At 34.3% G+C, this 72,089-nt stretch overlaps 3 protein-coding genes and 1 long non-coding RNA gene across 4 annotated transcripts; 3 read left to right on the top strand and 1 right to left on the bottom strand.

The window, feature by feature from the left end:
• Window positions 1–12,411: 12,411 nt before the first annotated feature.
• Window positions 12,412–13,705, top strand: LOC142642318 (uncharacterized). Its single transcript, XR_012845638.1, has 2 exons — window positions 12,412–12,641; window positions 13,110–13,705. It is a non-coding gene; the product is annotated as an uncharacterized LOC142642318 (long non-coding RNA).
• Window positions 13,706–18,764: 5,059 nt separating this feature from the next.
• LOC142622647 (aquaporin NIP2-1-like) lies at window positions 18,765–22,423 on the top strand. The gene is made up of 5 exons (XM_075796166.1): window positions 18,765–18,924; window positions 19,148–19,372; window positions 20,738–20,932; window positions 21,028–21,089; window positions 21,989–22,423. The coding sequence occupies exons 1-5, from the start codon at window positions 18,784–18,786 to the stop codon at window positions 22,242–22,244; spliced, it is 879 nt and encodes a 292-aa protein (XP_075652281.1). The 5' UTR covers window positions 18,765–18,783; the 3' UTR covers window positions 22,245–22,423.
• Window positions 22,424–44,225: 21,802 nt separating this feature from the next.
• On the top strand, window positions 44,226–47,296 carry LOC142629737 (aquaporin NIP2-1-like). Its single transcript, XM_075803778.1, has 5 exons — window positions 44,226–44,366; window positions 44,587–44,811; window positions 46,136–46,330; window positions 46,425–46,486; window positions 47,041–47,296. The coding sequence occupies exons 1-5, from the start codon at window positions 44,226–44,228 to the stop codon at window positions 47,294–47,296; spliced, it is 879 nt and encodes a 292-aa protein (XP_075659893.1).
• Window positions 47,297–60,043: 12,747 nt separating this feature from the next.
• Window positions 60,044–61,814, bottom strand: LOC142612993 (gibberellin-regulated protein 4-like). The gene is made up of 4 exons (XM_075785172.1): window positions 61,231–61,814; window positions 61,073–61,117; window positions 60,909–60,942; window positions 60,044–60,507 (listed from the first exon to the last, which is right to left on the bottom strand). Exons 1-4 carry the CDS (start codon window positions 61,297–61,299, stop codon window positions 60,326–60,328), a joined length of 330 nt encoding a protein of 109 aa, XP_075641287.1. The 5' UTR covers window positions 61,300–61,814; the 3' UTR covers window positions 60,044–60,325.
• Window positions 61,815–72,089: the final 10,275 nt, after the last annotated feature.

The raw sequence follows: 72,089 nt of genomic DNA, 5'->3' as shown, positions 1-72,089 counted from the left end.
AACTTGCACGTTTTTGCCGATTTGGTGCGTGAACATCTTGTTCATCAATCTCTGATATGTGGCTCCTGCGTTTTTAAGCCTGAAAGGCATTACCTTGTAGCAGAAAAGCTCCTGACTCGTTACGAACGAGGTTTTCTCCTGATCAACCTTATCCAATTTAATTTGGTTGTAGCCGAAGAAGGCATCCATGGAGCTCAAAAGTTCATGTCTTACGGTGGAGTCTACCAGGGTGTCAATACGTGGGAGTGGGTAACTATCCTTAGGGCAGGCCCTATTTAGATCTGTGAAGTCAACACACATTCTCCACTTCCCATTGGCCTTCTTGACCATTACTACATTTGCCAACCAATCAGGGTAGTACACCTCGCGTATGAAGTCTGCTTCTTGTAGCTTCCGTACTTCTTTTGCTATGGCTCGATCTCGTTCAGAGGCGAACGCTCATTTCTTCTGTCGGACATGAAGGAAAAAGGGTGACACGTTCAACCTGTGAACTATGACCGTCGGGTCTATCCCCGGCATGTCCTCGTGACTCCATGCAAAAACATCTTGGTTTTCCTTGAGGAATAATGCGAGCGCTTGTTGGACTGTTTGGCTGGCCAATGTGCCGATTCTTGTGGTTCGTTCGGGCTTAGAATCATCTAGGTGTACTTCTTCTAATTCTTCCACTGGTTCTGCCACCGTCCGCTGTTCCTCGATGCTCATTGCTTGTAGGTGGTCATCCATTTCCATCATGGCGATGTAGCATTCCCGTGCAGCCACCTGATTTCCACGCATGTCTCCAACTCTGTATTCGGTAGGGAATTTGACCATTAGATGGTAGGTCGAGGTAACAGCCTTCCATGCATTGAGAGTGGGCCGTCCGAGGATGGCGTTATAAGCAGAAGAGCAGTCGACCACAAGAAAAGCTACCTCCTTGGTTATTTGCTGTAGGTAATCCCCGACCGTCACAGACAATGTAATAAAGCCTAAAGGGTAGACTTTTGTCCCTCCGAAGCCAACAAGGGGTGCATTCGTTGGGACCAATCGTTCTCTACCAATCCCCATTTGTTGGAACGCTGGGTAGTAGAGGATATCCACTGAGCTTCCGTAGTCCACCAAAACTTGATGCATGTTGTAGTCCCCTGCTCATATGCTGACGACGAACGCGTCGTCATGCGGGTGGTAAAGGCGTTGCGCATCTTCTTCTGAGAACCCGATGCTGGGATAATCACGTCGCGTCATTTTTGGCGAGGAACCTGTTAACTGGTCACTTTGAACCATCTGCAAATAGGTTTTTCTGGCCTTTTTGGACGACCCTACAAAGGCATTGCCCCCTACAATCATCCGTATGTCTCATACAGGTGGTTTAGGACGCTCGTTCTCCCATCGGGGATTTTGTTCCTAGAGTTGATCCGTTCTCTCCTTCCTCACAAACCTCTGCAACCTTCCTTGCCTAATGAGGGCTTCAATTTTCTGTTTTAAGTCATAACAATCCGTTGTATCGTGGCCATGATCTCCATGAAAATGGCAGTATCTGTCTTTTAGCCTTTTGTTCGGATCTCTCTTCAGCTTGCTAGGAAACGTCAGGGTTCCTTCATCCTTGATCTGCATTAACACTTGGTCGATTGGGGCTGTGAGAGGGGTGAAGTTCGTGAATCTTCCCGCAGACGGTTTGGGTCGTCAATCTTCCTGTCGCTCTCCGGTTCTAGCCATCTTCCGTCCCTTATCCGGTCGTGTATCTTCCTACCTTTCCCTTTTTCTAGGCTTTTCCTCTTGGGCCAGCAAGGCATCCTCAGCGTTCATGTACTTCGTTTCCCTGTAAAACACTTTGGACATAGTCTTTGGGCCATTCTTATACAGAGAAAACAGGAACTTACCCTTCCGCAGCCCATTTGTGAACGCTGCTACAAGTATCTTGTCATCTACCTTGTCTATCGAGTGGGCTTCCTTGTTAAAGTGAGCTATGTATGATCTAAGAGTCTCGTCTTCTCGTTGTCTAATGTTCATCAGACACGCGGTAGACATCTTATACCGGTGATTCTCGATAAAGTGTGATACGAACTGTGCGCCTAATTCCTTAAAAGTGCCGATGGAATTAGGCGTCAGCCTACTGTACCAGTCCCTCGCAGGTCCTTTCAATGTGGTGGGAAAAGCCCTACACATGATTTCATTTGGTACAGCCTGAAGATGCATTAGGATCTTGAAAGATTCCAAGTGATCCAATGGGTCCTTGGATCCGTCATAATTCTCCACCTGAGGTATGTGAAATTTTAGGGGAAGGGGGCATGAACTTACGAGTGTCGTAAAAGGCGAATCAGTTCTATGGACTAAGTCATCTAGGTCGCTGGAGATTCGACCCCTTAGGGCATTCATCATCACATCCATCTGTTCCCTCATCTCCTGCATCTCAGCTGCTATGTGATGTGGTAGGGTGTCCAAGATGGATGGTCGGTTAGTGTCTTGCCGTTCTGGTCTGCTTGGAGCGTTGCTACCCTCAGGCCCTTCCAGGTTCCTTCCTTCCGCGCTTGCACCTTCCTGGCCTTCCTCTAGTGCGCTTAGGTGTGCATTCCTTTGCTGCAGTTTCTCTTCTAGATCATGATTCTGCTTGGTTAGGCGCTCAACCGCCGCCGCAAGCGTTTGGACTTGCCTCTCTAAAGCTGTGGCGTGCAGTTCGTCGCCTTGATTGTTGGTTGCTGCCATCGATCGAGTGAGTACCATGCAACTTTTTGTCTCAAGGATAGAGCAAAGGCTGATTACCCTCCAGTGCTGATTTTCTTTCCCACAGACGGCGCGAACTAATGATGCCGAAAAAATCACCAGTAAGTTGCACGCACTCCCAAATCGAAACAACACCTATTAAACGAAAAGAGAAGACCTAACAGAGAGCACCGATGTGGTGCCGGCCAAAAACCCTCCGAATGTCAAGTTAGAGTTTTTCACAACCCTAAAGTGCCAAAGTTGAGTCAATTATGCGTACCTTGATTTATGAGAGTTTTGAGGTATTTATATTAGTGTAGGATTATCATCCATGCCTTGGCCAGGAAGCCCTTTCCTTTTAGGATAGCACCTCTTCGATTCTGCATACCTTATAAAGTTCTTTTCTTTATAGGAGTCTTTTGATTATGGTTAAACATGTGACGCAAGAACTCTCTTTATTCACGTTTGCGTGGAGATCAAGCAAAGCCATACCAGACTTATCGCGAGATGCAAGTTGATTCCGGTTAGGAATCCTTAAAGCCTAATAAACACAAACGGAGGCCAAATGTTACAACCGTCCACTATATGTCCTTGTAACATTGACCCGTCGACCATCCATATGTCAATACCGTACCGTCATGCTTCAAGGAGAGATCTGTCTCCTATTTTATCCTCTTCATAGAGAAACCAACCTGTCAAAGCATTGAGCCCATTGAAACAGGTCTTAAAGAAGCCCATGGTTATGGTACTAGCTTGATCGCCATCTGCGTTTGCTTTTGCTATCTCGTTTTGCTTCTGATTAAGCACCAGAGGTATGGATAGGGAAGACCCATCATGAGATTCACTATCCATCCCTCCCTGCATGTGTGTGCAAGTGTTTGAGAGTCTCAGAAAGTTCCCAATTCGTGGGCTTCACAGTTCACACTCGGAAGATAAAGGCATAAGTAGAGGATTCACCATTTAGTTGAGTTAAATTAATTTAACTTTTTGTTAACTAGGGTACTTAGGACATATGTTAAATTACGGGTTTTAATTAGCTCAATTGGTAAGCTCTATAAAAAAAGACGTAAGTTAAATTGTTTATATTTAATACACCATTGAAACCATAACCAATTTATACCAAAACCCCGTCAAACTTAGGAAAAGCTCAAAAAAAAAAAAAAAAAAAAAAAAAAACCTCTCGCCAATAAACCACCACAATACCTATATGTCGAGCCACTTGTGGAAAACCAAATCCAAAAGAAAGAGCCCACCCTGTCATGAAAACGTAGATGCTTAGTAGGTACGAGGAGGAACCCATCCGAAGCTAGCTAGAACTCAAGCCTTAAGATCCAAATATTTTGATACAAAACAATATATTATTCACAAGTCTTTTTTATTTTTTAAACGTGCATTAATAACTCATAATTGCGTATTTATTATTCTTAACTTATACATTTAAAGCACTCTTTAACAAACCCACAAACTTAATCATGTTTCCCAATATATCCAATTAAGTTTGCAACGTGCTTCGCGTGGGCTGAAAATCTGTCACAGCAACCTTAGTATTTTAACAAAAAAAAAAAATTTACGTCTCTAAATAACAGCCACAAAATCATGCCCTGCACTACTTTTTAAAATTGATTTAGTATCATGCCCTACACTACATACCTGCATCAGACACTCTCATTCACTGGGAGCTTTGAGCCAAAAAAGTGAAGTGATGCAGTACCGTGACAACTCAACCGATATGAGTTGCCCTTTTCCTCGGTCCTACGTTCTTTACTACGTACGTTAATTTCCACCAATGATATATCATTAAGTGGTGGCGCTGCATACAGGTCAGGGTGGTCCTGTTTATATTCCGTGGCGGCGCCCTGACCTATATATATATATATAAAATAAAAAAAATTATTTATCTACTCTTAGAAAAAATTAGGAACACCCTCAAAATTTTTTATGCTAAAAAAATTAAATTTTGGTAGATTATTTGTTACATTTTGGCCAGTACCAGTTTTTAGAAGAAAAAAAAAAGAAGAATACCTAAACTGACAAACTCATCAGCACAGCATATCATTATCTGCGTCGAACGCCTAAAAAACAAATCCAACTATCGCAAAGGTCGCCCCTTTTTCTTCTTTTTCTTCTTCTTCTTCTTCTTCTTTGCTTCGTCTTAGACATTCTGCTAATCTGCCTCATCTTTCTTTTTTTTACTCTAATTTTTGCTTTGTTAAGTTTTTTATTTAGTTTGCCTTTTAGACTTTTAGCTTGCGGACCCCACCCACGTGACAAAGCTTTGGAAAGGACAAAATTCAAAAAGCTGACAAAAGAGTTTGATTTCAAACTTATTTATTAAGTCTTGCATCTTCCCAATATGATATACATATATACACTCTTATTGTACTACTTTTGGTTGTTGTTTCTCATTATTTAATCACATATTTATGTTTTAATATTCTAAAAGAGTAATTGTTATGTAATAACTAAATGATTTGAGTGTAAAAAAAAAACTAAGTGATTTGTTTTATTTGAGGTTTACTTATTTGGATCAATAATTTTATGTTGTATAAGAAAATATAAATATATATTATTTTTAATTTTTTTTAGAAACCCCGAAACGCCCCTGAAACGGTACGTTGAAATAGATTGGTACCGATATATTTCGTTCCTCTAAACCAACCAAAACAAGGTCCAAAACGGTATTCATAACTTTGCTTTCCAGCAAAAAGAAAAAGCTAAAAAAATGTTGAACTAAAATCTAAAAAAGAAAAAATTGTAACAGAGAATGTGGAAAAAAAAATTGTAACAGAGCAAGTCCACCCAAGAACACCTTGAGAAACATTCCTAGAGCTGCCACTAGATATATTATACAAATGATTGAGCATTACTATATCTAGACATGTGACATATTACAAATTCCTTAATTTCTAGTAATATTAGATATATAATATTCCCTTTTTCTTTGTAGCAAATATGACTTATTATGATTAGAGTAACATCATTCTTATCCGAGTCTATTATTGACATTATTTTTATTCTACTTCAATCAGATCATGTCAGTATTGATTTTTAAAAAAAAAAAACAAAAATTATGAAAAATATTATCTCTAAATTTATTGTTTTTTAATATAAACACACATTTGTATATATAAAAAATAGTCAAGTCACAGCATATAAAAACAAAAACGAGTAATCATGTACTCCGTAACCCTTCAAATTAACAAGTTCGATTGAAAATGAGGAGTAGCATAAAGTTTAAAAGTGTTAAAAAAGATAATGGTTTCCACTAAATTAGTACAATCCAAATTGAAATTGATTGTCACTTCGTATGTCATTATCTGTTAAATGGTACCTTCTAGTTACACTTCATTTCTTCTTTTTGTATGTCATTATTTGTTAGGGTTACACTTCATTTCTTCTTTTTGTATGTCATTATTTGTTAGGGTCTGTTTGGGAACAGTTTATTAAGCTGAAATTGAAAATTCTTGTGTTGAATATGTAGAAAAAAAAAAAAAAAATTAGCTGAATAGTACAATAGGACTCATGAATAATATCAAAAAATACAAAAGGATCCATAAATAAGGATTTGGATCCTGAAATGGAGAGGATTCATTTCATGGCTAGGATCACTTTGAAAATAAATCAATGGCTAGGATGTACCACGTCAATTAAAAATTAATAACTTAACTCTAATAGCAAAGTTAACTGTGGTGAAACAAACAAAACTTAATGTTCGCTAACATAGGCGTTAACGTTGGGAAAAAAAGAATGAAAGAACAAAAAAGAGAATGTGAGTCTCTTTTGATTTGGGATCTGGGTGCCTCATCAGTCATCTGGGGTGGTCGGCAAAGACTTTTGGTGGTGTTTCTCGCTGTGGAGGGGATAAAGATGTAATTATGTCCTTCACAAATTTTAATATTACTACTCATTCTTAATAATTTATAATTTTTCTAATTCTTTTAGCATACATACATCTCTGAAGGAGGATGCTTTTGTTTTTTGTAGTACAACTACTTGATTTAAAAAGTCAAGCTTTGAAGTGTAAGATTATGGAAATTGTGTGTCCTATATATGAAAACATATATTTACCAAGTGTCTTTAATTTTCCAGTAGTGGATATGTTTCTTTTTTATGCAACTTAAATTTGTGGGAAATTTGTGAATGTTCAACATAATATGAGAAAATCAGTATCGCTTGCCTTTGCAATTTATAGCCTCTAGCTATTTGGATTAATAAAAAATCATATGGGCTTGTGGTTTGATTGTTCGTAAAATGCCTGAAAGATCAAAGGTGTAAAACCAGTGCATTTCTAAGTATCACCTCATGTTATCACTTTATCACCATTAGAAGAAGGAAAAAAAAAGGTTGGCAGATCAAATTTGTGCCTGGATTTGCTTTGAATGCCTACAAAAAGATTTAGGGAGCAGCATGTGTGGGTACTGGGTACCTCCTTCATTTTTCCCTTTTTTTGCATAAGTTTTCGTGGCATCCAAACTGATCAAAGATACAAACTTTCCTTCATTTTCACTTTTCAGCAACCAAACGAAAAAAGGAACAAAACACAGACAAAGAAAAAAGACAATAAGAAAAGATGACCCGAATCAATTGTCAATTAACGAAGTTAATGCATTACAAACAGAACAATCAAATTGAGGGGGGAAAAAAGAGTCTTTTCATCTTCCTCTTCCTGTTATTCGTCGATGTCAATGCTTGTGCTGCTTCATCTTCTTTTTCTAAATTCTGCTATTCTCATTTTGTTACTTCTAGAACTGTTTTTGAAATGGCTTGGTGACAAAATCACAATTCAAGCTTAAAAGATAAGTTTAATACACTCCCTGGTAAACTTAACCATAGTTTAGATAGAATCCTCCGTTAATTTCATAGCATTAGTCAGTATATTTTTAAATGATGTAGCACGTCCTAAACTTTCATATATTTCAAATCAATCCTGGCTATGAAATGGACCCTCTCCATTTTAAAGGGAAATGTAATACCAAAAAGAATCTAAAAAATCAAATAAGCTGAAGCAAATAAACACATCCCAAATGAGCTCTAAGTCTCATTCCTCCTTAAAACACTGTTTCGTGATCTTGCATTCAAACTCAAGCTGATCTCTCACAACCGAATAAGAGTTTGAGGCCTTAAAGGGCTGTTACAATACAGAACTAAGGGCCCAAATCTCAGACCATTTCATTTGTAGGTTCAGTTTAGGGGATTGTTAGAATTAGGCCCAAAGGCCCAACTTCTAGACCATATCATAACCTTGACATGCATAGCAACATAAGCAAGCTACAAAGGCAATATTGATAAAAATGATAGGCGCAAGCCAATTTGTTCAAAACATAAATTGAAATTTGAAAGTCACACGCTTTTAACTCTTGGAAGGCCCTAAACAGAGATTTACAATGTTTGATTATTGATGATGCCGAAAATATCACCAGTGAGTTGCAAGCGCTCCTCAAACGAAAGCAATACCTGCAAAAAGAAAACAAATGAGACCTAGAAGAGCACCGGTGTGGTGTCGGCCAAATACTGCTCGAGAGAAGGTGAGTTAGAATCTTGTTCCTTTAACCACAAGGTACTAGAGTTAAGAATATTATGCGTACCTTCATACACTAGGGTTTTACGGGGTATTTATATTGAGTCAGAATGCATTTCTTTAAGGATACAACTTCCCTACTCAAGTTACGTTTCAACCTGTAGAGTCTTCCCGAACGTGCGTATAAAAAGTCCGAAATATACACGTTTGCGTGGGGACTTAAAGCAAAGGCTTATGCAGAAATATATCGAAATGACATGCCACGTGGCATGTAATTAATTTATACGGGACGGATATTGACAACTTTTGACCGTCATAGCCGTCATGTTGGATCACTCATGGTGTGCGATCCGAGTCATGTTTGTCTCCATCCATTTACTATTTTTATCCCCACTTCGGTTTGCCATGCCAGGTCCCTTGGAATCCGTCCTTATAATGTCCCGCGGATCCATGGAATAAACTTTAAGCTAATGTATTAAATGGGGACGGCCTTGGCATACCATGACGGACGACACGTGGCGCACTGTATTTCGACGAAGAGCACGTGTGGCCCTGCGTGGATTGGCTATTTCCCCAAAATGAGGCGTCGCTTCGTATTCCGTGCCCTCTGTTCTATAAAGAAAAGCCAGATTTTTTTTCTCTCACACTCGTTTTATCTTAATATCAAAAAACTTGTGAGCGAGCACAACCGAGTCTAGCCCCTATAAAATTGTCTTCATCATTGTAGCGAGATCAGATCAGTCGGCTCGCAAATCAATAGTCTCAATCTGAAGTAAATTGTAATTACAAACACCATAAAATCCGTCTTTCTTTGAGATTTCATTGTTTTTAAGTATATGCACTTTTCTTTAGGAGGCAGCGGGGTATCTTAGGTTATACCGTCGTAAATGTAGGCAATGTCTAGTGCGTCAAATCGTAACCGGTCGTTTGCCGCCGAGGGGCGGGCTACGATGAAAAGATTTCAGATCCAGGGTCAGGAATCCGACACTTGAAGTGAAGAGAGGGTCGATACGAGTACCTGCTTCCTTTCCGCCAGCGGTGGTATAAGTGACGAGAGGTTGATGTCGTCCGGTAAGTAACTTGGGCGGCGTTGATCTACCCGTCCGATCAATAATTGGCCCGGAATTGGCCTTCGGAAATTCGTCATCTTCTGCTTTCTGCGGATGGTAAGTAATGATTTAAGGTCGTCCATGCGTAGGCCAACTCCAAGCTCACTTAGGGCCAATGTATCGAAAAATACCGGACCAACATCGCGTCTGCGTCTTCCCGAAAAAATCAGAGAAATGCTACTACAAGGGAGTAGACGGTGTTTAGGGATCTACGAGCAAGCTTTAAAGGCGGGGCTCGATTTCCATTAAAGTTCTCTTCACCGTCCGACTTCTTTGATACAGCAGTAGTCGATCACCCAAATCTCCCCCGATGCACAGAGAGTGTTCGGTAATTTGGAGTTTATGAGGTTTTGTAAGACGGGGCAATGTCGAAGACGGTTCCCGAAGGTTGACGGTGGAAGAATTTTTCCATTGTTACGTCCAATGCAGCCAGGGAAGTTGACGTTGTTAAGTCCGAGGGGATGTATAGCTTCGCAGCTAGAAGTCCTTTATTGAGGCTCGTCGGTGACGCTCCGGACTCGAACGGAAACTGGAAGAGCGGTCCACACTTCTTTTTAGAAGAAGGAGACAAATGGATGTGTCATCCGGGAGATATAACTAATATGCCCGTCACGACACAACATGGGGCATAATGCCTCATCAGGGTATGTGTATCCCTTTTGCCTCCGTCCGAGTCTTTGAAGTTTATTTTTCATTTTTCTTTTAGGCCTAACGTCCTTCTCTTCATTTCTGATTCATGTCTCTCTCTCTCTCTCCTTCTCTTCATTTCTCTTTCTCTCTCTCTCTACCCATTTTCCAACTTCGATCTCCGATCTCGCACCGCCGAGCCCAGCGGCGATCTCCGATCCACGCCGAGCCCAGCGCGATCTCCGATCCTCGCACCGCCGAGCCCAGCGCGATCTCCGATCCACGCCGAGCCCAGCGCGATCTCCGATCCACGCCGAGCCCAGCGCGATCTCCGATCCTCGCACCGCCGAGCCCAGCGCGATCTCCGATCCTCGCACCGCCGAGCCCAGCGGCGATCTCCGATCCACGCTGAGCCCAGCGCGATCTCCGATCCACGCCGAGCCCAACGCGATCTCCGATCCACGCACCGCCGAGCCCAGCGCGATCTCCGATCCACGCCGAGCCCAGCCGTGATCTCCGATCCACGCACCACCGATCCCAGCTCCGATCTCCGATCCCCAGCACCACCAATCCCAGCTCCGATCCGCAGCTCCGCCGACCAAAGTTTGTGTATCTGTGTGTTTTTTTTTTTTGGAGCAAATGTATGTCTGAGTTTGTTACTGAGGATCTGTTCTGTGTTAATTTCTCTGTGTTGATATTGAGTTTGTTGAGTTCGTTGAGAACGGAGTAGAGAGAGGAAAAATGGAGCGAACGAAAATGATTAAAATAATCCATACACGAGCTACAGTACTCATGTATATTTACACGGTACTGTAGCTCGTTTAAGGGTTTCCACGTTTTTGCACTTTTATACACCCACTGATATGGGTGATTTTTTGCAAAAAATATGTAAAAGTTGTACTTTTTTTCATTTTACAAAATTTTAGCTGAAGAGATGTGGATGCTCTAAGTCTCATTCCTCCTTAAAACACTGTTTCGTGATCTTGCATTCAAACTCAAGCTGATCTCTCACAACCGAATAAGAGTTTGAGGCCTTAAAGGGCTGTTACAATACAGAACTAAGGGCCCAAATCTCAGACCATTTCATTTGTAGGTTCAGTTTAGGGGATTGTTAGAATTAGGCCCAAAGGCCCAACTTCTAGACCATATCATAACCTTGACATGCGCAACACCAACAAGCTACAAAGGCAATATTGATAAAAATGATAGGCGCAAGCCAATTTGTTCAAAACATAAATTGAAATTTGAAAGTCACACGCTTTTAACTCTTGGAAGGCCCTAAACAGAGATTTACAATGTTTGATTATTATTACGAAAATTGTATAATAAGTTGATTGAGTACATGTACCAACATCGAGCTCGAGTTTTGAAACTAATGAGTTTCAGTTAGTTTAATTATTAATGTTTTTTTGTTATTCAATAAGAAATTTGAGATTTTAATCTCTGCTTATAACAAAAACCAATTGATGCATTGAGCTTGATGATAAAGACTAAAGAGTAATCATCATGTAGTGAACGCTACAGGTTAAAATTCTATCATATCAAAAACAAAAACAAAAACAACTAGAGGAAGCTAACAATTCTATCATATCATAAAGAGCTTTTGATGATAACTCTTTATCATTAGACCAAGACACTAATCAATTTTTGACATAGTTTGGAATTAAACTTCAGATTTCTTATACAACCATTAAAGACTTTACCAGTTGAGTTAACTGAAACCCACAAAAAGAGCTTAAATCTTCATTTTGGGATTTTTTTTTTTTGAGGGGTCTAAAGCTTCAAGCTTGGAATAATATAGCATCGTATCTCTTTTGGCCTTCTAGCCTAATGAACACACTGCCTTTTGAATATACATCACTGTTAATTTTTTTAAAACCTTCTCCCCTCTCCTCTTGTGTGTGTCTTAAAATACATGTTCTCCAAAAAAAAAAAAAAAAAAAAAAACTGCCTTCAATTGTGGCTAGGGCTTCAATATCTAATCCTGAATACTTCTTCCTTTTTTTCGTCAGAAGCCCAATATGGATGAGGGAGCTTATTTTTGTAACTGGGTTCAGCTCTTCCACAATGAACCAACAAGTTCAGGCCCAAAATGTGTGGAGTTTGGAGTGGATGGCTGAGAGGCCCACGTTTGTAAACTTTCTGCAATTTTTTTTTTTTAGGTTAAATTAACTATTTCATTCCTAACTTGCGTCAATTTGGTCTCCGGTCCCATAATAAAAATAAATAAATAATTGTCTCTAATCTTACAAATGTATGAAGTTGGTTCCTAACTTTTCAGTAATGTATCAACATGGTCTATATTGTTAATTGATAAATAGAAATGTTATCGTGGCCTAAATAAAATATTATTCCTCTTAAAAAAACTTTTATATATATATATAAAATTGAATCCTCTTAAATTTCCACTATTTTCATCATCAGCATAATATTTAAAAAATAAAATTAAAAACACTATTTTTCTCTCCAAACACCCGATACGTATCTTTAATAAAACAAACCAATACTTATCTTTAAAAATAAACAAAACCCGATGGACACAGACACAAACACAAATTCAGCCAGAACTGAACACCCTAGACACAGGTTTACTCTTCTCTCTTCACGCTTAACCTCACCCCTTTCTCTTTGGCTCAAACCCTTCACCTCTTCTCTCAGTCTCGCTCTCTCTATTCGCCTCTACTGGCTCATCTCTTGGCCTCTAAAGCTTGGTACGTTTTTGTAATCCCATTTGGTTCTGTAGAACATGTTGGATTCATATGATTTTGTTTCTCTCTTTTCATAGTCAAGTCAAGTTATTTTATAGATTACAAAATTACAAAAAAGATTGCTAACGGAATTACTAATTTTCTGTTCCAATTTTGTTTTAGGCCCTTTTATTCTGTTATGGTTTTTCAGCAATTTAATTTTGATTTTTTGTTTGCTCTGTAATGAATATGTTTTGTTCATTCTGTTATGCATGTTTAATTTTCAGTTTTTTGATTGGTTTTGTTATGGTTTGATGTGTTGTTGAATCCATAAATTAGACTCATCAGACTTTGGTTCTCTGCCATTTGATTTGCAAATGTTGGGTTTGGGTTTAACAATCTTTATTTTGCCTTTTGTGTATAAAAATAAAGAGAATTTTTTCACATCTCTGACGCAACGTATGAGGAGAATTTTTCTTTGCATGACAACAGTGTAAAGAGCTGGCTAATGGCAACCAGATGGGGAGAGTTGGAAATCACCAGGTCCTACTAAGAGCCAGTCTCTCAATAATCCTTTTCTACACTTGGAGGCACTCACAGTTTGTATTGGTATTTTCTTATGCTTCCCCGATCAAATGGGAGATTAATTTTAGCCAAAGATGCAGACTTCAAAATTTGGTCAAGGTGTTGGTCCAACTCATAGAGGAATCTGGGGTTAAAAGCAAAGATAAAATTAGGAGCTTTGTTGATAATTAGCTTTAGAATTGGTAGCCTAAGATCAGATTAAAGCTATAATATTTACATAGAATTGAAGTAATGAACTGGTCTAAGACTTAAACCAGAAAATGCATATTAGCCATTTTCTTCTGCCACCAACAAAGTTTGTCATATGATTCATAATGTACAAGTAATTGTTTTTGCTTTTCAAATAACATGCATAAGTTACAATTCGATTCTGCTTTATCCTAGAAATAGTTGTAATAGTTCAAGTTCACAATTGATTATGACCAATTCTAATTGTATAAAAGTTATCATATGATATATTCATAATATGCTATATCTCTGTATATAAATCATTTTGAGGTCTTGGTATGATATATGTTCATGTGATTATAACATTTTGTCTTTGATTTATATATTTGGGTTATTGGGTTGATTTTCTTTGATTTAGATATTTAAATTATTGGTTTTGATTAAGGTTGAATGATGATGAAAAATGAAAAGAATGGCACAATCAATGAGATCTACAAACCTACTTATAGAAGAAGCAGTGAAGGAAAATAAAGACTGGAATGCGTTTTTCGGTATTGGTTTCTTTTGAATTGTGTGTAAATTGAATTTTGGTTTCTGTATGTGATTCAAATTTGAGAAAATTTTTAATTGAAATTTCAGATAGAGTAGGTTTGGATAAATTGGATTATGATTTATGTAGATATAAGGATTCATAAAAATCCTATTTTCTTGGGTAGGACTTGAATTCTCTTAAACTTTTGTTCAATGGCTGTTAGTGAGGACTGAGGTGTTGATTGAATTCTAAGTTTGAAATTTTTTAATATAAAATTTTCCCGTGCATAGCATAGGTTAGCGACTAGTTACTTAGTAATTTGGTAATTCGTGCTTGCATCATGAGGGGACATTTGGGATCAAAATCTTTGAAATTCTCCTAATCCTTCAACACAGCTCCTCCAAAAAAACAAAAATTCCTAACTCAGTAACCCATGCACACCTGTGGTGATGGTGCTTGCCCCAAACCGAGAGGGGCAACTCAGTCAATACTTCTAGTTCTAGAGATCAGTATCTGCATCAATGGTATGGCGCAAAACTTCATAGACTGTCCAATAATGGCGCTGAATATTTCAGCTTAACATAAATCCCTGCCAGAGTGACGTGGCTATTCCAAATAAATAGATCTGCATGTTGGTCTTGGAATTTTCCTCTTTGTTTGTGTTTGTGCTTATGTTCAGAGTGTTGCAAGACAGGTCCTTTGTTTTTTGCAAATGTTGTTTAGTTGCTCATCAAAAAAAAAAAAAAAATGTTGTTTAGTTGTGCAATTGGTTTATTAATTCATTTTTGAAGTCAGTGGATGGAACTTTAAAACATTAAGTTCTCCTAATTGAATATAAATAAGAAGAAGAAATTTTGCAATTCTCTTTATCCCCTTGATTGATGACATAGTTATTGATTTTATGTCATCTTGAAATTCTGCAAGTAGAGAAAATATATGAAAAAAAAATATAATTCAACGATAAATTTGTCAAATTCACATCCAATTAAAAAATATTGTGTAGTATAATATTGTTCAAAGTTGCACTAAGTGTAACACATTATATTTGTATATATATTGTTGTAAATTTGTACCATAAATCCTCATCACAAAGTAGTTCACTGGTTTCTCAAAAAAAAAAAAAAAAGTACACAAAATTTTGTATTAATATTCTACGTCAATTTTTTTTTTTTTTTTTGTAAATAAGATATTTGATTGAAAAGAAACAATTAATACATCATGCAGTCTATTTCACAGAGAAGCTCAAATTTTCATTTTGTAGTAACTTTTTTTTTTGTGGGTCTGACACTGTATATCTCCAAAGGCCTTCTTGCCTAATAGCACACTGCCTCCCCTTGTGGCCGGGGTTTGAATCTCCACAATCTTTTAAGAATATAAAAGGTACTAGGTTAAAATGCAAAATTTACTTTCTAAGTTTATTTAGAATTCATTCAGCCCTCTAACCTAACTTTTGTTCATTTCGGTCCTTTAAGTTTCTAATTCAATCAATTAAGGCCTTTCTGTCAATTTTTGTTAAAATTTTTTGAAAAAAAATATTGGAAAATACTTTTAAATCATTAATTGAATATTTTTAATTTAAAAAAATTGGGAGAAAATTTTTAAAAATTAGAAAATTAACCAAAACATATAACAAAAGTTAATAAAAAAAATTTTAATTGAGTAAACTTGAAAGTTAAAAAATTGAAATGGACCAAAACAAAATTAAAAGACTGAAATATCCAACATAGGATATGTTTGCATTTTCAGCCTAAGTTCTATATCTAATCCTGAAAATGCTTCTATCTTCTTTCCCTTTTTCTTTTTTTGGTTAGAAGTCCAATATAGGTGAGGGGGCTTCTTTTCATAATTGGGTTAAGATCCTCCACAATGGGCCAACAAGTTCAGGCTCAAAATGTCTGGCATTTGTAGGGCGCGTAGAGAGGCCCATGTTCGAAAGATGTGAGTAAATTTTGTACAAGGAAAGAAGTATACATTCATGTATAACATCAACATGGCATGTATCATTCTCAAAAAAGAAAAAAGGAAAAAGAAAAAAAAAAAAAGAAGCATATATTCTATCTAGACTAGTTCTCTTGTTGCTGCCTGAAGCAAAGGAAATGATTCATTAAAAAGCACAATCCTAAGATTTGCTTACTTTAGACTAAGGACTAAATTAGTATATATATATGATCACACTTTTATTTATTTATTTGATAGGATTATGATCACTCTTTTAGATTACTCGGAAAGGAAGAAAACTTAGCCTACTTTAGCTTTCTTTTTCTTTTTGGTCTTTGCTTTTTCTGCTCACTTTACGTGCAAGGGGTCCCTAGCCTCTTCCGCAGAATATCTTTAGCATATGCCAGCCGAAAGTGAGAAGTGTTAGTACACTAATCAAATAATTAAATTTCCCACTTTCTATCTATTAGGTTAAGAGTTTGTACAAGTGGAAAGGAAAGTTTCGGCCAAATTGCTTTTTGATGTAGGTATTAGGCTTTAAATATTATTGATCTTTTTGTAAGAATGATAAATGAAATATAACTAATATAATAATCTTAAGAATTTGGGCAACTAATCTTATGGGGCTAGCTTAGTGGTTCTTAAAGTCTCATGATATCTATGAGATTCTAGGTTCGAAATCTCTCCCCAACATCTTAGGGCCATCTTCATGGGATTCTTCCATGTAATAACCTTGTAGTACTATATACATCTGAGGGAATAGCTAGATACTTAAAAATATATAAATACTAACAATGATGGTGATAATGATGGGCAAGAGCGAACCCATGGGGTCTAGATTGAACCAACATCGATCCAATTCCTTATAACTTCAATGACTGGGATATATATCAATTTTACCTAAATGAAAGCAAATCCATTTTTCTTTTGTGAAACATTCAACTTACATATGCTTAGTTTATTTAAATTAATAAGGCATACCATGTTTGCATAATAATAATAATAATAATAATAATAATAATAATAAAGGTGCTTTCGCTCTATGGGAGTTGATCCTTTTCTTCATCAGTAAAAAGAATCATAATACAAATAATATAATAAGGAATTATTTCACATTTTTTTACAACTTCTGTCACAACTCACCTATATGGCGAGTTGTGAGTGGTCAAGGTGTGATAGTGGGTTCATGTGAGAACACACCTCCACCACTCACAACTTGCCATATAGGTGAGTTGTAGCACAAGTTGTGTATTTTATATGGCACTAACATTACTCTTTTTTCTTTAATACGATAGAATTAAACTATAATGTTCTGTTTTAGTGTACACATGAATTTAACCACATATCTTTTATTCATTAAAAAAAAAAAAAAAAAAAAAACTTATCAATTGGCTAAATGGACCGTACAATATATTTTTCCCCTCTTGTGCAAATTAAATAAACACTTCAAATTCTTCCAAAAGGAAAAAAAAAAAAAAGAAAAAAAAGACACATTTCAAGTAGACTTCTCAAGCACAATGGCCAATATAAGCAGAAGATGACAACTTGGAAATGATGATAAAATAAAAAGTACTACCTTAAAGACTTTGGACTTGTAAGTACTCAATTCTTGGCTTGCATTAAGTCCATGATTATGGCACTTTGTACTTCTTTGCTTGTTCGTCTTCCTTGCCTCTCTTTCTGTAGCGTACAATGCACTCTCTCCTCATTCTCCACTACTTGCCAAAATCAAAATCAAAATCAAAATCAAAATCAACAGCCATGGTAGAAAAATTTAGAGCGAGCGAGAGAAAGAGAGAGAAAATTACAGTGAATTGAGTTTGCTTCATATCTCAGGAGAGATCGGCAATCTTTTTGCAGAGATTGAGGAGGTCGGAGTCGAACAAAGCAAGCCAACTGGCCATGGCTGAAGTGCGCTCTTGGAGAGAATCGCAGAGCGATCGTCAATTGAAGAGGACGAAAATCTTGCTCCGTTTAGAGTAAAGCAAAGCCGCATCAGTGGCTACAAAGAGATCGGCAGTGATTCCTTTAAGTGTAGTGAGTGCGGCGGCTAGATAGAGTCAATCACTGGGGCAAAGCTCAGAGAGTGATTGTTGGATAGAGTCAATCGCGGCTGAAACTGATGCCGACGAGGGCGTTGGAGTTGCTAATGTCATTTTATAGTGCTAGTGGCATGGTGGTCAAAGAGTACTACTGACAAAGAAAGGCACGACGAGAGTTGGTTGAACTCGATCGCTGATATAGAAGAGAAGAGGATAATGTGATTTAGGATAACGTTAGGTTTGATTTTCTCTTTCTGTGTCGCGTATGTATTTCTTCTATTTTGTTCCATGATTGAACTCATTTTAAGTTCCATGTTTTTTTTCCAAGCTTTTTTTTTTCTTTCAATTACAAAAATTATTTAAAAAAAAAGGTCACAGTAATTATTACAGAAATTATTTCAAAATTTTAGTATTCTATTAGATAACAAAAACCTAATAGAATACTAAATTGACAAAAATTGAAACTTAGAGAACTGAAATAACAAAACTGAAAGTTAGAGGATTGAAATGACAAAAGCTAAAAGTTAGAAGGTCACTTTTGCATTTTAGCCAAAAATGTATTAGGTTGAGGCTATGAGCTCCTCAGCTTAGGATGGGTTTGGATTGGGCTAAAACACAATGCGTCTGTGTTTCAGCCCTTTTTTTTTTTTGCTGGACGGACACTTGTCACTGTTCATTGGCCATGAACAGTGATTTTAGGCCAATGAACAATAATTTTAGATGTGAACAGTATTTTCACACATTAAAAAATTATTTTGTTACAATATTTTTCAGTTTTCAGTTTCAGTTTTCAGCTGTATCCAAATGGACCATTAGACAATTCACACTTGACAATACCAATCAAAAGTTTATTCCCTAGCTCCTTCATCTTTCATATCTAACTTCTTGTGTGAATCCAGAAATGGAAATAGATCCAAACCCAGACAACCTGGCTGACTCAAATGAGTTGGTCCCAGTGCAAACCCCAAAGTCCTTAAAGGAAATCCCAGGCCTTCTTATGGCACTACTTGCTGTATATTACCCACCTGGTTTTCTCAAAAAGGTGAGAATTACTACTACCACATTAGTTCCTACCCTCTACTCTATAAAATTGATTTTAGATTTTACCAATCACACCAATCATTTCATATCTTTGTTCCCCATTTGACATGCATGGCTCGTTTATATTTTTAATAGAAAAAACCAATTTCCAACTTAAAAAAGAGAACTATAGAAGAATAGAATTACTATTCACCATTATTGTGTTAATACAATGTAATTAACAGGTCCTGGCAGAGGTTATAGCGACCTATCTTTTGGTGTTTGTGACCTGTGGTTCGGCTGCACTTAGCACAAGTAATGAACAAAGAGTCTCAAAACTAGGAGCCTCAGTTGCTGGAGGGCTAATTGTGACTGTGATGATCTACGCCGTGGGACACATCTCCGGTGCACACATGAACCCGGCAGTCACTCTAGCTTTTGCTGCTGTTAGACATTTTCCATGGAAACAGGTATGTGAGCTTCTGAAATTGTTGTGCATGGTCCAAAATGGGTTATTAATTGGACTGTTAGACAGTTGGATTTTTGCTGCCATTATGTGTGTGCATTTAGGTTTAATCGATGAAAAGATGTATTACAATAATTTTATTGGTGCAACCTTCTTCACAAATTTGTTACAAACTACTGAGCTAATAAGTTGTTAATAATAAACAATTAATAACGTCAAGTTAGTGATGAACTCATATAAAAATCAATAAAAATTTAACAAATTACCAAACTGGGAAAACTTTTGAGAAAAATTTTGCGAAGATAATTATATAAACGTTTATTGTGTGTATTATTATGCACATGGTGATAAAAAAAAACACAGTAGGGTCTAGCCAAGGAGGGCTTATTTGTTGTGGCCACACTATCCACGAGGTTGAATGGTTTGAGCTCCAGACATATATAATCTTTGGCCAAAGAATGGAACCAAATAGTAAGATTGAAACTTTTGAAGATTATATTTTTTGAAAAAGATTTTCACAAACATAAAGGTGAAAGCTACAATGTTGGGAATCTTTAATAAAGGATGCCACTGTTTAGTGTTTAATACGTACATGATCTAACCACATAATAATAGGCATGAGGCATCCGCATCTGTACATCCTCTCTTTTTTTTTTCTTTTTTTTTGATAAGATTGTACATCCCCTCTTGATAAGCCAGTTGGACGGTTGTGTTAATTTGGTCAATTTTTTCTCTTATAAAATGAATATATTATTAAAATGAATCACTGTTTATTATGTGATGTACTTTCCATCCAATCATGTTAACATAATATTGAGAATTGTAGCAATAATTTAAGTACTTCTTAAAATCCATGGACTTATTATCTCAAATTAAAAGATAGGGTATGCATTTGATTTTATGCCGAATTTCAATGGACAATTGTATTTTTCCTACACAAAAAGATAAAATTATCTCCCTTGAAGGTATATTAAAGAGTTCAATTGATATGCCTTGTTTGACTTTGAGAGCTAGGAGGGGTAAAAATAACATAAACATAAAAACCAAACAAACAAACAATTGGAAAACATTTGGTCCCTACCCTGTACCACAAAGTTCAACTATGTTTCAGTTTTTTTGGGTATATGCATAATCAACTCCAAAGTTTCTATTATTTTCAAAGTAAACCCTGATGTTATAATTGCATCAAAACCAAAGCATTATTCTCCCCCCCCCCAAAAAAAACTCACAAAATATTTATACTTGCATGTAAAAGCCTAATAAATAAACATAATTTATTAAATAAATAATAAAAAGTAGATTTTTTCCTCCCCGCTAAAATGTCACTCCTCAAAGAAACAAAGTAATGACTGAATGAATTTTCTTGCAGGTCCCAGTTTATGCAGCATCTCAACTAACTGGAGCCATATCTGCAGCTTATACTCTGCGTCTACTATTGCACCCCATTAAAAATCTTGGTACTACAACACCTATGGGAACAGAGATTCAAGCTCTAGTCATGGAGATAGTTGTCACTTTTTCTATGATGTTCATTGCTTCAGCTGTGGCAACTGATACTGAAGCTGTAAAATTTCATTCAAATTCCTTTTTTTTATATCAACCTTTTTAAGAATATATGTTTAATGTACTGATTAGTTGATATCTCAATAACTTTCCCAGATAGGAGAGTTAGCAGGTCTAGCGGTTGGTTCTGCAGTATGCATTACATCCATCTTGGCTGGGTAAGTACAATTAACCCTTAATCATATATACCTAACCAACAAAACTTGAAACTAGTAGTCCCTTGAGCCTGGATTAAATAGACCTTTCATGCAAAGCATGGACTACTGGGACTTATTCTAAATCTAAGCTCCATCAAACCAAAAATGCTAGCTAGGTCTTGGAAGATGCAAACTTATTTTTCTTTCTTGAAGACATTGCAAAAGTTTAATTGTTTCAAAACACCATTAGTCAAAGCAGGAACATGACCCCTTTGGCCACAGCTCTTAAAGTTTTTAACAACCAAAATTTAGTCCCAAAACTTTAAAAAGTCCATTATAAATCCTCAACAAATTAATGAAGGTCCAACACGTATTATTTTTCCGTTATGCCCTATCCAAAATCATTAGCTTTGTCGCCTTTTTTTTATTTATTTATTTATTTATTATTATTATCGACAACAGCCTCTTTACAGGCCATGTTCAAAGTTTTTTTCTTTTTTTCTTCTTCGGAAAAGTATAATAAGTCAAAAAAAAAATTAAGAGTAATTATTTAATAGTTCATGTATAACAATATGATTTTTCCTCCTCTAATTTCCCAAAAGCACTTTTTCATATTTATCATCTATTTAAATAGTATCAAGTACATCAAATATATTTTCAAAAAATATATATATATATAAATAATCGTTATATTCTAAGGGTTCAGTTAATGTATGTCATAAGCGTATATATTAATAAATTCGTTTTTGGAAAAAGTTTTATCAATAATTGAAAAAATTGTCAAAATTTTTTCAATTATCAAAAAGAAAATTTAAAAAAAATAATATTTTATTGTGTATTCTTAAGACATACATTTATAATGCATGCCATTGACGGATTAAATTACCAAGTTGTCTAGTCATATACTCATATATATCCAGACCAGTATCAGGTGGATCTATGAACCCAGCAAGGACAATAGGTCCAGCACTTGCTAGCGCAACCTATAAGGGGATTTGGGTGTACGTGGTTGGACCAGTGATTGGAACACTACTAGGGGCTTACACTTACAATCTAATCCGGGAGTCCGATAACCCAGTCCATGCAATATCTCAACAGTCACTTTCATTCAAATTATGTCGAATCAGAAGCAATGATGGGGAGTTTGTGAACAAGAACACTCTCCAGACTGTGTGATGGGATGGTTGTGCAAATCATGCTTTAAAATTCCCTGTACAAACTTGCCTGCTTTGCATTTCCTACCAAAGAGATGTAGTATCATGTACTAGCTTCTGAGATTAGTCTTTTCAAATTTAATGATAATATGACTACTAGTGATTGGAAATTTGGAATAGTTATTAGTTATCTTTATGGAACAACATCGTGCATGACTGCCACGCTCCTTGTACCTCAATTGCCTCATTCTGGTGTTTTTAAAGAAAATGTCCAAAGTTTAAACCCAGCCTCTCATAACTATTAAATTATCCGCACACAAAAAAAACATTGAGCATTAGCTAACTCGTCCATCTATACATAATACAACATTAGCAATGAATTTTGGTAATCTTTTATATTAGCAATTAATTTTGCTAATCTGCTATAGTGATAGGTGCAATTGTGCATGGATTAGGCTGAGGTTAAAATTTTTAAACAAACAATGGTCATTGGCATGTTGAAAAATTTTCAAACCACCACCAATCCATCAACATCTATAATTGGTGGATTGATGGAAAATTTTGCGGTTTCTTCTCAACAAGTTGGGTGGCTTGACAAGATATATTTGTTTAAGTTTGGACCTTCTGTAATTGGGCCATAAGATAAAAATAAAACTTCTTAGTGAATACATTTAATGGATATCCTTTCAAATAGTTCTTTGTTTGTTTGTTTTTTTTCAAATAAAAAAGAAAAGAAAAAGAATAATAAAGAAACAAAAAAGTAAATCTAAGCTTTTAAATATTAGTATATATATTTTTATCTATTAAATATAGACCGATCAAGCAAGTTGGAAAATTTTCAAACCACCACCAACCCATCAACATCTATAATTGGTGGATTGATGGGAAATTTTGTTTTTTCTTCCCAACAACAAGTTGGGTGGCTTGACAAGATATATTTGTTTAAGTTTGGACCTTATCTAATTGAGCCATAAGATAAAGATAAAACTTCTTAGTGAATACATTTAATGGATATCCTTTCAAATAGTTCTTTGTTTGTTTGTTTTTTTTTTTTTCATATAAAAAAGAAAAAAAAAAGAATGATAAAGAAACAAAATTAAATCTAACCTTTTAACGCTCTGTTTGTCTTACTGAAAAACCTTCTGTAAAAATAGTTTTCCACATTTTCCAGTATTTGATAGCACAAAAAAAAAAAAAAAAAACCTAGTCAATGGAAAACTATCTTTGGTCAACGGAAAACCCTAATAAAAATAAGACTTATTTTCTATAGGTTATTTTCCAAAAATATTTTTGGAAAACAATCTCTCTCACGTGTTACTTCTTTTATAAATATTATCTTCGTCTATAGCCGTGGGAAACATAATTTTTTAGCGCTTTCTCTCTCTCATGATAAGTTTTCTCACTTTTTCTCTCTTTCCTTTGCTTTTTCTCTCCTCACACCCTCACTGTCACTAAGTTTGGTCTCTCCTCTTCCCATAGATCTCTCTCTCTCTATCTCTCTTCTTTCTTTTCTCCATGTTTCTCTTCCCCTCTGTAACACAATTCTTTGATTAGATTTTGTTTCCTTCATTGATCGGTCAATAGTTTTGACTTGCAAAGGAGAACAAATTTGCATTAGTAACTATTTCATTCCTCTCTACCAAATTCCCAATTATTTGCCTTGAATTTCAAGCTTGATTTTCTTTTTTCTCTAAAAATTTTTCGGTTTGATGGATTCCAGACAGAAGTTACTTCTTTTTCATACATAAAGTGCAATTAAATAAATAAAAAAAAAAGAAGAAGAATGAATGAATGAATGAAGTAAAAGATGAAAATTTTAAACTTAGTACCTATATTGCTCTAAATTGCTTTTACATGGGACAATATTTACCGTGGACTAATAATATTGTTATATAATGAATGATAATTGTTTAGGAGAATTGCATTTGTTGGCAAATACTTTTTTTGTTGGCAGATACTGTGCAGTGATGAAATATTATGTAGTACATTATATAAATACATAATTTAAAGTAATATTAAAAACTTGTTGTTGACCATAGTAGACAATTAGTATACTAACAAAAAGAGTAGATAATTAAAAGATATTGTTATTTATACTTATTGAAAATATATTCCCCTGTCAAATTCATATATATATATATAGGCAAATTGTTGATATGTGTGTGTACATACGTTACTATCTATATATATGAACAAGATGAGTGATAGAGATCATGAAAATTTGATAACTAATTAATTTTGATTGTATATTTTCAAAATTTTAGTATAAAAACCAAATTCATTCTTGGTTATTTATTTATAATTATTACATTAGTTAGTTTACATAATATACATGTTTTAAATTATACAATAAATATTTTTTTTTAAAAATTGCATACCAAACACCAGAAAACATTCTCAAGCTCATTTTCAAGGTTGTTACCAAATATTAGAAAATGAGATAGTTTTCTAGAAAATACTTTTTAGAAAATGAACTATTTTCCAGAAAACGACAAGTAGCTTTAGAGTTTAAACTCATAATATATATATATATATATATATATATATATTTTAAAATAAGAATAGATAAAAATGACACTAAGACTGCAAAAGATCAACTTAACCTGCTAACCCACTCAATCTGCTTCGATCTATACTAACCCACACAGTTTTAGTGTGAAAGCTAGCATGGTTTGGACAAATTTACTTATTAAAACGATTAATCAATTGAGCATGCATGTTAAATTATTAGAACCCACCACTGACCAACCTTAATTCAAATAAGTAATTATTTTACTTAGTAAGACAGATATAGCCGGCCTCCAATTGATCACATAGAGTTAGTAGCGTTGGCATGTTAGCATGGAAACAAATGCATTTCCTATTTGATTAGAATATAATTTCTTCTTCTTCGTTTTTTGGTTTTTTAGAAAGTATATTTTGTCTTTTGGTCACTCTTAAGTTTGACAGTATACCAACTGTGAGGGGTAAAAGTGCTTGAATAAACGTTTGAGTTTTGGGCCTGAATGTTTGGTATAAGTCTGTTTGGTCAGAGTCTCTGGGTCCGCAGGTCAGTCCGCACTATAGTGGTTCGAGGGGTCGTCCAAGGAGGAGTATCTCCTCAGACAGGCCCAGCAAAGTCCCTGGGACTTGCTAAACGGCCTAAAGGCAGGATCCTAGAAGGACTGATGGGTAAAAGTATGATCCAAGCGCCCTTTAGAAGCAGGAACTTGGGAGAAATATCTGAGGAAAAGGCTACTACCACCACATTAAAGACCCTGCATTTACCTCCCTGGCCGCATTAATGGGAAAATGACCTCTAAACAATAGAATTCAGCCTTCCTGCTATTATTTGAAGACTTCAAGAAGGTGGTGGATGTGACAAGTATCTAAGGAGATGATTTGTATGACACGTGGATGAAACAGGGAAGAAGAAGAAGAAGTATATAAGAAGACGAGAGAGAAGAGAAAAGGACGATGGTTTTAGCAGAAAAAGATCTAAGAACCGTAATCTTTGGCATAGAAAGAGAAGTATTATACAAATTGTCTTTGGCTTACGTCTGAGGAGGTTTCTTTGTCATATTCATTTGTCATTTGCATAGATTGCGGCATTCTAGCCTATCGATCAAACTTCCAACAACCCAAACCTAGGTTTCAAATCCATACTCTACAAATTTCATTGTATAAGGCTCATTGAGCCCGAACCCATCACTTGTTTTTGGGTCTAGGTACAAATTGTGCACTTACACCAACCTAGCTGAATATATGACTAATAGATGTTATCAGACTGCAAGAAAGAATCATGACAAGCAGGAAACAGAGAAACGACAAGTAGCTTAAGAGTTTAAACTGTATATAACTTAGTTTTATATTTATCATTTGAGTGGTTAGTTATAACACGAGAGAAAGGTTGTTAATGTGTAGTTACACACGTGTGGAGTTAGTTAGTTTTTCCATCTTAGCAATTAGTTTCTTCTCTGTTTTTAGCTTCTCTGGTTGTGTATAAGTTGTACCTTTTTCCTGATTAATGCAATTGAGAAAGTTTCCTCAATATCTGATATGGTATCAGAGCAAATTCCCAAATTTCTCTAGGGTTTTACACTTTCTCTCAATTTTCTCAAGAAAACTCTCTTTCCTTTAAGAAAATTTCTCTGCTTCTTGAAAACAATGGCTTCCGCTGCAACTACAAATGGTTATGCCACAGAGAGTGCACCTTCCTCTTCTTCCCAAGACTCACCAATGGATGATCCCTTATTCTTGCACCATGCAGAAAGTCCAAGCACAGTTCTTGTTACATAGCCCCTGATTGGAGGAGAAAATTACTCAACATGGGCTCAAGCTATGAGAAAACCTTTTCTTACTAAGAATAAGTTGGGATTCATTGATGGTACTCTTACTCTCTCATCGCCATTAGTGTCTTCTCCTTCAGCTGTGCAAGCTTGGATCAGGTGTGACAACAAGGTTGGCACTTGGTTAACCAATTTAGTTTCACACAAACTCCAAGCAAGCATAATCTATGAAGGCACTGCTTTAGAGATTTGGAATGATCTCAAGAATCATTTTGCTCAAACTAATGGACCAAGAGTCTTCAATCTTTAAAAGAAAATTGCTGAGCTACATCAAGGTGAGGTATCCATAACTGATTTCTTTACTCAATTGAAGGTGCTTTGGGATCAGTTATAGAATTTAAGTCCTTTTTCTTCATGCACTTATGGAAAATGTTTGTGTAACATAAATAAAAGGCTTAATAATTTGCAAGCCAGAGAGTCAGTCATGAAATTCTTGATGGGATTGAATGAATCATTCTCACAATTTAGGGCCCAAGTTTTGCTTATGGATCCAAATCCATCCCATAGCAAGGTTTACTCTTTCTTGATTCAAGAGGAAACACAGAGATCAGTCACAAATCCATCTGTTGTTAAGGTTGATTCTACTGCTCTAGCTGCTAAAATGCCAAGTGTTAATGCAAATCTTGGTGTCAATCTTACTGGTAATGGTCCTGGTGGGAAAAGTAAAGACAAACTAGTTTGTACTCATTGTGGTAAAACTGGTCACATAGTAGACAAGTGTTATAGGTTGCATGGATTCCCACCTAGCTTCAAGTTCAAGAATAAGACTGCAATGGCTCACTAGGTTTCAATCTCTCAGCCACAAGACTTGGTGGCAAATATAAGAACTAGCAGCTCAATGTTTACTCCTAAACAATGTCAACAACTCCTAGCTTTGATTGCTCCTTGCTCCCCACTTGATTTTGCAGTGCAAGGAAAAGAATTACCTTTGACAAATGGAGTGTCTCCTTCTGCCCCTACTATGTCAAATATTAATCTTTCTCATTCAAATTTCTCTGTAAAAGTAGTGAACAGAATGGCCTTCAGTTTTGATACTTGGGTCATTGATACTGGTGCTACTGACCATATAGTGTGTTCAGTGAGTTTGTTGTCTTCTATATCTGCTATTACTAATGCCATAATTGAACTAACTAATGGGGAATCTACTTTAGTGACACACATTGGAACCATTGTTTTATCTTCTTCTCTTACTCTCAACAATGTTCTATGTGTGCCATTTTTCACATTTAATCTACTTTTTGTTAGTACTATTACTAAAACACAACCTTGTTGCCATGTTTTCCTTTCTACCTTTTCTTTTGTTCAGGACCTTGCCTCTTGGAGAACGATTGGAGTGGGTCAACAAGTTGATGGATTATACCTGTTACAATCTGGTAGTCTACAGCAGGCCTCTTCAACTGCTCTAGCTGATTTTCTAGCCAATCACAACCTCAATTCATCTTTCAATTCATTTTTAGCTACAACTGCTTCTTATAGTACTCTCTCATCTCTTTGGCACTTCAGATTAGGTCACCCCTCAGATTTTAGATTGCAAGTACTGTCTTATGTTTTTCCTTTCTTACAAAACTCTTGTAATGATACTTGTGGTATCTACCCTTTGGCTAAATAGAAACAATTGTCTTTTCCTTTTAATAATCACGTAAGCACTTCTACTTTTGATCTTCTTCATATGGATGTTTGGGGACCTTATTCTACATCTACCTTAGATGGTTTCAAATATTTTTTGACTATTGTTGATGATGCCACTAAAGCTACTTGGGTTTACTTGATGAAAACTAAATCTACTGTTCAATCTCTTGTCATTTCTTTTCATACTATGGTTCATCAAGAGCTTGATGATGATTTTCTACATGATATTCCTATTGAGCCTCCTGAGCCTTCTACTGATCCTATTCCTCTTAGACAGTCCACTAGAGCTTATAAAAGGCCTTCCTATCTTCAGGATTACCATTGTAACATGGTTACTTCTGTTAGGTTACACGTGTGAGTGAAGTCCCACATTGAATAAAGATGAGAAGAATGAGTGGTTAATATAACATAATTGAGCACATATCTATTGGGTTTAGGCCTTTTGGGTTAAAGTGTGTCTCTATATGTTATATTAATTACTCAAGGAAGCTCCCCAAGGTGTTAATCTCCCTGACAATTGGTATTAGAGCTCATGGTGGTATGCAGCGAAGGTAGTGAGGTGTGCATGGTCCTTACTCAGCGGGGAGAAAGAAAGCCTAAACGGCCCACACACAAAGATCCTGGAGAAAAAGGAAAAAAAAAAAAAAAAAAAAAGCCCAACAAAGGAATATTGCTAATGGTGCTAAATAATGGTGTGATGCGAGGTTCTCGTGGACATGGACATGCGGAGTTCCCATGGATGTGCGTGCGGAGTTGACACGTGGTTCCCATGGATGGCGTACGAGAGACCCATGGATGACGCATTGATGAAATGAAAAGCCCATTAGGTAAGGGGGAGTGAGTAGGACTTGTTCATGGCCCACAGAGAGGTCTTAAAGCCCATAGAGAGGCAGACTCACACGTGAGGGGGAGATGTTGGGCTACACGTGTGAGTGAAGTCCCACATTGAATAAAGATGAGAAGAATGAGTGGTTAATATCATGGTTTTAAAAACCGAACCGGGAATAAAACCGTTTTTTTCAAAATTTCCGGTTTTTGACCGGTTTTTCCCGGTTTTTGACCGGTTTTCCGGTTTTTGACCGGTTTTGATACATATAACCGGACCGGACTGCACCGGTTGAACCGGTCGGACCGGCCGGTCCGGTCCGGTTTTTAAAACATAGGTTAATATAACATAATTGAGCACATACCCATTGGGCTTAGGCCTTTTGAGTTAAAGTATGTCTTTATGTGTTATATTAATTATTCAAGGAAGCTCCCCAAGGGGAAGCAGGAAAGGCGTCTGGAATAGAAAAGTTTGATGGTACAGACTTCGCGTATTGGAGGATGTAGATTGAAGATTATCTCTATGGGAGGAAATTGCATCTGCCTATTTTGGGGACAAAACCTGCGACTATGAAGGATGAGGAATGGGCTCTTCTTGACAGAAAGTACTGGGAGTTATCAGGTTAACGTTGTCTAGATCTGTTGCACACAATGTTGTGAAGGAGAAGACCACTGTAGATCTGATGAAGGTTTTGTCTGGTATGTATGAAAAGCCATCAGCAAATAACAAGGTGCATCTGATGAAGAAACTGTTCAATCTGAAGATGGCAGAGAATGCATCAGTAGCACAACATCTGAATGAATTTAACACTATCACAAATCAATTGTCATCTGTAGAAATTGATTTTGATGATGAGATCCGTGCACTGATCGTTTTAGCTTCTTTGCCAAATATTTGGGAGGTAATGAGAATGGCAGTAAGTAATTCTACAGGAAAAGAAAAGCTGAAATACAATGACATACGAGATTTAATTCTGGCTGAGAAGGTTCGCAGAAAAGATGCAGGTGAAACCTCAAGATCTAGTTCTGCCCTAAACCTTGAGAAAAGAGGCAGAGGTAATGATAGAAATTCAAACCAGGGTAGATCAAAATCCAGAAATTCTAACAGGAACAGAAGTAAATCTAGATCAAGCCAACAAGTACAATGCTGGAACTATGGGAAAACAAGCCACTTTAGGAGACAATGCAAAAATCCTAAGAAGAAGAATGAAGATGACTCTGCTAATGCTGTAATAGAAGAGGTACAAGATGCATTACTTCTTGCAGTAGACAGTCCACTTGATGATTGGGTTCTGGACTCAAGAGCTTCGTTTCGTACCACTTCACACTAAGAAATCATACAGAATTTTATTGCAGGTGATTTTGGTAAGGTGTATTTGGCTAATGGTCCAATCTTGGATGTTGTGGGTATGGGAGACGTTTGGATATTGTTGTCCAATGGGTCTGTTTGGTTACTGGAGAAGGTTTGACACATTCCTGACTTAAGGAGGAATTTAATTTCTGTTGGAAAACTTGATGATGAAGGGCATGCAATACTATTTGTTGGTGGTACTTGAAAGGTTACAAAGGAAGTTAGAGTATTGGCTCGTGGAAAGAAGACTGGTACTCTCTATATGACCTCGAGTCCGAGAGACACAGTTGCAATTGTAGTTTCTGAAGAAAGTACTAATACAAGCCTATGGCACCGTAGACTTGGTCACATGAGTGAGAAAGGGATGAAGATACTACTGTTAAAAGGAAAACTACCAGAATTCAAGTCCATTGATTTTGACATGTGTGAAAGCTGCATCTTAGGAAAGCAGAAAAATGTGAGCTTCTTGAAAACTGGCAGGACACCAAAGGCTAAGAAATTGGAGTTAGTACACACTGATTTGTGGGGGCCTTCTCCGGTTGCATCCCTTGGAGATTCAAGGTACTACATCACTTTCATTGATGACTCAAGCAGAAAGGTATGGGTTTATTTTCTGAAAATAAATCTAATGTATTTGAAACTTTTAAGAAGTGGAAGGCTATTGTTGAGACAACAGGTTTGAAAGTAAAATGTTTGAGGTCAGATAATGAAGAAGATTACATAGATGGAGGGTTTAGTGAATATTATGCTGCAGAAGGAATTAAGATGGAGAAGATCATTCCTGGGAGACCATAGCAGAATGGTGTGGCTGGGCGCATGAACAGAACTCTCAATGAGTGTGCTAGGAGTATGAGGTTGCATGCTAGACTATCAAAAACTTTTTAGGCTGATGCTGTTAGCACTGCAGCTTACTTGATAAACTGAGGACCATCAGTTCCTATGGAGTTCAGACTTCCTGAGGAGGTTTGGAGCAGTAAAGAGGTAAAGTTTTCCCACTTAAAAGTTTTTGGTTGTGTTTCTTTTGTTCATATTGATTCTAATGCTTGTAGTAAACTTGATGCAAAGTCTACAATATGTTTTTTCATTGGCTATGGTGATGAGAAATTTGGCTATAGGTTTTGGGATGAACAAAACAGGAAAATCATCAGAAGTAGAAATGTGATATTTAATGAACAGGTTATGTATAAGGATAGGTCAACTGTAGTGCCAGATGTTAAAGGGATAGATCAAGATAAATCTGAGTTTGTCAACTTAGATGAATTGATTGAAAGCACTATCCAGAAAATGGGTGAAGAAGATAAGGAGAATGTAGATTCATAGGTTAAAGTACACCTGTCGCTGAAGTCCGCAGATCTTCCAGGACCATTAGACTTCCACAACGTTATTCACCCACTCTAAATTATCTCCTGTTGACTGATGGTGGTGAGCCAAAATGCTATGATGAAGCCTTTCAAGATGAGAATTCAAGCTAGTAGGAGTTACCATGAAGGATGAGATGGATTCCTTGTTAGGGAATCAAACATAGGAATTGACTGAACTGCCAGCAGGAAAGAAGGCTTTGCACAACAAATGGGTATACAGAATAAAGAATGAGCATGATGGTAGCAAACGTTACAAGGCCAGATTAGTTGTTAAAGGGTTCCAGCAGAAGCAGGGCATTGATTACACAGAGATATTTTCTCCAGTTGTGAAGATGTCAACAATTAGACTGGTACTGGGAATAGTGGCTGCAGAAAACTTACATATTGAGCAATTAGATGTGAAGACAACATTCCTTCATGGTGACTTGGAGGAAGACATTTACATGATTCAGCCAGAAGGGTTCATTGTTCAGGAACAAGAGAATCTAGTCTGTAAATTGAGAAAGAACTTGTATGGCCTAAAGCAAGCTCCTAGACAGTGGTACAAGAAGTTTGACAATTTTATGCATAGAATTGGGTTCAAGAGATGTGAAACTAATCATTGTTGCTATGTTAAATTTTTTGACAATTCTTACATCATTTTACTGTTGTATGTGGATGATATGCTCATTGCAGGGTCTAGCATTGAGGAGATTAATAATTTGAAGAATCAATTGTCAAAACAGTTTGCAAAGAAGGATTTGGGAACTGCAAAGCAAATCCTTGGTATGAGAATCATTAGAGACAAGGCTAATGGTACATTGAAGCTTTCATAGTCAGAGTATGTGAAGAAAGTTCTTAGCAGATTCAACATGAATGAAGCTAAACCAATTGAGCACATACCCATTGAGCTTAGACTTTTTGGGTTAAAGTGTGTTTCTATGTGTTATATTAATTACTTAAGGAAGCTCCCCAAGATGTTAATCTCCCTGACAAGTGGTATCAGAGCTCATGGTGGTGTGCGGCGAAGGTGGTGAGGTGTGCATGGTCCTTACTCAGCGGGGACAAAGAAAGCCTAAACGGCCCATACACAAAGATCCTGGAGAAGAAGAAAAAAAAAGCCCAACAAAAGAATATTGCTAATGGTGCTAAATAATGGTGTGATGCGAGGTCCCATAGACATGGACGTGTGGAGCTCCCATGGATGTGCGTGCGGGGTTGACATGTGGTTCCCATGGATGGCGTACGAGAGACCCATGGATGACACGTTGATGAAATGAAAAGCCCATTAGGCAAGGCGGAGTGAGTAGGACATGTTCATGGCCCACAAAGAGGTCTTAAATCCCATAGAGAAGCAGACTCACACGTGAGGGGGAGATTGTTGGGTTACATGTGTGAGTAAAGTCCCACATTGAATAAAGATGAGAAGAATGAGTGGTTAATATAACATAATTAAGCACATACCCATTGGGCTTAGGCCTTTTGGGTTAAAGTGTGTCTCTATGTGTTATATTAATTACTCAAGGAAGCTCCCCAATGTGTTAATCTCCCTGACAACTTCCAACCCCACTGCCACTGTTCTTCAATCACGTACTTCTCACCCCTTATCTTCTCATCTTTCATATCGGTCCCTTTCTTCTTCCTATAAGACCTTTCGTTGTTCCATCTCTTCCATTGTTGAACCCTCACATTATTATCAAGCAGTTACTGATCCCAAATGGCAAGAAGCTATGGCTACTGAAATAGCAGCTTTAGAAGCCAATAACACCTGGACTTTGACCACTTTACCTGCCAATAAGAAGCCTATAGGGTGTAAGTTGGTCTACAAGGTCAAATATAAATCTGATAGATCTGTGGAAAGGTATAAAGCATGGCTTGTTGCTAAGGGTTTAACTCAAAATGCGGGGATTAACTATACTGAAATTTTTTCACCAGTAGCCAAGATGGTTTCTGTTAAGTGTCTCCTAACAGTGGCTATAGTTAAGGGTTGGTTTCTTGCTCAACTTGATGTGAACAATGCATTCCTTCACGGAGATTTAACTGAGGAGGTTTATATGGCTCTTCCACCTGGGTTTCATAGCCAAGGGGGAGCAGATTTGTAGGTTGAACAAGTCTCTTTATGGCAAAGGCCTCTAGGCAATGGTTTGCCAAGTTTTCCACTACCTTGATTCAAGATTTAAGGTTTGTTCAATCCAAAGCTGATTACTCTCTATTCACTAGACAGAAAGATCAGTCATTTTTTAGCATATTGGTTTATGTAGATGTTGTTCTAGTGGCTAGTTACATTAAAGATGAAATTGCAGAGTTCAAGTTGTTGCTGGAATAGAGGTTTAAACTGAAGGATTTGAGAGACTTGAGATATTTTCTTGGCCTTGAAGTTGCTAGATCAGACCATGGAATAGCCTTATGTGAAAGGAAGTATGTTCTTAAAGTGTTTAATGATGCAAGTTATCTAGGGTGTAAGCTAGCAAAGACACCAATGGAACAAAACATCAAATTAAGCAAGTATGAAGGAGAGGAGCTTAAGGATCCAAATTTGTAAAGAAGGATGATTGGAAGATTGTTGTATTTGACCATTACTAGGCCAGATATTACCTATGCAATCCATAGGTTGAGCCAATACATGGCTAAGCCTAGGAAACCTCACTTAGAGGCAATGTATAGGATACTGCAATATCTGAAAAATGAACCAGAAAGAAATTCTATTTTCATCAAAATTAGAATTGCATGTGAAGGAGTTTGCAGATTTTGATTGGGCTGCATGTCCTAATACAAGGTCAATGACTGGTTATAGTATATTCATTGGTGACTCATTAGTTTCATGGAAATCAAAAAAACAATGCACAGTGTCTAGGTCTTTAGCAGAGGCAGAATGTAGGGCTATGGCTATGGTTACATGTGAGATAGTTAGGATGTCATACTTTCTAAAAGACATTGGAGTTCAACATAATAGAAAAGCTTTGTTGTTCTATGATAGTCAAGATGCATTACATATTGGATAAAATCTAGTATTCATGAAAGGACCAAGCATATTGAGATAGATTGCTATGTAGTAAGGGATAAGGTGCTTGAAAAGGTGATCAAGTTGATTCATGACCAAGGCACTTCATTTCAATCAATTTTCAAGTTTCGTTTGTAAAATGGGGATGATCAATATTCATTCTGCAGTTTCCCTTGAGGGGGAGTATCAGAATGCAAGGAAGAATCATGACAAGCATGAAGACACCTTGACAGACTCAGCAACAAGGAAAGCTGCAGAATTGAAGAGAGAAGGAAACAGAGAAACGACAAGTAGCTTAAGAGTTTAAACTGTATGTAGCTTAGTTTTATATTTATCAGTTGAGTGGTTAGTTATGACACATGAGAAAGGTTGTTAATGTGTAGTTACACACGTGTGAAGTTAGTTAGTTAGTTTTTCCATCTTAGCCGTTAGTTTCTTCTCTGTTTTTAGCTTCTCTGATTGTATATAAGTTGTACCTTTTTACTGATTAATGCAACTGAGAAAGTTTCCTCAGTTTCTGATAGATTTGATAATGTCAATTGAGATATGGACTGAACAAGTTGAACTAAATAATTTGCAAATGATGAGATAGCCTATTGTTGTAGTCTAGCATACTACAATTTTTATCGGTTCAGCTTCTCATTAAGATACACTGATTAATTTGCGAATGATGAGACAGCAATTGTTTCTAGTACATAATAAATTAATTATTCGGACCCAAGATTTTGGAAGAGACACCTGTGGACAAGCAATATGGGTCACACATTTCCCACAATTTTGTCTTCACATCCGGTTTAAGTTATCAAGCTTGAAGGTAATTTAAAAACACTATCATTTTGTCAATTTGAAACTTAAGAAAGCACTGTTAACAATCATACACAATACATATTACTAGAGTGCAAATGGCACCGGTTATATTTCTTGCAATATTAAAGTCTCATATGAAGACCATAGAGTTAATTTCGTAGAGAGAGATATTTTCACAAACCTGATACATCTCCTTAAGCTTAAAGTTATTCCATTGAGTCCTGCAATGAACTTATCCAACCTATTGTTGCACCATATACTAGTTCATAGAAACTAAAAAGAAAATGAAGTTATTCAATTCAGGTCTTTTGTCCAATTTCGTTATAATGAACACAAATTAAATAAAGATATGATGCATACCTCTCCATCCACCATTCATCGTACTGATATATGTCATCACGCTGTTGAGTGACTTTGTTTAGTTCCTCAACTAGTTTATTATTATATAATAAAACATTTCCATGGTATCTTAATAAATTATTCATACATGATTATAATGATTTAAAAAAAAAAATTCCTTTTCTGCACGTGGATTGGACCATTGTTGGAGATTTTGTTAGTGTTTATTTAGTTTGTATGTTTAAGGTTAATGACTTCTTGAAAGGACCTATTATGATTAGGATTTTTTTTTTTTTTTTTTTTTGGTTGTGGTTTGGGCCTATTAGAGCCTCATGCAAAATACTCCATTTATTTTAGCATAATAACTTACTTTATCTATTTTACATATTCACTTTTCAAAATACCACACATCAGATTATCTATTTTACACTACATTACATTAGAATATCAATTTTTTCTTAATTTTTTAGTTAATTCTCTTTCTTCACGCACAATAACCACCATCCATAGCCTCGAGATACATAAAGAAAAAAAAAAAAAAAAAAGATCCTATGCAAAGTGAATAATTGTGGGGGAGCTGGACTTGAGGAACTAGGTCAGCCCACCTGGATAAGGCCCAACATGAAGCCTAAGGTCTGACAGGCAATGTAGGACCGACATGTGCGCGAGGGGGGGGGAGAGGGGTTATCCCGGGGTTCGTCACAATGGGCCTTGTCTCTGATTATGTACTGGGGGTAAAGGTGATAATACCTGAGGGGTTCCTAAAGGGTTGGCGGAATGGAGGCTGACCACAAAGCAAGTTTGTATGAGGCACAACCCCGGAAAGATCGGTAACCGAGAACAAGTGATTTCTAGAGGGATCCATTCCTCAATACCATCCGGCGTTTGGAACAAGTTCCAAGAGAATCCTCTGAATTTGTGAGGATCCCTTGGGATTCTAGTGAGCATGGGGATGTGTATGTAAGTGGGGAAGGTAATGATGGTCACACCACTAAAAAAGGACTATAAGAAGAAGCAGAGATGAAGGTGCAAGGGCTTGGACATTTTGAGAGAATAAGAGGGAACTTGGGGTGGAGGTGCTAATACTCGTTTGGGGCCTCACAATTTTTAATATTACTACTCATTCTTTATAATTTCTAATTCTTTTAGCATACATACACCTTTGAAGGAGGATGCTTTTGTTTTTTGCGGTACAACTACTTGATTTAAAACGTCAAGCTTTGCAGTGTAAGGTTATGGAAATTGTGTCCTATATATGAAAACATATATTTACCAAGTGTCTTTAATTTTCCAGCTGTGGATATGTTTCCTTTTTATGCAACTTAAAGTTGTGGGAAATTTGTGAATGTTAAACATAATATGAGAAAATCAATATTGCTTGCCTTTGCAATTTATAGCCTTTAGTTATTTGGATTAATAAAAAAATCATGTGGCTTTGTGGTTTGATTGTCCGTAAAATGCTTGAAAGGTCAAAGGTGTAAAACCAGTGCATTTCTAAGTATCACCTCATGTTATCACTTTATCACCTTTAGAAGAAGAAAAAAAAAAAAGGTTGGCAGATCAAATCTGTGCCTGGATTTGCTTTGAATGCCTGCAAAAAGATTTAGGGAGAGGCATGTGTGGGTACTAGGTACCTCCTTCATTTTTCCCTTTTTTTGCATAAGTTTTCGTGGCATCCAAACCGATCAAAAATACAAACTTTCCTTCATTTTCACTTTTCAGCAACCAAACGAAAAAAGGAACAAAACACAGAAAAAGAAAAAAAGACAATAAGAAAAGATGACCCGAATCAATTGTCAATTAATGAAGTTAATGCATTACAAACAGAACAATCAAATTGAGGGGGAAAAAAGAGTCTTTTTATCTTCCTCTTCCTGTTATTCATCGACGTCAATGCTTGTGCTACTTCATCTTCTTTTTCTAAATTCTGCTATTCTCATTTTGTTACTTCTAGATCTGTTCTTCTTGAAATGGCTTGGTGACAAAATCACAATTCAAGCTTAAATGATAAGTTTAATACACTCTCTGGTAAACTTAACCATAGTTTAAACATAATCTTCCATTAATTTCACAATAATATTAGTATCTTTTTAAATGATGTGGCACATCCTAGCCTTTCATTTATTTCAAATCAATCATGGCTATGAAATATGGACACTCTCCATTTTAAAGGAAAATGTAATTTTAAAAGAAGCTAAAAACTCAAATAAACTGAAGCAAATAAACATGTCTCAACGAGCTCTAAGTCTCATTTCTCCTTGAAACACTGTTTCGTAAAACGAGCTCTAAGTCTCATTTCTCCTTGAAATACTGTTTCGTAATCTTGCATACAAACTCAAGGGCTGTTACAATACAGACCTAAGGGCCCAACGCTCAAACCATTTCATATGTAGGTTCAGTTCGAGGGACTCTTAGAATTAGGCCTAAAGGCCCAACTTCTAGACCATATCATAACCTTGACATGCGCAAAACCAACAAGCTACAAAGGCAATATTGATAAAAATGATAGGTGCAAGCCAATTTGTTCAAAACATAAATTGAAATTTGAAAGTCACGCTTCTAACTCTTGGAAGGCTCTAAACAGAGATTTACAATTGATTATTATTACGAAAATTGTATAATAAGTTGATTGAGTACATGTATCAACATCGTAACAGAGTAGCTCGAGTTTTGAAACTAGTGGGTTTCAGTTAGTGTAACTATTAATGTTTTTTGTTGTTAAATAAGAAATTTAAGATTTGTATTTTTGCCTATATCAAAAACTAATTAATGCATTAAGCTTGATGATAAAAACTAAAGAGTAATTATCATATACTAAACGCTATAAGTTAAAATTCTATCGTATCAGAAACAAAAACAACTAAAGGAAGCTAACAATTCTAGAAGAGCTTAAGTGTGCGTTTGGCTACCAATTAAAATGCCAACTTATTTTACTATTCAGTTTATTTTTATTAATGGGTCTCATTGCACTTTTTAGTACTATTCATAGGTCCTACTGTACTATTTCAGTTAATTTTTACCTTTATCTACAGTACTTTCACCAAAAAATTTTAAGTTTTGATAAAATAAACGGATTCCATACCGGCCCTAAATTTTCATTTTGGAATAAATTTTTTTATGGGGGTTTGGAGCTTCAAGCTTGGAATAATATGGCACTGTATCTCTCCGAGCCTTCTAGCCTAATGAACACTCTGCCTCCAATTGTGGCTAGGCCTTCAATATCTAATCCTGAATACTTCTTCCTTTATTTTCGTCAGAAGCCCAATATGGATGAGGGAGCTTATTTTTGAAACTGGTTCAGATCTTCCGCAATGAACCAGTTCAGGCCCAAAATGTGTGGAGTTTGGAGTGGATGGCTGAGAGGCTCACATTAGTAATTTTTTTTTTAAGCTTAAATTAACTATATCATTTCTAATTTGGATCTATTTGAGATTTGCTTATTTCGCTGAAATTAAAATTTTTTTTATTAAAAATACTCTAAATAAAGGTAAAAATTAGCTAAAATAGTACCGTGAGACCTATAAATAGTACTAAAAAGTATAGTAGCAAAAATAATAATAATTATTAAAAAAAAGTCTCTAACCTTACAAATACATAAAGTTGGTTCCTAACTTTTAATGTATCAAAATGGTTTAATTGATAAATAGAAATGCTATCGTGGCCCAAATTAAATATTATTTCCCTTAAAAAACTTATTACTTAGTAATTTAGTAACTCGTGCTTGCATGGGGACATTTGAGATCAAAATCTTTGAAATTCTCCAAATCCTTCGACACGGCTCCTTCAAAAAAACAAAAATTCCTAACTCAGTAACCCACAAAAAAAGAGCAAAGCAATATACAAAGATCCTAAATAGAGGGAACCCAAAATCCCAACTCCATATCTTTTTCTTTTCCCATGCACACCTGTGGTGATGGTGCTGCCCCAAACCGAGAGTGGCAACTCAGTTAATACTTCTAGTTCTGGAGATCAGTATCTGCATCAATGGTACGGCGCAAAACTTCATAGACTGTCCAATAATGGCGCTGAATCAGCTTAACATAAATCCCTGCCAGAGTGACGTGACTATTCCAAATAAGTAGATCTGCTTGTTGGTCTTGGAATATTCCTCTTTGTTTGTGTTTGAGCTTATGTTCAGAGTGTTGCAAGACAGGTCCTTTGTTTTTTGCAAATGTTGTTTAGTTGCTTATCAAAAAAAAAAAAAATTGTCGTTTAGATGTGTAATTGGTTTATTAATTCATTTATGAAGTCAGTGGATGGAACTTTAAAACATTAAGATCTCCTAATTGAATATAAATAAGAAGAAGAAATTTTGCAATTCTTTTTATCCCCTTGATTGATAACATAGTTATTGATTTTATATTATCTTGAAATTCTGCGAGTATAGAGAATTTACGAAAATAATATAATTCAACGATAAATTTGTCAAAATTTACATTCAATTGAAAAGTATTGTGCAGTATAATATTTTTCAAAGTTACACCAAGTGTAACACATTATATTTGTATATATATTGTTGTAAATTTGTACCATAAATCCACATCACATGCAAAGTAGTTCACAAAATTTTGTATTAATATTCTATATCATTTTTTTTTTTGGTAAATAAGATATTTGATTGAAAAGAAACAATTAATACATCATGCAGTCTATTTCACAGAAAAGCTCAAATTTCCATTTTTGTAATAACTTTTTTTTTTTGGGGTCTGAAGCTTGGAAGTAGGAATATAATATGACATTGTATATCTCCAAAGGCCTTCTTGCCTAATAGCACAGTGCCTCCAATTGTGGCCGGCGTTTGAATCTCCACAATCTTTTAAGAATATAAAAAGTTCTAGGTTATATAAATTTTACTCACTAAGTTTATTCAGAACTCATTCAGTCCTCTAACTTAACTTTTGTTCATTTTGGTTCTCTAAGTTTCTAATTCAATCAATTAAGGCTTTTTCGTCAACTTTCGTTAAAATTTTTTGAAAAAAAAAAGTTGAAAAATACTTTTAAATCATTAATTGAATTTTTTTAATTTAAAAAAATTAAAAGAAAATTTAAAAAAATTAGAAAATTAACCACAACATATAACAAAATTTAATAAAAAAATTTTAATTAAATAAACTAGAATGTTAGAAAACTGAAATGGATAAAAACAAAATTAAAGGACCGAAATGAATTTGGGTGAAACCTTATGTTTTGCATTTCCAGCCAAGTTCTATATCTAATCCTGAAAATGCTTCTATCTTCTTTTCCTTTTTCTTTTTTCGGTCAGAAGCCCAATATAGGTGGGGCGGCTTCTTTTCGTAATTGGGTTTAGATCCTCCACAATGGGCCAACAAGCTCAGGCCCAAAATGTATGGCATTTTTAGGGCGCGTAGAGAGGCCCATGTTCAAAAGAGGTGAGTAAATTTTGTACAAGTATACATTCATGTATAACATCAACATGGCATATATCATTCTCAAAAAAGAAAAAAGGAAAAAGAAAAAAAAAGAAGAAGAAGCATATATTCTATCTAGACTAGTTCTCTTGTTGCTGCCTGAAGCAAAGGAAATGATTCATTAAAAAGCACAACCCTAAGATTTGCTTACTTTAGACTAAGGACTAAATTAGTGTGTGTGTGTGTCTATATATATTATTTATTTGACATTACTCAGAAAGGAAGAAAACTTAGCCTACTTTAGCTTTCTTTTTCTTTTTTGGTCTTTGTTGTTTTTGCTCACTTTACGTGCAAGGGGTAGGATCCCTCTTCCTCAAAATATCTTTAGCATATGCCAGCCGGAAGTGAGAAAGTGTTAGGACACTAATCAAAATAATTAAATTTCCCACTTTCTATCTATTAGGTTAAGAGTTTGAACAAGTGGAAAGGAAGGTTTCGGCCAAATTGCTTTTTGATGTAGGTATTAGGCTTTAAATTTTATTGATTTTTTTGTAAGAATGATAAATGAAATATAACTAACATAATAATCTTAAGAACTTGGGCAACTAATCTTAAGGAGTTAGCTTAGTGGTTCCTAAAGCCTCATGATATCTATGAGATCCTAAGTTCGAAATCTCTCCCCAACATCTTGCGGTCATTTTCATGAAATTTCTCCCTATAATAACCTAGTAGGACTGTATATATCTGAGGGAATAACTAAATACTTAAAAATTTATAAATACTAACAATGATGGTGATAATGACGAGTAAGGGCAGAGCCATGGGGTCTATACTGAACGATCCAATTCCTTACAACTTCAATGATTGGGATATATATCAATTTCACCCAAATGAAAGTAAATCCATTTTTCTTTTGTGAAACATTCAACTTACATATGCGTTGTTTATTTAGATTAATAAAGCATAAAATGTTTGCATAATAATAATCTATATATATATATATATATATATATATAATAGACGAAACTGAGAAAAAGTTGTTCCTGCATTTAAGGACATGTTGACAAATAGGATAACTGTCTATTTAAAATTCAGACACGTATACAGTTTTTTAAAAATACAGTCGCATGTTACAACGCTTGGCTTTTTAAACCCTGCCACGTTTGCAATTAAAAAGCGAAACCTTTGAATTATGAGCAAGTCCAAGGATGAGGCTTTAGGCCTTATTGTTTTGGAGTAACCTTTGAATTTCATAATTAGTTGTTTTGTTTTGATGCTAAGCAAATAGGTGAATTTACCATGTCAGCTTTTTTGCTTATATAAATTGATAGTTTTGTTTGATTGAACTTGGATTATTTGAAAGTTTTTTTCTTTCTTTTTTTTTTCACAATTTTCTTTACTGGGATGTGTTATAATTCAAACTTAATGTATATTTCCCTTTCTCTGTTTTTACTTTTCACTATTTCAGTGCTATATATGCGTTATACTTAAATTTTTTTACTGAATTTGCTGTGAAAAAAATGATTTGACTTAATTTCAATTCAATTTATTTTGCATTTTTATAATTATTCAATCTTTGCTATGAAGTGTCATAGTCTTTGGGATTTTCCCCCATTAATTTACATGTAAGGGTTTGCTGTGGCTTGAGCCACATTGTCTAAGGAAGTTAAAACACTTTAGTTAGAGTTGTGGTTTCTTTTGTTTATGTGTCTATATGTATGTTTTATTCTTTGGTCAAGTTATTAATTATTTCCCTTGATGTGCTATATCATAATAGGTTGTTGGTGATTGCATTTTCATCATGATTAGAAGGTGAAGATAGAAATTACCCTTATCAATGATAGAAATTACACTAATACCTATTGTGTCTTCGTCATTATCAGAAGATGTAGATAGACTTTTTTTTATTCTTCCCAAACCTCATCTTGCTTGACAAACCTTATATTTATCTATTTGTACCATATATATTTATCTTACATTTTAAATTGATTCTATAATTCATTATGACATTTGTATATGTCTATTGATTTTTTATGTATATAATTTTTATGTTAGGTTGTTCTATACAGCCTCTTAGAATTGTTATAAAATATTTTTTCCGTAATTAAAGTTTAACAATTTGACAATGGTTTATTATAACAATCAGTTAAATTATACATGCCCTATAAGAATTTTAATGTATTTTATTGTCTTCTAATAAGTAAAATGATCCCGCGCATTGCGCAGGTTAAACGCTAGTAATAATAATAATAAAAGGTGCTTTCGTTCTATGGGGGTTGATCATTTTCTTCGTCAGTGAAAAGAATCATAATACAAATAATATAATAAGGAATTATTTCACTTTTTTTATAACTTTTGCCACAACTTGCCTATATAGCGAATTGTAGGCTAGTTGTGAGTGGTCAAAGTTGTGATAATAGGTTCATGTAAGAAGTGAAAACAAACATTTACCACTCACAACTCATCACATAGTCGAATTGTAGCACAAGTTGTGCATTTTATATGGCACTAACATTACTCTTTTTTCTTTAATATGATAAAATTAAACTATGAAGTTCGTTTTTAGTGTGCACAAGATTTGAACTGCATATCTTTTATTTGTAAACAAAAAAAGCTTATCAATTGGCTAAATGGACCTTACAATTTATTTTTCCCCTCTAGTGCAAATTAAATAAACACTTCAAATTCTTCCAAAAGGAACAAAAGGACACTTCAAATAGACTTGTAAGGGCCAATATAAGTAGAAGATGACAACTTGGAAATAATGATAAAGTAAAAAGTACTACCTAAAAGACTTTGGACTTGTAGGTACACAATTCTTGGCTTCAAGATTTGATGATTTTCTTTTCCCACGTCAGGTTAGTGATAGAGAGTGACTTTGGCTATAAAAAGGAATTAGGTTGAGGCCATGAGCTCCTTAGCTTAGACACTTCACACTTGACAATACCAATCAAAAGTTTAGTCCCTGCTAGCTCCTTCATCTTTCATATTTCACTTCTTGTGTGAATACAGAAATGGAAACAGATCCAAACCCAAACAACTTGGCTGACTCAAATGAGTTGGTCTCAGTGAAAACCCCAAAGTCCTTAAAGGAAATCCCAGGCCTTCTTATGGCACTACTTGCTGTATATTGCCCACCTGGTTTTCTCAAAAAGGTGAGAACTACTACCACATTAGTTCATGCCCTCTACCCTATAAAATTGATTTTAGATTTTGCCAATTACGCCAATCATTTCATATCTTTGTCCCCCATTTGACATGCATGGCTTGTTTACATTTTTAATAGAAAAAACCAATTTCCAACTTAAAAAAGAGAACTGTAGAAGAATAGAATTACTATTTACCATTATTGTGTTAATACAATGTAATTAACAGGTCCTGGCAGAGATTATAGCGACCTATCTTTTGGTGTTTGTGACCTGTGGTTCGGCTGCACTTAGCACAAGTAATGAACAAAGAGTCCCAAAACTAGGAGCCTCAGTTGCTGGAGGGCTTATTGTGACTGTGATGATCTATGCCGTGGGACACATCTCCGGTGCACACATGAACCCGGCGGTCACTCTAGCTTTTGCCGCTGTTAGACATTTTCCATGGAAACAGGTATGTGAGCTTCTGAAATTGTTGGCATTATGTGTGCATGGTCCAAAATAGGTTATTAATTGGACTGTTAGACAGTTGGATTTTTGTTGCCATTATGTGTGTGCATATAGGTTTAATCGATGAAAAGATGTATTACAATAACTTTATTTGCGCAACCTTCTTCACAAATTTGTTACAAACTACTGAGTCAGTAAAAATTTAACATATTACCAAACTGGGAAAACTTTTGAGAAGATAATTATATTAACGTTATTCTGTGTATTATTATGCACATGGTGAGAAAAAAAACACAGTAGAGTCTAGCCCGGGAGGGCTTGTTTGTTGTGGCCACACTATCCACGAGGTTGCATGGTTTGAGCTCCATACATATATAATCTGTGGCCAAAGAATAGAACCAAATAGTAAGACTGAAACTTTTCAGGTTTATATTTTTTGAAAAAGATTTTCACAAACATAAAGGTGAAAGCTACAATGTTGGGAATCTTTTATAAAGGACACATGCTGCTGTTTGATAGGTACATGATCAAACCACATAATTATAGGCATGAGGCATCTATACATCCTCTTTTTTTTTTTTTTCTTTTTTTTTTATTAGACTGTACATCCCCTAAGCCAGTTGGACGGTTGTGTTATTTAGGTCAATTTTTTCTCTTATAAAATGAATCACTGTTTTTTATGTGATGTACTTTCCATCCAATCATGTTAACATAATATTGAGAATTGTTGATTCTCAATATATATATATATATATATATATATATATATATATATATATATTGATAATTGTAACAATAATTTAATTATTTCTTAAAATCCATGGACTTATTATCTCAAATTAAAAGATAGGGTATGCATTTGACTTTATGCCGAATTTCAATGGATATTTGTATTTTTCCTACACAAAAGACAAAATTCTCTCCCTTGAAGACATATTAAAGAGTTCAATTGACATTCATTGTTTGACTTTGAGAGCTAGAAGGGGTAACAATAACAGAAACATAACAACCAAACAAACAAACAATTGGAAAACATTTGGTCCCTACCCTGTACCACAAAGTTCAACTATGTTTATAGTTTTTTGGGCATATGCATAATCAACTCCGAAGTTTTTATTATTTTCAAAGTAAACCCTGATGTTATAATTGCATCAAAATTAAAGCATTATGGCACCCCAAAAAAAAACTCACAAAATATTTTTACTTGCATGTAAAACCCTAATAAATAAACATAATTTTTTAAATAAATAATAAAAAGTAGAATTTTTCCTCCCCACTAAAATGCCACTCAAAGAAACAAATTAATGACTGAATGAATTTTCTTGCAGGTCCCAGTTTATGCTGCGTCTCAACTAACTGGAGCCATATCTGCAGCTTATACTCTGCGTCTACTATTGCACCCCATTAAAAATCTTGGTACTACAACACCTATGGGAACAGAGATTCAAGCTTTAGTCATGGAGATAGTTGTCACTTTTTCTATGATGTTCATTGCTTCAGCTGTGGCAACTGATACTAAAGCTGTAAAATTTCATTCAAATTCCAAATTTTTTATCAACCTTTTTAAGAATATATGTTTAATATCCTGATTAGTTGATGTCTCAATAACTTTCCCAGATAGGAGAGCTAGCAGGTCTAGCAGTTGGTTCTGCAGTATGCATTACATCCATCTTGGCTGGGTAAGTACAATTAACCCTTAATCATATATCCTAACTAACAAAACTTGAAACTAATAGTGCCTTGAGCCTGGATTAAATAGACCTTTCGTGCAAAGCAAGGACTGGGACTTATTTTACGCTCCATCATACCAAAAATGCTAGGTCTTGAAAGATGCAAACTTATTTTTCTTACTTGAAGACATTGCAAAAGTTTAATTCTTTCAAAAACTCGATTAACTAAAGCAGGAACATGACCCCTTTGGCCACAGCTCTTAAAGATTTTAACAACCAAAATTTAGTCCCAAAACTGCTTTAAAAAGTCCATTATAAATCCTCAACAAATTAATCAAGGTCCAACACGTATTATTTTTCCGTCATGCCCTATCCAAAATCATACACTTTGTCACCTTTTTTTTTATTGACAATAGCCTCTTTATAGGCCATGTTCAAAGGTTTTTTTTATTTTTTAAGAGTAATTATTCAATAGTTCATGTATAACAATATGATTTTTTCATATTTGAAATGCATGCCATTGACGGATTAAATTAACAAATTGTCTAGTCATATATATCCAGACCAGTATCGGGTGGATCTATGAACCCAGCAAGGACAATAGGTCCAGCACTTGCTAGCGCAACCTATAAGGGGATTTGGGTGTATGCGGTTGGACCAGTGATTGGAACACTACTAGGGGCTTACACTTACAATCTAATCCGGGAGTCCGATAAGCCAGTCCATGCAATTTCACAACAATCACTTTCATTCAAATTATGTCGAATCAGAAGCAATGATGGGGAGTTTGTGAACAAGAACACTCTCCAAACTGTGTGATGTCATGGAATGGTTGTGCAAATCATGAAGAATTTTTTTCATGAGCTTCCTGTTTTAAAATTCCCTGTACAAGCTTCCTGCTTTGCATTTCCTACCAAAGAAATGTAGTATCATGTACTAGCTTCTGAGATTAGTCTTTTCATATTTAATGATAATGACTACTTGTGGTTTGAATAGTTATTAATTATCTTTATGGAACAACATTGAGTATGATCTTCCACGAGCTTTGTACCTCAATTCTACGTTCTGATGTCTTCAAGGAAGATATCTAAAGTTTAAATCCCTCCTCTCATAACTAACGAATTATCCCCCCCAAAAAAAAGAGAATGAGCTAACTCATCTGTCTATACATAATACAACATTAGCAATAAATGTTTCTAATCCTCTATATTAGCAATTAATTTTGCCAATCTTCTATTGTGACATGTGGGATTGTGCACGGATTAGGTTGAGATTAAACTCTTTAACCTAACAGTTATTGACAAGTTGGAAAAATTCAAAACCATCACCAACCCTTCAAAATCTACAATAGGGGGATTGATGGAAAATTTTGTGGTTTCTTCTCAACAGGTTGGGTGGGTTGACAAGACTTTTAATGGACATCCTTTTAAATATTTCTTTTTTTGTTTGTTTTTTTCAAATAAAAAATAAAAGAAAAAAAAAACTAAAAACTAAAACTAAACTTTTCAATATTAGTATATATATTTTTATCTATTAAATATAGACGGATCGTCATCAATGGTGGGTTCCAATAATTCAACATGCGCGCTCATCTAATCAATCATTTTGATATTAAATTCGCCAAATCCACGCTACCTTTCACACTAAATCTATGTGGGTCAATGTAGGTCGAAGCGGAATGGGTGGATTAGTAGGTTTAGTTTTGAAGGCAAGGTGGGTTAGTAGGTTAAGTTGACCTTTTGCAGTCTTAGTGCCATTCTTATCTTTTAAAAAGAAAATATATATATATATATATATATATATATTATATATTATATCAATGTGTACATTTTTATTATATGCTCATATACAAGATGCAAGAAGACCAAATTCCAAATATATAAGTTAGATTTTTTTTTTTTAATACAAGATAGAATTTTTACTCTAGTTTAATCTAAGTGTATATGTGTGTGAAGCTCCTTCTTGGAAACTTTAACTTATACATCTCTTGATCTTACCGTCACATGTGGTTCCTTCAATCTTTTGTCTCCCTTTCTTATCTCTTCTTGTTTGAAAGAAATATTATATCAATAAATAGTATGTTTTTGTTCCTCATACCGTCCAAATTATTCAAATAAGTAATTATTTTACTTAGCAAGACAGATAGCTGGCTCCAATTGAATCGAGTTAAGACTTAAGATATGTTTAGTAAACTGTAATAGACTAATAAGCATTATAATGTATAGTTATTCCTATGGTTTAACTATTTAGTAGTTTTTATCTATCAAAAAACTATCTAGTAGTTTGGTTATGTTTTTATTACAGAGAATAGTCATTTCTTATGAATAGCTATTCTTTAAAATAAAGAATAATTATTCATCTCTAAAAGGGTTGTAATAGCTATTCTTTCATAGGCGTATTAATTTCTAAAATTAATATATTTTCAAATTAACAAACTTTCTGTATACACATAACAATTATAAAAATAAAATGTCATAAAAAAAAACCTAGTCTTTCTTTCAAATTTTAAAAATATATATTATTTTTTAGGAAATAATTATATGAGTAAGATATTTCCTAAAATATGTCTTTAAGTTTTATTCTAATATTACAATTTAGACAATTTGATTTAAACATTCTATTTTCTTCAAGGCTCTATTCTTGTGTTGTCATCAAACAAATTAATAGTAATGAGTATTACATTACAACATTTTGTATTTCTTATAATACATATTTCTATTCCTATGTAATCACATACTATTACAATTTACTAAACGTGCCCTTAAGAGTGTTGACATGTTAGCATGCTGCATGCATGAAAACAACAAGCATTTCAAATATATTTTATTAGTATATAATGTCTTCATCTTCTTCTTTTTTGTGTTTTTTCAGAAAGTATATAATATATTTTGTCTTTTGGTCACTATAAGTTTGACAGTATACCAACCTAGCTGAATACGACGAATGGATTTGATAACGTTAATTGAGATATGGACTGAAGTCACTGAACAAGTACTTGTTATAGTCTTATTGTTATAGCTTATTGTTATAGTCTTTCCTACTACAATTTTTATCAATTTCGGCTTCTCATTTAGATACACTAATTAATTTGCAAATGATGAGACAGCCATTGTTTCTATTACATCGCACCAGTGATTATTTCTTGCAATATTAAAGTCTCATACAAAGGTCATAGAGTTAAATAAAATGACAAAAGAGTTTCTAATCCAGCTTAATTTTGTGGAGAGAGAGAGAGAGAGAGAGATCTTTTCACAAAACTCGTACATCTCCTTAAGCTTAAAGTTATTTTATTGAGTCCTGTAATGAACTTATCCAACCTGTTATTAGTTGAAACTCAAAGAAAAAAAAATTGTGTGAGAAAATATAGAACACAAATTAGATAAAGATATGATGCATGTCTCTTCTCTCACCATTAGGGATGACAAAATAAGCCCAAACTCATTTGTCCACCCAAACCTGCCCACTCTAATTGAACCTAAACCCACCTAATTATTAGTTGAGTTAAATGGACATCAATCCAATTAGACCTAGTGATTATTAGGTTTTAACTAAAAACCCATTGAAGCCCATTTAACCCAAAAAAAATATACCCAAATTCAACCCAGCCCTTCTTATAAAAAAATAAAAATAAAAATAAAAGAATAAAACATAGTTTTTAATAATAAAAAATCTGGACTAAACAAAAGAAAATTAACCATCCTATGATTTTCTCTTTCTCTTTTCCAGCATTTTCTCTCCAACCAAACAGAATATTACTCACAAATAAAAAACAATTAAAAAAAGAAGAAGAAGAAGAAGAAGAAGAATAAAAAATAGTTTTAATAATAAAAAATCTGGACTAAACAAATGAAAATTAACCATCCTATGATTTTCTCGGTAACCAAATTGATTCAAAATATTAAAGAAATACGTTAAGAGAACATTTGAAACTCAAAATCCAATTCTCTTCATCTTTTCCAGCATTTTCTCCATAGCCAAACAGAATATTACTCACAAATCAAACACAATTTTTTTTTTAAAGTCAAACAGTTTTTAATAATAAAAAATTTGGACTAAACGAATGAAAAACAACTTTATGATTTTCTCAGTAACCAAACAGAGTCCAAATATGAAAGAAATGATAATTATCCATGGTGCATCTACGCCTTCTTCGATGCAGAATCCGATGATGATATTGGACTCATTCGCCTGAGACGCGAGTCTCGCGTGGTACTGTGGGGAGTTCGCGGCAGTGAACACGATCATCAATGCACTGTGCGCGCACCTAACTCAGTTGGTTGGTGCTGGAGTCGGAGGGGTGGCGTCGTTGGAATATGACACGGTGTTCGCTACAATACACTACCGGAGGTTGAACTGGATCCCGGCACTCCTGATGCAGAAGTACCACTTCATCGCCGACGTTGCAGTCGAGCTCTGGCGAGTCGCTGCCCTGAAGAAAAAGTACGATACGATCAATGAACAAGATCACGCAGACTCGACCGCCAAGGCCGAGAAGAAGAAGAGCAAGGAGGTGAAGATGAGCAAGATTATAAAGTTGAAGAGGAGGAGCAGAGTGAGAAAATCGACGAGAAAGTGACGGAAAGTGACAGAAAATTAAAATGTTGACGTCAAGGGGGTATTTTGGTAAATTTTAATAATTGGGTGGATTGGGTTTACCCATTATAATTGGGTTGGGTTGGGTTTGGGTTAGAAGCAATTAGTTAAATGGGTTTTAATGGGTAAATGGGTTTTATATACCCAACCCAATTATACCTAACTCAATTCCACCCATTTGACACCCCTGCCCATCATTCATCATACATATGTCATCACGCTGTTGAGTGACTTTGTTTTGTTCCTCAACTCGTTTATAATTATATAATATAAAATTTTTATGGCACCTATTTAAATTGTTCATACATGCTTATATTGATTTTTTTTTTTTCCGTTCTTTGCACGTGGATTGGATCTTTGTTGAGGATTTTGCTAGTGTGTACGTTTAAGCTTAATGAATTTATTGAAAATACCCATTATGATTAGGATTTTTTTGTAGATTGGACCTATTATGTCCCATACTCTCTTTTGACTATGATTTTTTTAATCATTTTCCTACTACTAATCAACTTTGTATATTATAAATACTAGATTGTAATTTGAAACTTTTTTTTTTTTGATAAGTAATTTGGAACATTTAATTGTAGTGATAAAAATGAGGTTAGTGACAGAGTTGTAAATTTTTACTAATAAAGCTAGGGAAGCTAAATATATCAATAATTTTTTGCTAAAAATCCAAAACTGACTTTCTAAGTTTTAATTTTTGTCATTTCAGTTTTTTAAATATTATTTTTGTCATTTCAATCTTCTAATTTTCAGATTTTGTCAATTCAGTCATCTGTTACCTTTTCATTAGTTGTTGTAGTTTACTAACCAAATCAATGTCGTTTTGAGCACTTTTTTTTTCATAACTTAAAATAAAAATGAAAAGTTGTTATTACCAAAAAAAAAAAAACAAAAAACAAAAAAGAAATAAGGGGAACGACGTCACTCTCCTAACAGCTGAAAACAAAACACAAAAGCCAACCCCACCCTCTAAGAGCATTCTCATCAAGCCTCATATATGTTATAAATCCTATTTTTTAGCATCTAAACCCCAAAAAACCATCTCTATCAAACCTGGTATATGTCATAAAATTTACAATCTTGCTACAGTGCAATCTCATTTTTGAGAGGGCATTGTAGCTGTATTGTAAAATAAAAAATAGTTTTTTATTCCTAACTACAATTTTTGATTTCTCATTCTCTTTCCTCTCTCTCACTTCTTTCATCTCTGTTCTCTCCTCTCTCTGTGGTTCATGTCCTCTCTTCTCTATTCTGCTCGTCGCCAATTTCTGCTCGTCTCCGGTCTCTGCACATCACGGATCTCTGCTCGTTGCCGGTCTCTGCTCGTCGCCGATCTCTTTGCTCTCAGTCACTCGATCTCTCTGCTCTTCATCTACAACGTCGCCGATCTCTTTATTCTCAGTCACTCGATCTCTACTCTTTGGCCGCAACGTCACCAGGTCGTCGTTGCCTCCGATTCGCCCTCCCACTTGCCCTTACCGGCTCAGATCTATGATAATCTCTCTCTCATGTTCCGATTTGCAAGTTGTGGGTTCCGATTCGCCCTCACCGTTGGAGGTTTTTTTTTTTTTTCTGCTGTGGTTGGTGGTGGTGAGTGGATGTGGTGGTTGTGGGTGGATGTGGAGGTTTCTTTATGCTGTGATTTTCTTTTTTTTTTTTGTTAGTGGTGGTTGTGGTATGAGTGGTGGGTTTTTGGTGAGTGGTTGGTAGTGTGGTGCTGGCAATGCTATGAGAAAGAGAGAGACAGAGGAGAGAGTGGAAAAATAAAAAAATTATTGAAAAATAATAATGAAATAATATTTAAATGAAATTGTAAAAAATATAGAAGTTTTGATATAGGTTGTATTGTAAAATGGTGTGTTATATGTAATATATATAGTTTTTGAGATGATAAATGCTAAATTTTTTAAAATACTTGATAAGAATGCTCTAATACCCTACTCACCAATTTTTGAGAAAACAATTAAGGGACTGACTGAGAGAGAAAGAAAGAGTGAGAGATCGAGAGGGGACTGATATGATTTCTGTGTGCCAACATTCTCCTTAATTATAGGGTATTGTCAGAAGGGACTGAGTGAAAAAGCTGAAACTATACTTCGAGATAAAGTCAATATATAAAGGGAAGACTCCAACCCCAAATAGTTGGGCAGTTCTTGCAACAGGCTATGTGGATAAGCAGAATATGGAGAAGGCTTTTGAATGCATGAAGGAAGCTTTGGTAGTACGGGCAGAAAATAAAGGGTGGCGGCCTAAAGTTACACTGATTTGAATTGGCTTGGTGATAATGGATTGGAGGCTCAAATTTCTGCTACTCAACTAAATCCGAAAAGCCAAAAAGGGGAATTTTTATTTTTTTTTTGGTAACAATAGTTTTTCATTCTACACACTATATTTTCAACAAAAAAAAAAAAACATATATGAGTAGTTTTAAACCACTATATTCTAATACAAAAAATAGAAATATGGGGAATATTTTTGAAATGCATGGCATTGACGGATTGAATTTACTAGTTATCTAGTCATACATATCCAGACCAGTATCAAGTGGATCTATGAACCTAGCAAGGAAGCGCAACCTATAAGGAGATTTGGGTGTATGTGGTTGGACCGGTGATTGGAACGCTACTAGGAGCTTACACTTACAATCTAATCTGGAAGTCCGATAAGTCAGTACATGCAATTTCACAACAGTCGCTTTCATTCAAATTATATCGAATCAGAAGAAATGATGGGGAGTTTGTGAACAAGATACACTCTCTAGACTATGTGTTATGCAAATCAAGGAGAATTTTTTTCATGAGCTTCCGGCTTTAAAATTCCTTGTACAGACTTCCGTGCTTTGCATTTCCTACCAAAGAAATGTAGTATCATGTACTAGCTTCTGAGATTAGTCTTTTCATATTTAATGATAATGACTACTTGTGGTTGCAATAGTTATTAGTTATCTTTTTGGAACAACATGAGCATGAGCTGCCATGAGCTTTGTACCTCAATCTAGTGTTTTTAACGAAAATGTCCAAACTTTAGTTCCCACCTCTCCAAACTATTAAATTATCCACTCAAAAAATAAAAACATTGAGCATTAGCTAACTCATCTATCTATACATAATAAAATATTAGCAAAAACAGTACCCATTAACTGGCTTCAGACGTTTCTGGGCTTAATCAGACTTTGCAGCTCTGGAATTAAGGATACCCTCTTGTTTCAATCTTTCTTCGAGGGCAGCTCTTACTTTTAACATTTCCATGCTTTGTACACCAACTTGATCACTCTACCATGTTTTAACAGTTGCACATTAGCCAAATTGCAGCAACAAATATAGACGTTAAAAGAAAAGATATATGGGGACATGTCCTAGATAAGGCCAAGTAGCATAAAAAGAACCATGTAGCAGACTCGAAATAGTTAGGATTTATCTTAGTTGTGTTGAATTGAGTTAAAATAGAAAAATAAAAACTAAACATTACAAAAATGATTGATATCAGAAAAGAAACATGAAAAGTGTCAAACTTATAATCTCAAATTTGTGATCACATCTCCATCAAGAATAATTCACCTGGCAGTTGCGTTTTCCTACTTTGTTCTCACTATCCTTCAAAGGTTCCACGTTTTCCAACTCAGCTGTGCTATGAGGTTGCAGTATTAAAAGAAAACTAAGAAATGAACTAAAAAGAGAATCACTCGAAAACAAAGCATGTATTACTAAGTTAAAGAAGTAAAAACAAGCATGTTTTGTAGCGAAAGACCTACCACTGTTGTTTCTTGGGTTTCAGCTGAAGGATAGGGCCCCTGATCTTTTGTAACAGAATCACTTGACAATTAGTGTTCTCTCTACCCAACTTTACTACCATTCCAACCCCTTGATTGCTTAACATAATTAGAGTGTTCATTGGATGCATGTGTGTCTGTTTAAGAGATTAAATTCTTCCCTGAAACAAATCTTACAATTTTGCTCTGGGTTCTAACGCCATGCTTGAGTATCTAACCCCCTTTTTTTATGAATAAGCAAATTTTCATTTCAAGGAAATACATCAGATCAGTACAAAGACACTACAGAAGCACAGCTGGAACAGCCAGAAACACAGAAAAAAACACAGTAACACATAGCAGAGAGCAAAAGAAAGTGACAAAGCATGCTTGAGTATCTAACCTTATGGGCATTTTGAATTACTCCAGTTAGTAACATTGAGTACTCAACTTAATCGGCATTCTAAATAACTTTAGTAACGTTGACTATCCAATCTTAATAATTTATAGATCATTGATTCTGAAGATGTCATAAACCAGGTTAGGATCAAACATCCAATACAAACCTAAAGTTCAATCTTTTTATTTAATATATATATACACACACTTGTGCACACTCTACAAGCATTTTCTTCATCAAAGTAAAGGATACTTTTTCAAACTTACGGCCTTCAAACTAACAACAGAGAGAGAGAGAGTGATAAACTTCTAAATGAATATACCGGTAGGAAAATTACTCTCAAGGTAGAAAGGGGAAGGCATTTCAGTTTTTTCTTTTCAGTAATCTTTCCACATAGAACCTAAAAATTCAAGCTTTACTTACTATTTTTCATCCAAAATCCAAATAGAAAAATCAACCAATAATTTAAGCTCAAATCAAACCAGAATGTACAAATCAATCCCAAAATCCTCTCCAATACATCATTCTTTTCCTACAATTTTTAGACAGCCAAACAAATTCTCAAATGAAACAAAAAAATTTAATAGAACTCAAATTTCAACACAAGTTAACGATTAGGGATTTGAGCTAGAAAATTTACCAATTGAAAACACCAATAATAAAATTATAAAAATAAAAAACTAAAAATTTTCAACAAATAAAAAATCTGAACAAAACCGATACAATACAAACTCATTTATTTTCAAACAGATTCTAAACGAGTCCAAAGAAATTTAATCAAGCTCAAATTCCACCATAAAGCCAATGAATTGAGCTAGAATTTCAAAGCAATTGATATAAATATAACTGTTAAAATAAATAAAAACTCAAACAAAGCCCATTCATTTCAAACAATTTCTCCAAATACATAATTCGAGTAATTCTATAGAAATGCAATGAAATGAAAAGCCGTAGAAGATCATACCTAGTAGAATCGGATATAAGTGTAATTTCCATAATTTCTCGGTAGAGAGAGATAGACTTGTAATCGAAAAATGGGGTGGCGAAGAGTGCTTAGTCTATCAACGGCTCGCTTGTCGTCGGAGATGAGATAGCTGACCACTGCAAATCAGCCCGTCAGAAATGAGATGAGCTCTGATCTTTGAGTTTTCTGAGATGAGCTCAGATCGATTTTGAGAGAACTTTCTGATTGTGTGAGCAGTTTCTGAGTGTGGAGCTTGAAAAAACAAAACAAAACAAAAGGTTTTCCCTTTTGTATTTTAATTTTGGACTTTATTTCAAGGGTTGGAAATTTTGAGATATCTTCTATCAAAGGTTGTCATAGGATGCGTTGAAAAATGCTTAAATTTGGAAAGCGCCGGAGTGTAAAAACTAGGCCGCCTAATTTTAATAGGTTATTCTGAGGGTTGTATAGGTTTATTTCGAGGATTTTAATGACCCTCGGAATAAAGCTAATCAGGAAATTTCCATTGATCATGTGGTGGTGGAGGGTGATTCACTTAAGGTCATTACAGCCCTCAATAATCCAAAGCAGAATAGGACTCGGTGGGGCCATGTTATAGAAGACATTAAGAAAGCTAGCCTGTTTCTTTTTACAAGTTTGTAGTTTCTGTCATGTTAGTAGGGGTAACCATTTAGCCCACTCCCTTGCTAGAAAAGCAGTTCTAAGTGCTAATACAGATGTGTGGTTAAAAGAATTACCACCAAATTTGAATGATGTTTTTTAGTCTGATTTGCCTAAATAAATAAAAATGACTTACCTGTACCTCAAAAAAAAATTTGTATATATTGTAAATCAAAGTTTTTCTTTTTTTGGTTAAATAAATTAAAGATTACAGATTAGAGAATAAAAATAAAAATAGTTTTAAAAATAAAGTATATGCAAATTAAAATTTTCAAATAAATTAAATAACACGTCTTTTTCATAAACATTAGCATATATATGCAATTCAATATAAAAAATGTAATAATGACAAAATAAATGAAAAACTATTTTTATTTCTTAGATGACAAAGTAGAAGATGTCCCAAACTTTTAACCATAAAAATCATAATATCTACTATGTTAGTTTAATCAGTTTATTCGAATATTTCTATCTCTCTTAATGCAAAATGAAATTGAGTTTTTTTTTTGGGGAAATAAAAATAGCTTTTAGTACAAGATTATTACTTATATATTTTTATAAATTCCTAAATTAATGAGTTATATATGAAAAAAAATTAATATTAAAAGGAAAAAATATTAAAATAAAATTAAAAGGAGAGATACCAACACATTATAGTGTTTGAACCTTTTTTTTTTTTAATGAAGGGGAGCATTATCAAAAATTTATTCATAATTTTGAACGTTTAACACGTTGTGTGTTCAGGAAATGTTGAGAGGAGTTTTGTTTTTTGTTTGTTGTCTCAATTTTTTTAAAATAATCTAGCTTTTAACTTTTTAAAAATGAACTAGCTTCTAAGTCTTAGCTTTTTATAACATATTTAACATAAAAATTACAAAAAATAATAAAAAAAAACTATATCTTTTAATAAATATTATACAAATAAGTTAATGGAAATAAAAAATTTCTAAATGAACACAAATATAGAAGGTGAGGGGCACTTTTTGAAAAGTTAGAGCCTTGTCCGGCCCCCTCACTTCGCCACTAAATAAGGTGGTCTTATCTAGATAAGTGAAGTGGTCGTTTAGGCTTTCACATTGAGTAATATAAATGGGTGACCCATTATGGGTCACATGGCACTAATTTTTTAAAAATAAATAAATAAATAAACACTAGACACAAAATTTTATATTCCATCTTTTGAATGAATGTTTTAAGGGAACTTTTTGCATAAGAAACTAGTATTAGCTCTTCTGCTATCACAGCATAAGACATATAACATCCTAGAAGAATACAGCTTGGACCGCTTGGATGGCTTTTGTGAGCTTTTTAAATCGAGAAATGATATGTCCACAACATTTTTACAACATTTTTACAACAAATCCTAAGTGGCAGGATGTTACTGGTTGTTATTGTTGGGGCAAAAAAGTAATCTTAGTGTTAGGTTCAAGTTTGAACCAATAACAACTAACCACCTATGATTTGTTGTAAAAATGTTGTGGACGTACTCATTTATGAACTTCTTTTAAATGTATTTATGGTAATTATCTTTTGCTATGAATTGATTGATTTGGCTTTCTCACAGTGTGATCCTTCATGTTGAGCCACGAAATGTTTGTTGATGTCCAAGTATCAAAATTACCATCCATAAAATCACATATGCGTAGAAATATTGAATGTTGTATCAAGCTGAGGCACCCACGGGCTGTATGTAGTTGATGTGCTTCCTATCTCAAAAGTTAAGACAATTGTAATTCTGTTCGAGTGGCCCATTCATTCCCTTTCCACAGAAGAGGCAAGGAATAAACATGGGTTGGGCTTGGTTGGGCCTAGGTAGGCAAGGCTATCATTTATATTCCTTTATACAGCCATACCGAAGCACACTCATACTTGGATATAACGTACATAACGATGCCCAATCCAATCCTTCAAAGTAAATAATATAAACGCCAAAAATTCAACGTCAAGAAAAACTACAAATTAACCAAAATGCCTATAAATGAAAAAAATGGTCTTCCACAAATTAACCAAAAGTTTATGTAACAAAACAACAAAGTAGCAAATCCATAAAAACCAAGTAACTCTAATGAGAAAATTTTCATTTATTTATGTTGTTTAAAAACGATAAAAAAAAAAAAAATCCTTAATTATAGACAAACTTTAGAGAAGCAGTACCACTGTTGGTTTGCCTATGAATTTAAGAGCGTGAGATTTGGTTTTTCTTAATTAAAAAAAAAAAAAAAAACCTATTAGCTTATTATTTATGTTTTTACCAAATTTCATTATATTTTGAAACTAAAATAGTATGACAGAATTCCACTAACAAGCTCAGTAGCATATCTGTTGCTTAAAATACAAAAGCCACCCTCTTGTGGGTTAATAAAAGGCTCTACTAGCACTTTTCAAAAATATCAAATTTGATCCCCCCAGTACAAATGACACTTCATACAATTTGAAAATGTTCAAACGATGTTATGTGCATTTGTGTTTAGAGAGAAAATTGAATATTTTACCTTCCATTAATTAGCCCAAATTTTAGGGGTAATTTATGTATTTGACCCTTTTCCTTTTACACCTCTTGTATTGATTTCAGACTTTCAGTTGAGGTTGTATGAACATGTGGGCAACCACCCCTCTAATGTGGATCTCAATTCACAAAGCTGAAGTTTGCTAATAGTGCCTCCTTTCGTGGCAGCAAAAAGTTAACCTATATTGATTATTGAGTACCTAGAGTTTACAAGACACTACCTCCATCAGTAGCACAAATAATGGCACCATGTTTCCTTTGGCATACTATAGATTGTGGGCAACCACCCCTTTCATTATGGGCACATGTGGGGTTGTACCAGTCCACTGGAACATTTTTTACTTTTCTCTATCTAAAATTAATGTATTCAAATTTACATGCTTCAACCCAAAATCCCTCATCCAATTAGTTCATTCTAATCTTTCTTGGCTTCAATCCTGAGTTCCTGACTCCTGACTCCTGACTCCTGACTCCTGACTCCTGAATGACTTTAATTGGTGTCCAGAATTAATAATTATTTAGTGCTTGGTAACTTTCTCTTTATTTTAGGGAAAAATATACCTGTTACAGGTATATGTAATGATACATATGCATGTAACACAGTATACTTCCTCCTACTTTAGATCCATTAAAAAATTATAATTCAAAAAAAAAAAAAAAAGACATTCCCATCATCCACAAGCAAAAAGTAGAGCAAAAATATTACTTACCAATTAGTGAAACCAGAGATTTTTTTTGACAGATAACACATAGATTAGCCACTCTCATCTAGGTAAAAACCCTAAGGAGTGACTGATTGATACTGCATTTTAAGCCCTCAACCCAACAAAAGAGAGATTCATCTTTAGAGTGAATACATATAAAAGTTAGAGGTAAAATGCAGTAGTAGTATCCTAGGTGATAGGATTAAAAAAAAAAAAAAAAAACATATATAGGATAGGAAGGACAAGGATGGGAAATTGAGAGTTGATTCAAGGGCACTTGGGGCCTCCCTCCTTGGTCTTCCAGTTGTTGTAGCAGGGGCAAACAGCTTTGTTCCCATAATACCCTGGGGGCACACAAAGGCACTTTTTGCAGCATTTCTGACAGAAGAACATGCAGGGCTTATGGTATTGGGTCTTGCTGCACCTCCTCGTGCATTGTGATGGGCATTCTAGTCATTTTAAAAAAAAATCCACAGGAAACACAAAACACAATCATTTCCTTATTCACCACATTAGTCAAAGTGTAGACCCCAAAGATCCAAAAGTGAGAAAGAGTGAAAAAGAGTTTTTGACCACAGTCAGAATTGTTTGACTGCTAGACTGAGGTATAGATTGGTCATTGTCAAAATATCTCAACTAAACGGTTGTAAAATAAAAAATAAAAAACATTAATTATGGTAAATGGCGACACTATTGTAAAATTAATAGTAATTACTTATGTGAAATAATCTTTTCCTATGGTAAATTTTCATTTCCTCTGAAAGGATTGATTTTTCAGTATCTCTATATTTTTTGCTGAAAAAATAAATAAAGAAGAAAATAAATAGAGAGTGAAAGAATCTGTACTTACGGTAGCTCTTGAGACTCCCAGGTCCAAACTTGTTCTGAAATCAAGTACAAATTTAGACCAAAATGTAAAATGTTCCATTCTTACCCCCAAACATAACAAGGCAAAAACTAAAACAAACCTCCACACGCACAATGACTTAAATTTGAGAGAAAGAGAGAGCTTACAGTGTTGTCATAGTGATGTCCACCATGCCCATGAGAAGCCATAACCTATAGGCAAAAGAAAAATGAAAATGTCAACAAAGTTTTATAAAAATTGTTTCTTTTTTTTTTTCTTACCCAAAGTTCATTTCAAAAATTAGAGTGAAGCAAGAAAGACTCACCATGGTTTGAAGCATGGAGAGGGCAATGAGGGCCAAGAGCAAGGCAGCAACAAACTTAGCAATGGCCATTGTTACAAACCAAACCCCTCTTAGCTTGTCAAAACCCCAAAAGGCAAAGGGACAATGGGAAGAAGAGGAAGAGGAAACTTAGAGGTGAGGGGTTTGATTGTGGGTACAATGGTAGTGTGAGGGTATAAATAGAAGCAGATGTGTGAGTTAAAGTGGGGAGGGTAGTGGGGTATTAAATTATTTGGTGTGCTTATTCACATGGACTACAATGTGGTCTCATTTGATATGAAATGACATCTTTGCATGCACAATTATCAAGCAGTTTTTGGCCAATTAAAATTTAATTCATGCAGCCAGGTGTCTTTCATCGGATGGTGTTTTTCAATCTTTATCAAAGCTCATAATACTATTAAAATTTCGGTGCATTAAACAGTGTGGTTTACCTCTTTAAACCCATTCATATTGGAAAAAGCTTCAACATATATAGTGGTTTGTGCCTTTGTGGATCTTGCCATCTTGGACTACCAATGCTAATGTGAAAACATTTCTTCTGTCATGTCTTTTTCCCTTCATTTTACTGAAGGGGTGTCTTCTAGCCATTGGGTGTAACTCATTTATGCAAAAAGCCAAATTGAAAACATAAATTTAATTATTTTAAATAATATATCAAACATGCACATTTTTCCAAAAGAAGAAATATAATATATATATATATATATATATATATATATATATATATGCATTGTCAAGGAATCTTAATAAAATCAATTGATTAAGTCAATATAGATACTTTACAAAGTTGGATTCATCTTGTTGCATTATCAGATATATTAAATGTGAATTGGTATATATTTTTTAAACTTTATTTGTTTAAAGCTGGTAATAATATATATCTAGAAAAAATAAATTTTAAAAATTTTTACTTTGTTTATAAAAAGAACATAATTAAATAAATCAAAAGGCTAAAAATAAAAAGCAAAGCCAAACTCAGGCCAGAAATTGTTGGTGAATAGAAATGATTTTGTCTTCTTTGTTCCAAAATTGTCATAGGATCTTCAGATTTTATTACTTTACTACTAAACAGAGTTATCATCATAGCTAAATTTCATAGCTTCTTGACTCTTTTTTTTTTTTTTTGTTAATATCTTTTCAAAGTTTTAAAAGGACCCCGGTTCTCATTGGAGTATTGCGGAAAGAATAAGCAATGCTTTCTATGTTTATAGCAGTTACAGACTTACATCATTGTTTTTTTTTTTTTTTTTTTTTCTGAGATAAAAGCACATCATTGAGTTGAAAATATAAAAGTTCTGATTTATGTCAAAGTTGAAATAATTTTATTTGTCGAAACACCAAAAAAGACCACACATGCTTATGTCATAGCAAAACAGATTTTGACTGGTCAGTAATAAATGGAAGGAAAGGAACAATAAAGTAACCAATGTATTAAATGATCTTAGGTGAATGCAATCAAAGCAACCCACTAGCCCCAAGTAGGAACAAGAGTTTGCTCCAAAAAAAAAAAAAAGTAGGAACAAGAGTGCAAGATGGTTTTAGGGAGTTTCCTTCTTATAACAAAAATGGAAATGGTCTTAGAAAATACTTCTAAAATTTTTTTATTATTAAAAATAATTCATTTATTTGATAATAAATTTTATATTTTTAATTAAAATAATTCATTTATTTGATTATAACTTTTTATATTTTTAATTAAAATAATATTAAAACTTTTATCAAATAATTTATTAACAATTGTCTTAAAATGAATTCTAATTAGCTCTATTGATAAAGTTTTTTATGGTTAAATAAGAGATTTATAATTCAATATTTAATTACGTTAAAAATTGTTTGATGTCTTAATCGGCTAATAATGACACAAATTTAACCAAACTTTGTCTTGGATAATGAGCACTGGATTTAACCAAACCTTGAGAAAATAAATCCTAAGTAAACATTTTGGAACAATAGGTAGCTACCATTGAACAAAAACAACCAAAGCAATGCATTAGTCCCAAAAGAAAAGGAGGGTTTTTAGGGAGTTTCTTATAGAAAAAATTAGATTGTATTAACAGATACTGTAAGGTGTTCATTAACAATAAATATTGTGGTAACTTTTCAAGTTTTCGAATAACTTTTAACAATTTTTTGGTAATTTTTTTATTTCTTTTAGTAATTTTTTTGATAATTTTTTTTTATTTAAATAAAGACCAAAATGGGAAATCTCAAACATTTTTCAAGAAAATTTTAAATTCAAAAATGAGATGGTGTTGGCCCATTCAAGTAGGGACGGCAAAGTTAGTTTAAGTGGTTGTGGATAAGGGTCCCACGATGACAGAGAAGGTCAAGATTTATTAGAGGAAAGGTTTAGCTTTTATTGAAGAGCATTAAATAAAAAATAAAAAAATAAATATATTCCTAAAAGGAAAGCTTGCCCATAAAAATAACACAAATTTTTATTGTCCCCTTTTGCATGTGAGATTGTGCTAAGCCTCTGACCACAGCACATGGCCCAAAGCTGCGCCGGTTTGACAAAAGTGAACCGTGTTCTGTACTCTGTGGAGCCTCTCTGCTTCTTTTCCATTTTTATGGTCCAAATCTATTTTACTAGTGCATGTATTAAAGGACACCATACCATCTCATTTTCAACTCCTATAAAGATCCAGATTCACCGACAGATTTTATTCTCAGTCTCAGTTACTCTTCTGTTAAATTCTATTTCTAGTTTAGAGGAAAATTTTTTGATAAATTTGGAGTATAATAAAATGGTTTTTTTTTTTCTCCTATATATAATGAACCTTATTATTAATTTAATGAACGAATCCAACTATTAACGTGAAATAGAAAATATCATTTATCGTATTCTAAGAATATTTAACAAATTACTTGTGTTTAAAGAAGTTAGGTGATAGATTTTAAAAAGAAAATAAGTTTTGCTATAATATATTTGGTGCACAATAGAAGTCACGGAATTATAATTAGTATGAAATGATAAATAAGAGAAGTGTACACTTAATATAACTTATTTTAATAATGTAAACATAAGTTATGGCTTTTGTGTGAAGGTTGTGGGGGTTTTTTCGTATTAGAATCTTATCACCTCTCTTCCCAACACTAAACTGCACCTAAAAAGAGTGTTTAAAATGGAGTACTTAAGAAAATAACTTAAATTATAAATTCAGTAGTAATAAACAATATATGAATCTGTAAAATTAAATATAATGCTCATGAAAATCTATAATTTAAAGCAATCACTTGGATTAATTAAGAGCCTGAAAAATGCTAATTGTTCATAGAATCTCAATGTCTATTTTACATGCCTCATTGAAAAGTGATTTCAATGAGGCATATACACACACATATATAAAATTAGGGATTTTTTAATTTTATTTTGGCAATGCACTGAAGAGGTTGCTTTTTATTTTTCCAAAGTCTTAGTTGACTGATCGATTGGCAATTTTTTGTATTTTTAATGAGACCCCTCATTTATTGAATTAAAAAATAATAAATTTTTTTATTTGTTCTTCACATGTAAGTTTATAGACTAATTACATTTTTTTATTAACAGTCTAATTAAACTCCTCTGAAGCTCCATTTCACTCTCTCCTCTCCATTTCACTCACTCCTCTCTCTTTCTCTTCACAATCACTCTTTGAAGCTCACCGCCGCCGACGCCGCCTTCAACGTCAGCTGAGACCCACGCCGACGCCGATCAGCTGAGACCCACGCAAGGTCACTGCCGATCAAACCCACGCTGATTCAGCTCCACGCAAGCTCACCGCCGATCAGACCCATGCCGATTCAGCTCCACGCAAGCTCACCGCCGATCAGCTTCACTCTCAATGCTCACCCAACGCCGATTCACCGCCAATCCGCCAATTAGACCTCCGCCTCAATCCACTTCTCTTCCGCCAATCAGACCCACGCCGACATTGTCCTCCTCACCGAAGCCTAGCTCTATGATTGATGATTTTTATTTTGTTTATAATTGGTGATTTTGTTTGGTCTGGGTTGAGGAAAAAGATTGGAGATTTCGGTTGGTTTTTTTTTTTTTGCTGCTGTGGACTACTGGTGGTGGTGGTGGTGGTGGTTGTGACTGTGGCTGATGGTAAAGGTGGTTGTGGTTGGTTGTATGAATGTTTTTTGAGTTGTGGGATATATTATTTTATTGTCGGAGATATATTATTTTATTGTGATGTTTATATTATTTTATTGTGTTGAAAGCTAAAATAGATCCACTGCTGCAGCATATGTGTAGATATGTATAAGTAAAATAGATAAAGTAACCTTTGGTGAAGCTAAAAAGCTAATTTTTTAGCTCCACTGCTGTGGATGCTCTTATCTCAAAAATAAATTATTTAGTGAAACTGGTTGTCTTTGTTTTTGCCAGGCTTGTACCCTAAAATCTCCTCACCTCCGCTTTAAAAAAAAAAAAAAAAAAAAATCCCCAACTTGTCACCGCTTCCTCAGCGCCTCATTTGAATCACAATTTAAAGTTCGACATCTAGATTTTTTGGCATATCACCGACAAGAATAAGAATTTTGTTATTTATCTTTAAAAAAAAATACAATTTGTTCACTCAGTCGGTGATTGATTGATTACCAATTCAACCAAGTCGGGCAACTTGAAAAGGCAAATCACAAAATTTATGTGAAGTACATATTTGAAGTATGTATGCATCAGTTTATTTTGCTAAAATTAAATTTTTTTGCTAAAAATATTGTAAATAAATATAAATGTTAGTTAAAATAGTATGGTGAGACTTATGAATAGTATAAAAAAGTGCAATGCGACTCATGAATAGTAGCAAAAATAAACTAAATAATAAAATAAATTGGCAAAAAATAATCTAGCTAAGTAGACACTTAAGGTTTATTTGAGATCCACTTATTTTGCTGAAATTGAAAACTTTTTACTAAAAGTATTATAGATAAAGGTATAATGGCAAAAATAAGCTGAACAATAAAATAAACTGACTTTTTAATTTGGAGCCATACATCTTATTAGTGTGTGTTTGGCAAAAAATTATTTTTGTCAACTTATTTTATTATTCAGCTTATTTTTGCTATTATTTATGGGTCTCATTGTACTTTTTGGAACTATTCATGGGTCCCATTATAATATTTCAACTAATTTTTACATTTATCTATAGTACTTTTAATAAAAAAAAATTTTAGTTTCAGCAAAATAAGCAGATCCCAAACAGACCCTTAATGTGTGTTTCATTCCCTTTCGTTTTGTGCCCTATTTTTTTTTTAAAAAAGTTCGTGCACCATTATTCATACCCTTTAATCTATTGTGTTAAGAGCATTAGCATATGGGGATGCAAAAAAAATAAAAATAAAAATAAAAACACTATTTTGCATCCTTAAACATAACTTTATCTATTTTACCAACTTATTTTACAACTCACCCTACATCTCACTTTTTATTTTTACATAAAACCTAATAAAATAATATAAACTACTTAATAAAAGAATAAAAAGTATTATTCTCTCTATTTTTTCTCACTCACTTTTTCTCTTCACACACAATCACATATTAAAATTTTATATATATATATATATATATATATATATATATATATATATATATATATTACAACCTATGAACAGTAAGATTGCATATATGCAACCTTACTATTCATAGGTTGCAAATTTTTTTAAGTTTATAAACCCAAATTGAGTGGGTTATGAGTGACTTAGGTTTTAAAATAGCAATTAGGGGTATTTACACTCCCCAATGCTAATGCTCTAATGGCTAGTCACATCTTACTTACGGGAATGTGTACCCTATAAATGTGGACACACCTTTATGTAAAATGCGTAAAACTACTTACTTTCTAGCATTTTGAGCTTTCAACGTGTGTTTGTGTATTTGACTATGATTAAATCAATCATATTTTATTGATCAATTTAACTACATCGTTGAATTTAATTAAAGAATCTAAGATGTAGCATGTTGTGATCATATTCAATATTGAGTTTTTGTACACCTTATTTCTTTTGGGCTTGTGCTCAATCTAATGTGAGATAAAGTGTAGGATTTTAAGCTTGATTCAAGATAAGTGGATGCTTCATATATGAAAGTTAGGTCTCCTCTCCACTTCTAACATTAGAAAAAATCTTAGATCACAATCTTTAAGAGATTATGGTGGCTTGTCACATCAAGCATGTCTTGAAAGGGGAAAAAAAAAAATCATGCATCCGATATATAAGTTCTTCCCCTCACATGCCCCCCTAAGAACAACCCCTGTTAAAAATGGAGGACTCATGCACTCGATGCATGATATATCTCTCTTTTGAAAGGAGTAGTATGGAGATAAAAAGCTATTTGGGTAGTGTGCTAAGTGCACCCACATACATGTTTATTATTAGTAATTTACTTAGGTTTGTACATGGTGTTTAGAGTTATGTGTCTAAATCTTAACTTTCATATATTAATTCTCTGCGTTCTAGGGTATATGCATTGCTCAAAAATTACAACACTACCTAAGAAATTGTATCTAAATTTTATTATGTTATAATACATTTTGATGAATGTTCATGTACAAGTTGCTTGCACGGGATAACCTCTAGTGAACTTTCATTTCATAGTAGTTATTGGAAGTAGCTTTTTCAATAAATTTTAAGAGGAAGGACGTGAAATTATGAATTGCAAGGATTGGTTCGTAAGAACATGCGTTGTGTAAAGAGAAATTTGGTTCCACATAAGATGTGTTAGGTAGATTTAGACCATATAAGAAATTATAAAGAACTTCAATTGACTAATATTTTTCTTTTTATAATGTGAAATTTTCTTCACCTATCTTTCTGTCATCTTATGGTACTTTCACAATTAAAAAAATACTAATAAATAACCCAACCGACCAGAAATGATAATGAAGCAATCTTATCAAATATCCTTTCATCCATATTCTTTGATTTCTTTTCATTCCTTCTTCTTCTTTTTCCACCAATAGACAACTCTTTGAAATTTATATAGCGGGCAGTGAGATTAAGTCCATGTGCAACGAGGGTGTGATACAGGCTGTTGAAAGCACATTGCAACTTTAGGGAAAGGGAATTAGAAGTGACATTCCTCTTCATCCAACTAATCCAAATTTATTGTGGGACTAGGCATCAATGGCCAATGCGAGACAACTATAATCACAAATCAAAGACATTTAGGGCCCACTGTAAAAAAATGTACACGGGTCCTACTCTTATCTCAATCAATACATGAAAAGAACATCTACAAGTGAGCGTGCAATCATGTTTATTAACATGTACTTCAATGTCTACAAGAACATCATATACCAATGCGACATTATAGATCTAGGGAAAGAGTATTTGGTTGCCACACAATTCCACCCATTTTTACTAGCCCTGCTTTGGACCATTAAAATAAATTCTATAGATATACCATGTTTGGCACATAGGGATGGAAAAGGAAAGGAGAGAGAATAAAGGAGTGGAGAAGAAGAAAAGATTAAAGAATATAAGAATACTATTCCTTTTAAATATTTGGCATGGAAAGTAGAAAGATTGGAACAAGAATCAGCAAGTAAGAGTGTGCATAGAACCTGATTTCCTGATCAAATTCAACCAACATAATGATTATAATCCAATCCAAAGGTAATGGATTAGTTTTCTTGAATTTATGGGCTGAATTAAGTTGAGTTTTTTAGAAATTGTTGATATATTTGGTGTAGACTTTGTATTCTTCTCGACTCAATGAATCTCAACCAAATTGTTATATATATATATACCGACCAACCCAAACCAATACCATACGGATTAGCTTGGATTGGTTATTTTTAACACTTATGGATCAATTTGAGTTAGTGGTTCTTAACTTAATAAGGTCAGTTTGGATTGAAAATCCTTCATAACCAACTCGTGCACACCTCTATCATCAAGTGAGTTTCAATTCAACGAATAGTGCAACCTACTCTTTGGACCTTTTCTCTTTGAACTTGTAGATATAAGAGGAAACAAACTAATAAAACTAGATTCATCTTTTTTAATGTAAACATCTAAGATTCAAGTTCTCTATTTCCTGTTGTAACTATCAAATTTATTGTATTTTATTTTATATATAAAAAAAATCCATCTTTTCATTTTTCTCCAAACAAATAATGAATCTCTCATAAGTCATATTCCCCTTTTCCATCCTCTTAATTCCCCCCCCCCCCCCCCCCCCCTCCTATCCTTAAAACCAAACATAGGAAACATTACCGAACAATTCAAAAACCATTATAATTACTAATCTAAAATGTTGGGTTAAGAAGCATGAAAAATGTAATTCCCATATATGTAAGAGATAGATAGAGTTATGCAAGCACGTGCTAGCCGTTAAACCAACTCATATGCAATCACCAAACTTGATGGAAGGGCTCTTTAAAAAAGGAATGGTAGGCAATTAACCACTTGAATAATAACCCTCTTGCTTCCACACCATGCAATCATAATCAAAGTTCATAAACCCTTTGTCACAGGATAGTGAAACAAGTTGCATGAAAATCATTTTGTGAGTATTAAAAATGAGTTTTGTTTGTGAATAAGAAAGATCCATTTGTAATGGGATCATGCTTTGCACGGTACAAGCACGGAAAAAGGACCAAAGGAAAATACACCTATTGCAGTATTTCATGTTCTTGCATGTGGGTATGTTCTAACTTCCACATGGAGTATGTGGCCTTATTTATTTCACCAAAAATATATATAAATATTTCATGGTCTCGATCCGTATCTAGGCTTGAAACCAACAACTTCATCGCAATCTTTACTCATGGAATAATAATTGGTTTAATGTATATACATATATCCATTATTTTATTCTCATTTCTCACCCAAATCTTTTAAGTCTAAACTTAGATAGACATGAATTGCATTTAGAGTATGTTTGACATTGGTTTAACTTTTAACTTTTAGTTTTTATGTATAACTTTTTAAAACTTCACTTTTTTGCATTTTTCTTATTTTTTAAATTTTTTTCAACAAATTTTAGTTTAACACATTTTCAACAAAAAGTTAGATAAGTTGTTCCCAAACAAACACTTAGTGTTTTGGCACCCATGAAGCTCTTAGAATTGAAAAGTTATTTAATATTTAGGGTGTAATACTTTCTCCTCAAACATGATTAATGAATCCCACAATTCATATAAGAACGAAGGATTGCTCTAAGTTTGAAGTATTTGACTATTGATTTTTCCAACAAAAAAGAAGAAGTATTTGACTATTGAGAGTTCATTCAAAGCTTAGACGGGTTTTCCGGCCAACAAAATGAAGACCATTGAAAGACGACAAGGATATTGTTAACTTCAATGCTTATGAATATTGAATACATGATTAATTTAATGTTCCATTTATCCAATTCTTATATGATAGAACTTTTTGGAGTACATCTTGCGATGATTTTAACACTTACCTTGCAAGTTTAATAAATAGAGACTTTCAAAAAAAAAATTTATAAATAGAGAAAATTATGGAACATATTCTTTTTCTTGATAGCATTTGCCCAATATTTAAGTTAGTTTGTGATATTTGAGCACTGCATTTTGTTTTTCCTTTGGGAGTATTTTTGATCACTTGAGTATTTTTTATTCGCTAGTAAAGCAATTGAGGGACTAAACCGATTTCATTTTGTTTAGATTAGTAACAGATCCACCTTCATTTGAGAGGTGACAATTCATGAAATGGGAGAGAATTGAAGCAGAAACTCATAATAATAATAATAATAATAATAATAATAATAATAATTTCAGGGATCAAATTCGAGCTTCTTAAAATTGAAAAAATAAAACACAACTTACTCCAAATTCCAACAATCAAAATTATAATTTACCAAAGATTATATTATAAAATAACAAACTATAGTAAAAATAAAAACAAAAATTAACAAGAAAAAGTGAATGACAATACGTGTCTAAGCCTTCACACCAACAAGGGCATGACTAAACCGATTCTAAACACAGGAAAAGGTATATGGGCCTAAATGATAGGTCTAGGTGATGGAAATTGGATGGAGTTAGAAGATTTATAGGGTGGGAGATTATCATGGGCTTCAGACTTGAGAGAAACATGGGGCTTGACTAACCCAAGAAAAGTTCTATGGGCCTTTATCTTGGTGATGAAAAATGGGTTGACGTGGGTTTTACAAAAATGGGAGATTGGCTTCGGCTTGACTAACCCAAGAAAAGGTCTTTGGACCTTGATCTAGGAACTGAAAATTGGGTTGAGAATTGAAATAGGTATATATGGAACTACTGGTTTTTTATGGGCCACAAAGCCGAACGAATGATAGGTCCCAAGTCCAAATAAAATTTGCAAGATTGAGAATTGAAATTGCTCGCTAAATTTAGTCAGATAGGCAACAATAATCTGAGCTCTTCTTCCTTTGTTCTTCGAAGTCAATATTGAGCGCTTGTTGCATCCTTCAAGTACGTTTGGTAAGCCCCCAAAAAGTAAGTTTTGGGGCTTTCTAAGCTTATTTTGGCTGGTCCTATTATAGAAATTATATAAATTCCCCACCTGTTCTGTTCTACGAAACTTTTAGTAAAATGCTTGATTGGAGAGACCGAGAGAGTTTAACCCAATGCATTATTTCTTATCCTAATTGATCCATAAAGAATTTCAGCAAGCCTTGGGCCTACTTGGAAAAGAAAATGTGTACTGGCCTGAAACTGTTTGTCGATGGTTTGATTATATTTGGATTAGTTCACTTAATAATTTTCTGGCACAATGGCAAAATTTAGCAAGTACCGTCCCCCTCTGATTGGTTCAACCAAGAAAAAAAAAACCTGTAATTGGTACATGTTAATAAACTTAATATGTTATATACAAACCTTGTAGCCTAATGGAACTAGCATGCT

The sequence above is a fragment of the Castanea sativa genome, chromosome 1 (assembly GCF_040712315.1).
Source record: "Castanea sativa cultivar Marrone di Chiusa Pesio chromosome 1, ASM4071231v1".
Classification (NCBI taxonomy): domain Eukaryota; kingdom Viridiplantae; phylum Streptophyta; class Magnoliopsida; order Fagales; family Fagaceae; genus Castanea; species Castanea sativa.
This window is presented reverse-complemented; position numbering and strand designations above follow the sequence as displayed.

What these genes read in the sequence shown, in the direction of transcription:
- LOC142629737 (XM_075803778.1), top strand. Translation starts at nt 44,226, where the DNA reads ATGGAAACAGATCCAAACCCAAACAACTTGGCTGACTCAAATGAGTTG. An exon ending in GACATTTTCCATGGAAACAG is followed by an intron (nt 44,812 to 46,135) that starts GTATGTGAGCTT and finishes ATTTTCTTGCAG; the next exon opens with GTCCCAGTTTATGCTGCGTC. An exon ending in ATTACATCCATCTTGGCTGG is followed by an intron (nt 46,487 to 47,040) that starts GTAAGTACAATT and finishes ATATATATCCAG; the next exon opens with ACCAGTATCGGGTGGATCTA.
- LOC142622647 (XM_075796166.1), top strand. Translation starts at nt 18,784, where the DNA reads ATGGAAATAGATCCAAACCCAGACAACCTGGCTGACTCAAATGAGTTG. An exon ending in CACCTGGTTTTCTCAAAAAG is followed by an intron (nt 18,925 to 19,147) that starts GTGAGAATTACT and finishes TGTAATTAACAG; the next exon opens with GTCCTGGCAGAGGTTATAGC. An exon ending in ATTACATCCATCTTGGCTGG is followed by an intron (nt 21,090 to 21,988) that starts GTAAGTACAATT and finishes ATATATATCCAG; the next exon opens with ACCAGTATCAGGTGGATCTA.
- LOC142612993 (XM_075785172.1), bottom strand. Translation starts at nt 61,299, where the DNA reads ATGGCCATTGCTAAGTTTGTTGCTGCCTTGCTCTTGGCCCTCATTGCC. An exon ending in TCTCCATGCTTCAAACCATG is followed by an intron (nt 61,118 to 61,230) that starts GTGAGTCTTTCT and finishes TTTTGCCTATAG; the next exon opens with GTTATGGCTTCTCATGGGCA. An exon ending in TGGGAGTCTCAAGAGCTACC is followed by an intron (nt 60,508 to 60,908) that starts GTAAGTACAGAT and finishes TAAAATGACTAG; the next exon opens with AATGCCCATCACAATGCACG.